Raw genomic sequence first — 72,089 nt, 5'->3', positions numbered from 1 at the left:
ATGATACACACGTGCGATATGGTTGTCGCCGTAATTAAGCTGTATATCCTCGGATGGTTCCTGTTGTCCGTTTATTCTCAGCGAAACATCCCTGACTCCTAATTGATCAAATATCATATGGCTGCGTTCTTGACTACCCAATCGTTCCCTATTCTGTAGCGCTATGAATATATGACGCGGGGCTGAAACACCCTGTTTTGACGCCAGGTGCCATGTAAACGTATCGGCGACGTTATCCTCTTTAGCATCAGTTGTTACCGCTAGCCAACTCAACAACGATTTCCCTCCCTGTTCCATAAATGCTAACAATCGTGCTTCCGTGGTAACTGATGGAGTCAGCACCGGCATCCACAATGCCATTTTAGTTAAAACGACTTTACCGGCAGTGACGCCAGCAGCACGCCATATTGCATTGTTATCATCGCCCCTTCGCGTCAGCGCGATTGTATGCTTAGCCCCATAGACAACTTTTCTGACATTTCTGCAGAATCCAAATATGTGATGGAGTGGAATCGCGCATGAAAACTGTCGGCGTGGTCCTTGCAACATTCCTACTCGTGCTGCGAATCCTAGATTGTAATCATTGTTGGTGCTTTTTATAATATTGAAATTAGCGCCTGGTCTTGCTCTGCGGTCTGGATTGGCTGCTTCAGCCTGTGGGTCAACTGCGGTATCTCTTTCCGCCAGCACGTTAACGTACTGAAGATGGTCAGCGTTATTGGTGGTGTCCTTCGAAAACATCATAGATGGGCCCGCCGATCTTGTATAATCATCCGAGTATCTCGCCAACCCAATTATCGTTGTTGCAACATCAACCTCGCGTTCTATTGATTCAATTTCTCGTCCGTCAATAAGATATCTGGCGCTCTCAAATAACGCCATGATACCGTTGTTGACGAAGCCAACTCGAACACGATGGTCATCTGCGTATGGTGCATTATCGGCGACATTTGTCACGAGTTCTCCCTCGATTTCGATAAACGCTTCACACGGCAAAAAATATTTACTGGTATCTTGGACTTGAAGTTCAATTCGCGATCGTAGGTCGGGTTGCGCTGCATAATAAGAATAAAATTGATAATCACGGACAGAATCATCCCTGCGCACTGGGGCGTCCATATCAAACGCGGGATCAGCGGTTCGCGCAAACATTCTATTATTTATCATGTTGATGTTTTCAATTGAAATCCATCAACGTCGTTTTCGTCGTAAATTCTTTGAATTTAAACCACTCCCCGCTATCGCGTTCATGAGCGCGTTGGTTGCCGCATCGGCGGATGGCGAAGTCGCCAACGACTGAGTCGTCGCCAACGACTCTAGTTTTTCTTCCACGGCGTTATTTATTACTTTACTGACATTTGCAGGCATCACTGTCGTTGATGGCATTACCGGTGGTTTCTGTTTTTTTCTCCTGAATTTCACCAATGACATTAGTTTGTCCCGCGCGGCTGAAAACGCCCTTCCGGCAACATCTCCAATGGCACTAATACCCTTATCACGAATAACATCAATAGCCTTCATTCCTAATTGTTTGGCTAACGGCGCTACTTTTGGAGCCATTCTTGTAAATAACCCCGCAATGGTGCTACCGAGACCATCTCCATAGTACGCGCGGTAAATAGGCAATCGCGAGTTTACCACGTAGACGAGTACTGGTTTATCATGGTTGTAGTGTATGATCATCCTTATTAAAAACACCAGTTTTCCAATTAATCATCCACGAGCTCGTCTATGAGCGTTCGATATGCATTAATGTCCATGATACCGCCTGCAAATAAACGCTTGCAAATATCAGCGGCCTCATTGATTATTTCCGTAGAGTTATTTCCGGCTCGTTTTCCTCCAATTAGTACCTCTAGCCGTGATATATCACTGAGAACACTACCAGGACAGGTAACGCCGTAGGATTCTTTACCAACAGAGTATCCTTTTCCTTTTTTTGGTGTTATACTCTTAACTTCCTTGTGGAATGCGTCGTAATCGGATTTACTACGATGTGGTAATGCATCTTTATGTTTACTCGCTAAATACACTATTCTTGCCCAGTCCTTTAACGACTTTATATTTTTCTCGTAACCGCTATTGATATGCTTCTTATCTCGTATGCTCTTAGCAAAATTGTTGGCAGCAAAATTAATTAATTCTTCCCTGTTGCTGAAGCCTCTAATTTCATCTATTGTGCTCTTCTTGAGTACAATACGGGGTATATTCCCCTCTTTTTCTTCCGGTATTTCTTCTTCTGGTGTTTCTTCGGGTATTTCTTCTTCTGGTTCTTTCGCAGTAGCGCCTAGTTCTTCCTCGTCGGCCATTGTAACATAAGGTTGTTGTGGTTCGGTTATAGCGAGTGGTGGTGGCCTCCGTGTTGTAGCAGCCGCTATTTTCGCAGGGAGTGTTTCTAAAGACCTTTTTGTTTGTTCGGTCTCTGCCGCTATCTTTTCAAGCGCACCAAGAACGGGTACAGTTGCCGCCGTAACATCTTTGGTCGCTTTAGTTACCGGGGCAAACAGTTGTTCGCTTCCAACAGTAAAATCAGTTTGCATTTGTTGCCGCGTTTGAAGTTGTTCTCGGACCCTGTCTCGTAACGGTATGAACTTTTTAAGCGCTGCTAGTCGCTCTCTGGCTAGCCGAGTAGTAAGTGATTCGCCTACCATTATTGCAATTGCGAAGCAATTTCTAATTTCTCGCCGGAGTTTTCGTCTATAATCCTTCTAATGTTTTTGATCTTACTAGAAATCTCCCGGCGTCGTTCATAAACACGTCCGAGTTTTTTTCGTATTATTTCAACGGCAGTGAATAGTCCAATGAATGCATTTGCGTCATTGTGGTACAGGTTCTCATTGATCGTATGTTGTAATCGTTTTATAAAAAAATACTCGCGGGCCAGGGTAAAACGTCCCCGTTTTGATTGCTCGTTAATAATTTCATAATCGGATAATATTTTTTCACTGTCGAGACCATCAGATAATTCAATTCCTTGATTTTTTAATTTTGAAATCTCGGCTAATATATTATTGATGTCTTCGATATTCATTATTCTTATAGAACATCTTGTTTTTAAATAAAAAGAAAAATGAAACCCCGTGTATCAATTCCGAAGGTGTTTAATAATTCGTTAGACGTGACCTCGTCAGCGCCATAGGCGCCGGTGACTTCATCACTCGCTGATTTCTGTTATATATGAAAATCGAATTCTATGCCCGGTCTTTTTTGAGATCGCTGAACTCTGTATTCCTTCTGCAACAAATCGTATTGAGGCGATATAAATGTCAAAATATTTTCCTGCCTCATTCATCGACTGAAATATTTTTTCCTCGTGAGTTGTTGTATCAAATGACTTTACGGGTTTTGCTTTCTTTGGGTATTTACCGGTTTGGTCTTTTTTGGTATTCTGACTTTGCGAGATAGCTTGCAAGTTTGTAAGAGAATTATCAGTCTTATTATTATTAATATGATCAATCACAAGCCCATTTTCGATTAATCCGTTGAATGCTTCAAATACAATCCTGTGAACATAATACTTCTTTTTTCCGGCACCAAACATCAAATACCCCTGATTATTTTTCCATCCAACCGGCTTCTTCAGTCTACGATTTCTAACAATGCCGTCGCGAGATGCCTCGTAATTGACGACCAGGGGATGCGGCTGAAATTCTCGGTCCATTTGTATAATAATACTACTTGTCTAATTTATTATTTGGTTTAATTATGAATCTTTCAACGTAGTCTTGGGGGGTTTTAATGACGAAATCGGCGGTGGGGTCAATGACGGCGTTTTTAATTCGCTTGTCATAATAGCGTTTTAGTTCCCTGTATCGCTTTCCGCCACAATCAATACACAACTGCGATTTTCCTCTTACACCGACGTGACAAACCAAGCACGGGAGGGGGCCAAGAGAACCATTACGAACGCTTTGTAAATGATACCCGCAGAATTCACCTCTACATGATTTATTGCACGGGGTTGTCGACCCAATCATCAACCATTTGCAGTGATTCATTATACTATATTCTTTCATTTAAATACTTGTTTTAATTATATGGATGAGTTTGAGAGATTAGCAGTAATTAAGCCCTGGAAAAATATTAAGTTCAATCTCGATAGAGTCCTCAAGGACACACCAAAAGCGTTAATAAACGATAAAACCCTGTTGAATAAAATACGCGATTGTATCAATGAATTCAAACGTGATGGTGCATCTCATAGTTGGTCAACATTTCGAATTGATGGTGTTGTTGATGCTACCATGAACGACAACCGCGCAGCAATGATAATATCACAACTTGACAGTAAAAGGTTTTTCTTCAGAGTAAAATTCATTGTCCGGGTGGAATCAGGCGATTGGATCATACGTGATAAATTTGAACCAGTTTTCAGCGACAAGAAAACAGTCACTGTCAGCCGCGACTCCAAGCCGGGGTTGTTAACCGGAATTGACAGACCATACTATGAACGAGCGTATCCTGAAACAGCAGTTGTTTATGGAATATACCCGTTAAATAAGAAACCTGATATCGGAAAACTGAAACCGATGAAACAGTCAACGGGGATAAATTGTGTAGCAGAACGAATAATAGAGCATTTTACAAATGCATGTCGAGGAAACAAATTGACTGATTTACGACGTAGCAAAATCAACCAGTGGGAACTAACCGTAAAAGAGCGTGGAGCGACCATCAGCGACATAGCGAGATTAGAAACATCGCTGAGATTTCCAATAACCGTTACAACGATAACCGGTGAAGTATTACACGAATCAAAGTACAAATCAAAGGGAGCCCCAATCAAAATTATCGATCATAACGAACACGCATGGACGCCCGTGATCACAATATTTCCACGGAATAGAACAGTAAAGTATATACCCGAAGAATTCCTGGGAGAACAATTCTCCAAGGACGGTTTTCTCGCGGAGAGGAAACTATTTGATGCTATTGCCTACTTGTGTAAAAACGACCCTGTATCAGTGTGGTTACTTCGCAGCGCTGAAAACGATGCGGATACCTTTGATCAGTTTGTAAGGCCAAACGGTGAATTATATCGCACTGAAGCATTTCACAACAGGATGAAAAAAACCGCCATAGAATTTGAGGAGCATGATGAACAACTGCTAACAAATTGTTTTACGATTCCATCGGTTGCGGCTCATGTTGCAGCAAGGAAAAATGCGTGGAGACCAACGCGCAAGGAATTTCTGCCGGATGTACAATCCAGTTGTTTGGAGTATTATCACGGTGGATTATGGAACACTGAATACAACCGCGACGCTATGATCTCGGTTGATATGGTTGCCTGTTATCCAGCGAGTTTTCTCGGGTATGGATCCGCCGCCGAGTACTTTAGACGATTTGGACACCCCAGTCATGAAATGACTCGTGTTGCTATTAATGGACCACTGCCTGATTTTGATTTAACCGGATTCGCTCGCATAGTATCATTTGAATTCGCGGCAGGACTCCATCGCTGTTGCTATATTTGGATCGGTAGACACATGGCTGAAAAGAAGTGGCTGCCAATAGCGCTGCTACGGTATATGATTGATTGTAGCATGCTAGTTTCGTTGATTGTCAGTGACGCGATTATATCATACCGGGCACAGACTGAAGTCTGGTTACCAGAACCGGAGCGTCTAGATAGCATAATTGACGAGTCCAGAAAAAACATTGATGCCGACGAGGAATATATCATCGAATGGTCCAGGAGGATATTTAACCAACGAAACCGCGAGGCAAAAGATCTCGGTAGAAGAATAATCGGTAAGTTCACACAAGGTGGAAAAAACTGCGACTACAAACGATATTGCTCACGGCTGATTATAGATGACGCAGAATATGATTTCGTAATCAAGGACGCAGTGGCAAAAAATAGATACGTGAACTGCAAAACAGCTTTCTTGTCCAATGGAACGAGGTTGGGTACAGTTGTTACCTACAGCGATGGAGACAGCCCAGCATACCCGCATTTGAGGGCGTCTATGCTGGGTTATGCCGCTATCAATTTATTCTCGATGATAAATAGATTCCCCGATACCGCGGTTAGAGTAGCAGTTGATTCGTTTTATATTGACGTAGCGTATAAGGAAAACGTAGCCGGGTTTACTAGTCCGGACGAGAGTTGGGGTACATGGAGAATTAAAAATGAAATACGACGCGATTATTCCCCGTCAGCGGATGTCACCGTTGAGAACGACTACTTACGCGGTGATAAATTGTCAGAATGGTCTAATGCACCATCGTGTTCTGATCCAATTTGTAGACATAAAACAGTTTATTTAAGCGGCTGTGGCGGGTCAGGAAAGACGACTCGGGCAATTGAATTATTTCGAACGCGGGCAAGTATAATCGTGCTTACACCGACCCATAGACTAGCGCGAGAGATAAAACAACGAAATGTTGACGCCGTTACTTATCACAGCTTTTTTCGATACAGCGGCGGTGAGTGGACTCCTGATCGAATGGGTGAAAAATTTATTCCCGATATTATCATCTGGGATGAGATATGTACTGTTTCGTTAGATACTTTACAAATGTTTCTTGAGTGGTTGCTGCGCGCGAATACAGCGGTAATCATGTGTGGGGACCATGGCCAACCACCACCATTTGTCGGCGAGGGTCCACATGATTGGTTAAGGGGTTTTGTGGACTATTATGAAGAAACCGATACTGATTACCGGGCACTTGATGAACAACTGCGCGGGGTTAAAAAATTAATCAGATTACAGCCGGATAGAATTCAATGTGAAATAATCCGCGAGGTGATTCCGGAAACGCCGTTAAATGAATTCTGGGAAACATGGAGACCAAACGATTTGATTGTAGCGAGTAGAAAGATAGTCAGAGACACACTTCAGCGGAAGTTGTTTACGTTGCATAAGGAAAAGTTTCCAACGCGTCCAGTGCCGTTATGTTATAGACCCGTGGACACACGGCGGCAGAACATTGAAGTTGAAATTCCAGCCCCGACAGCGTCGGGAACAAAAAAACAAATTCTCGTGCTGAATGATATCGTGCTCGTTGATATCAGCGTCGTCGAGGACGCGCTACGTGCTGATAAATCCCCGTGGACGCTAGGATACGCAACAACAATACATTCCTCGCAGGGACTAACCATCACGGACACAATTGTTTGGATAGTTGATAATCGCATCGAATGGTCGAATCTAGTCTATCTTGCAGTGTCCCGAGTACGGAGGATAAATCAGCTTCGAAGAATTGTTATTGACGAAGCCACCGACGAAGCCAGTGACGGAGTCATCGATGCAAGCGTCATTGATAGAAAACTCTCGGGTTACCGCCAACAGGATAAAAAAAAACAGCGGCGTTTTGATATTGATGCCGAATTAATAATTGCGTTACGACAACAACAGAATAATCACTGCGCGAGTTGTAATTGTGTAATGCGCTGGCGTTATTCGGATAAAGACGCTCGCCAATTTACCGTGGACAGAATCGATAACAGTCTCGGTCATGTTAAAAACAATGTGAGGTTGACATGTCTTGAGTGCAATAGACGCAACGGCGCTAGTTAAGACCACGCGGGGGTAATTGAGTATCGTCAGGTATCACTTGTAGTTGCTCGCGTGTAAATCCGCGCTGAGGAGCAGTTGAATCCAGTCTGTAGATCGGTGGTCTACCAGTTGATCGTGTTATCGTTGATATGTTATGTGTGGTAACACTCCAAATAGGATCAGTAGCTCTTTTTTTACCGCCTTCAAGCTCTCCTGGTTCATATAGATATCTAACAGTGACATCGCCAAGAATCGGCTTGGAAACGCTATTTATTTTTGATTTTCCGGGTATATACTCGTATTTAATCGCGTCGCTGGGCTTCATGTTGATTGCTCGGGTAATCTCGTTATTTAACGCTGCAATTACACCTGGCAACCTTTTAACCCATTCACGAGATCGTTTTTCTTGGATGAATTCCTTCGCGTATTGATATCCAAATAACCGTTCAGCGAGAGTCCGATTGAATCGTTCAACAATTGCCTGATCACGATGTAGCGCAGTATGACCTCGTCGTATCGCGACGCTATGATGTTTCAGCGTTGATAAAACAGCGCCGCGAAATTCACTACCGGGATCAACTTGTAATAGATTTGGCCAGCGCAGAGGGCCTCTTCGATAAATTCTTTCAAACGCAGCGGCTACTTCAGTTGCCGACTTTGTTTTTAACGGCTCCGCTTGTTTGTATCGACTCGCAACATCAACTACGGTTAGCGCGTATTTGTAACCGTTGTCATGCGGCAAAAATAGTATATCAGCCTGATGAACTTCATTAGGTACGCTGACATCAAAGCGCGAGAAGTTGATTTGTTTAGGCGGTGGTAGATAGATTTGCCATATAGCCTGTTTGGATAACCAATTAGCCGCAGTGGCCTTTGTTACCTTTGCAGCGCTTGCAAGCTTACCAATTGCGGCCTTCCCCTTCCAGTATCCTCTCGGAGAATAATAGATGGATTCCATGTTGTTATTATAAACGCTATCGTTTTCAATTACCAGCGCGAGAAGCTCCGCTTCCAATCATTAATTTACCTTTCATAGCCGATTTTACCAACCATGAAGCCAATTTTTCTTTGAATGATTTATCAGGAATAGCATTTAATGCGTGAATTAATTTTACATCCGCGATATGACGCTGTTGCAGATCGCTACTTTTGTAAGCAACATCATGAGCATGACACGCTTTATCGATAGCGTTTATTGGATACTCACCGGGTTTGGGCTGATTTTGATCATCGAGTCTGATATCTAATCGTGTTCCGGGGCCACAGTAGCTATATCCTGGGAGGTGCTTTTCTCCTGGATACTTTGCCCACGGTGTTCCGGGGAGTTTTGCCAATTTGGCTGCGATGTCACCTCCTCGCTTTTTTTTAAAACATCTCCGGGTCTAATAGAAATAAATCTAAATTTCTTTGTACCGCATTGTACACACTTACCAGTAAGCGCCGATCTGTTATTTCTTGTCGTAACGGTTGTCATATCATTTGTGCCAGTACGCACTCTACACTTCACACAATATAGATCCATAATTTATGTATAGAGATATGAATATAATTGATTTTTCGGCGACTAAAACAAGAGAACCAGTTAAGCATGTTGCAGCGTTACCAAACTCGATCCGGATGATTATCATCGGACCATCTGGATCCGGCAAGACGCAATTGTTACTCAATTTAATAATGAGATGGATGAAGTGGGATAAGTTGTATTTGGTTGCTCCTAGCGTAGATGATCAACGATGCTACGAGGTGTTGAAAGATTTCAACGAGAATGCATCAGCGATCGCTAAAAAAAATGTCATCGAGTTTATTACGGATATCAATGATGCACCGGGTATTGATGATATTGATGGCGACGTTAACAATCTAGTCGTGTACGATGATGTTATGTTAGACAATCAAAAAAACCCAGCTAGGATATTTTCCAGAGGCAGGCATAAAAACACTGACGTGATATATGTCACTCAACGATACACTCAGATTCCAAAAGTAATTAGAGACAACTGTAATATTCTTGCTGTATTCAACGGCGTTGATACACACACGCTACGAAATATTTGGCAGACATGGTGCGGCGGTGACATGGACTTTAATGTTTTTCGAAACTTTTTTAGTCATGCTCAGTCGACCCCACATGGATTCGTAACGATAAATTTACATGATCCTCGGACACGATATCGTATCGGACTTGACCAAATATTCGGTTAGTTGTAAATAATTTTCATTGTAAATAGCCCCTTAGCAGCAGGGGGGGCGATGACATCGACGCGGTCGTCGATGTGCTTACCGGACGCTGACGACGCTGGGGATCGGCGCGCAGAAGGTGTTAATTAAACCAAATGACGTTTGGACGATCCCCCAACGACGTCGTCGTTTTTTTTTACCAGGCGCTGACGACACTAGATCGTTGAGTTGCAGAAAGTAATAATTAAGCAAAATAACGATTGGACAAAATGTCCGATTCGCCCCCCCTGCTGCTTGAGTTGACCTGTTAATTTATTCGCCAATATTCTGATGCAAGGTCTGTGAGAGCATGATGAATTTTCCTAAGATTAGAGTAAGGGGAAAGAATATGCGTCCTTTCTAATTCTACAGGAAGCTTTTCGGGTGAGTGTTAGAGTTTGACACCCAAGGATCGGAGACATAGAAAGAAACGCGGAGAGCATGTGGCTGGATTAATAAGAAATTCTGAAGTTTGCGTGGAGGCGCAGTGCCGGAAGAAGCACGTGATAGAAAGCACCAGAAGTGTCGGTGGAACGAATCCGGAAGTGTCAAGGGTACCGGAAGTGCCAAGAAGAGAAACAAGAGGCAGACAGTGATTGACAAAGAAGTAACAGAGACACCACTGAAAGGAAACGCTTCCACTTAAGACCTATAAGTTCACGTGATGAAATAATAATTGGCAAATGTTAATAGGTCACTGACTGTATTTGTTCGAAAGAAATTGCGCTTGAGACATTTGTCGATGAAATTATTGAACACATTTACACATTTGCTTTATTTTATAAAATTGGTAGACTTTTCACCTTGAGTTTTTTTTATATACCTAGACCGTTGGCATTTCTGACTTGGGGCTCGAATCTATTTAAATTTTAATTGTCCATATATATATATATATATATATATATATATATATATATATATATATATATATATATATATATATATATATATATATATATATATTCAAATTTCCTAAGTGATATACTTGTTTTTTTATTTACTCACCGTCAACACTGCCAAAACTAGCATAATATAAACAGACTATATTAACACACATTGTACTAAAATCTGTCCTTACGTGCCTGATCCAGGTTTCCAATCGGTGCGACCTACCTGTTGATTCCTGTATTCTGCTAATCGGGTGTTTATGGGATACGTGGCAAAAAAATAAATCACTAAAATTCGTACGCACAAAAAAAAAGAAAAAAAAAAAAAGGGCGCTGGGAGAAGTGGTACTTCGATGAGACTGATGTCACAAAAGGGGTACGAAGGGGTAAACACTGAAACACTGCACTAATCCTGCAGTGTAAGGCGTAATGCTTGATCTATCTCCCCCCCACGATGTATATCAAGGTCTGTGTCTTACATTGAATGACTAGTATTCTAAATGAAGATATTCAACAAATAAACGTCACTAAAAGTCCTTTACCTAGCCAAGGTGCCGACTAGATTTTCGGGGGGGGGGGGAATGTTAGATATGCTAGCGCGATTATACCCTGACTGATTTGTTTTCAATTTTTGATTAGGTAACAGATCTTGATTTGACCTCTTATCCTAATAACCAGTCTTGTTTCCTTCACAGTGTTGACAACCCGTGATATAATCTTGAAGAAGACAGATTTTTTCTAGAAAACATTTTTTCTTTTCTTCTTGAGATCACTTTTCAAAGCTTCTTGAAAAATTACTTTTTGTACTAAAAAAGAAGTTAACATCATCAGGAATAGATGTTGTTTTTGCTTAAAAAACTATATTACAAATAGTTACGTTTTCATAACGTCACCTTTTTCACTAAAAAAAGTGTCCTTGCAAGTCTTCACGAAAAAAGTCTTGATAAAAGTGTAATCGACATAAAGTAACTTTTTTCTTCTGAAACATTAACATTTTCACGAATAATAGCCTTATTACGAGAAAGAGAAATAAGCTTTTCCTTCTCCATGAAAATGTTTTTAGTAAAACTTTTACGTTTGTTGTGAGAAAAAAAACATTTCATTTAAAATAGGAAAATTTCACATGAAAAAGGTTACAACCCTTATGAAGACTGTAATTTTGTCTTTTGTACAAGCTTAACACTGCATACTTTTTGTTACATGTTTGGCTAGGGTCCGGCAGAACACATTTTCCATGAAAAAACACCATCACTCTTTTCAGGAAGATGTTGACAATATTGGTTAAACAAATCTTCATGAAAAGCGCAATTTATTAACGAGAAGACACCCTTTCTCCTGAAAATAACACTTTCGCGAAATAGGTCACCTTTTTCGAAAGTTTTCTTATGTGAAAAAATCATTACGTTAATGACGTGAACTAGCAAAGATAATCTAAATATGCAAACTGTTAAAATCTGATGCAATTGTTGTGAAAGATATATTTTATCCATGTCTTTAAACAGACAAGCGCAATGATAATTTATCGACTATTTTTTTTTATATAATTATAAAATAGTCGGGCATGACGGGTAAAACTTTATTGAATAATACTTTCACGCAGTATTTATGATAAATGCGGGTGGTCTCCGCTCTAATAAACAAGACTATCTCATAAACTCTGTACTTTCCATATAATTATTTATCATGATTCACCAAGTTATTTGAATCAACTGCTTCCTCAATTCTTGGAAGAAACGACAAGATCCAATTTTTGTAATCAACAAAACTTATCTAAATTAAATTCCAGACTTGAAATTTAAAAAAATAAATAATTCCTGAACCCTTCCATTCTCACATGGAATACCCTCACTGAAAATATCAAATCATTTAAGCGATTTCTTATTATTCAAAAATAATATTACACAGCTGAACGATAGCGTTCCTTCTTCTTATCTTTTCTGGTGATCGCAACTGCTCTATTATTTATTCTAAGATCAGAAACCACTGTAGCGACATACAAAAAAATAAAATAAAGGGTAATTACGACAATCATCCGATAAACAATCCATTATTTAACTGTGGGGTGGAAGCAGAAAGTGCATATCATGATATTTTCAAATGCACTCAATACCTATTAGAAAAGCACAATTTACCACTGTACTTATTCTTCACGAAATGCCCGTCCTGATTTCTATAAACACTTTGGGGGGTGGGGTGGTGGATGGGTGGTGGTGGCAAGCCAGAAGTTGCATCTGAGCAAAATTATGAATATCTTTAAGTTATTGCAAAAGACATCAAGGATACGGGGCGTTTTCACATTTGTTTCTTCGTTTGATTTTAAATATAGTTTAGGCTATTATTAATATTAATCTTGTTCAGACTGTATAATGATTAATTTAGAGTTATGTAGGTGTATTATATGCTAAATGCAATTTCCTTCCCAAGTTTGGTAACGTCATTGTTTACTTTTCTTGGATATCTCTCCTCTATTTTCCTTTTATAAAAGATAAACCATTTAACTGTCAGAACACCAGATTTGCTTTTTTTTGTTGTTTTGTTTTCTTCTGCCGCTTGTCATGTTTGAAGGAAGGGCTTATCTATGTTGTGAGAATTTGTAGCCCGACCCCTTGAGCATAATTTATCAAATAAAATATGTTGAAATTAAAATAATACTTTCAGTAAGCTAACTTGGGGAAAAAAGTTCAAATCTGAAGTAAGTGTTGTGAAAGATATTTTTTTACTCACGCCTATAAATAAAAGCTTTTGGTTCAGCTCTACAGTTTCGTACCTGATGCAAGTGTTGTGAAATATATTTTTAGTCACGTCTATAGACAGTCCTTTTAGACGGGCGCAGTGGTAATCTATTGATTAAAATATTCACGCACGGAGAGTAAAGCTTTAGTTAGCAGTACACTTATATAAGTTTGTATATATAATTTAATTTTTCCCTGACACTTTTTAAGATGACGATTTGCTGTAAAATATGAAAACTTTACTATTCATGGTATCTTCGCTGTGAGAGCTTATGGGTAATAACTTCCTTCTGACTTTTAAGCCAACCGGAAGTATACACCGGTTGAAAATGTGTTGCACAACGATGTTAACGACCGGTAAACAAGAATTACTATATAAGAACGGTAGGACGTAGATGTTGGACAGATGATTGTATAGGGAAAGAAATATTGAAACGCAAGTTTAGACACCTAGCACAATTTTGCTAGGCCACAACATTGCGGTTAAGGAAGTATGCCTAATGTTTAATTTCGTCTGCTTATTTAAAATAGAGACGAATAAGTACTAAAGTAGTTTACAGTATCGTACAGTCTAATTTTAACGTTTAGGTGCGTATTCACAAAGACTATTATTTGCATAGTTTAAACACTTTGAAGCTACTGGTATCGTCATTGATCCTATATAGAACTAAATGTTATTGCTGGTACAGCATGATTGTAAATATATATTGAATCCACAGTTGAACTTATTGATTTACGTTGCAAACAGGTCACGGAAATGAGAGGAAGAGGAAGAGGGAGAAGAGGCGGTCGGGGCAGAGGAAGGAGTGCATCAAGTGCACGTGGACGTGGGAGGTCTGCAGGAAGAGCTGGGAGAGGAGGAAGGGGAGGCAGGAGAGGTGGAGCACATTCGGCACCTCCAACAGGAACAGATTCAGATGCCAAAGACATCAAAGAGACACAGCCGAAGGAGTTGGATGTGGACAAAAATGTAAAGGATTTCTTTGTTGGCAATGTTTCCATAGAGCAGCATTACAAGGGCCAGGAGCAAAACAGAGACAGATATGCAGCTTGCATGGCAGTTCTTGAGGCCAGTGGGGTGGAAATTGCCCAGAGTAAGTAATGCCACAAGATCATCAGAATTATCAGACCTCTTAAAAGGTCTTCAGATGTTATTCATCAATTTCACTTACATGAAACACCTAAATATACTCAAATCCATCCAGATCTATCAGAAGTCGACCCAAATATATATGTTCTTTAAGTATCATATATTACACGAAAATACCTGAAGAGTAGAAATATTGCAGTAGATGGCAGAGAAAGACAGATATGAGTGATCATCTTTAAAGTGTTCTTAAAAAGAAATGTTTTTTAATGTTTACACTAGCAGAAATTTAATTAATATTTTTGGAAAACATTTTGAACTTTTCATAAATCAGGCCAGTATGGCCAACTATAAAACATTAATGTATATAAACTGACCCAAGACTTGTATTGATTTTCCATGCAAATCCTGTTTTCTTTAATAGGTAATAGCTAATGTGACAGAGCAATCTTGTGTATTGGTTAATCTAGGTATAAATAAACTTTTATGATATTTTCATCAAATTATACCCCAAGAACATACACATGTATATAATGCAATTTGAGTGTAATTAGAGTATAATTGTGCAAACACAGCTGTACCTTTAATACCTATGATATGCAAGGTACTTGTTTTTTTGGTATCACACTTTGGTGAAAAAAAGAAGAAATTCTGAATATTGAAAACTGTAATGTCAATAAACACAGTTGAAAAAAAATAGAAAATGAATTTTTTTTATACATTTCATTTAAATTATACACAAGAATGTGTTAAAAAAACAAAAAAAAAGAATGATGTGCTATGATGTGCAAAGAAATTTTTACCCATATACTGTAACTCATCTACTTTTCTGCTATTTCATGTAATACGTGATACATAAAGAGTATATATTTTGTATATTACTCATCAAAGGTAGATTTAGGTGAATTTGGTGGTGGATTTGGGTGTAACCCATCATTTTAGATTTATTTTTATTTAAATTATTAGATAAACTTAATAGTTGCTGATCTAATTTCACAAGGTCTACAGCATACTTTGATGAATAAGTAAGTCATACTCATTCTGGCATTTTACATCTGGATTATGAGAAGTCAGCACTTACAATGTTGACTATAACATGAAAACAAAAATGTTTTAGTTCATGTATCATTACTTCAGACATGGCTTATATTATGGCCCTGCATTTAAAACAAATATGCATGTAATTATTAACAGTCTACAGTGTTAAGATCTACTACATCAAAGAGTAGACAGTAGACTATAACCGAAAGTTATATCACAGCTACATCAGCTATATATAGCTATAGCACAGCTACAGCAGCTGAAAATTCAGTAAGCCTGAGATCGGGTACCAAACATTTGGAACATGAGATTAAGTTATTTTCTCAATAATTAAAGTTGGCCAGACCCAGCATGTGACTATCCATTATTACCTAATGTAGGCAAATAGAATATTTCATTGGGTTTTGCCTTTTAGTTCTCGAATGTATTTACAAAAGACCAGTCAAATGTTTACCTTTAACTAAAGCCTAATGACTCTTTCAGAGCTATTCATTGCTTTTCTTATAAGCTTTAATATTCCATATATGAACTAAGGATGTAAAAAGTGAATACTTACAGTTCATGAAATACTCATGTTGACACAACATTGAAAAAGCTCAATTTGGGGGATTTCATGTATGAAACATTGGAAAATAGTGATGTCAACACGTGATTTTGGAAGTTCTGCAGTGACTCATTGCTAACATCTAGTTTTTTTTTAAAAGGAATGCAAATAAAGATCATAAGAGCTCAAGTGCACTTGCTAAAAGGCTGTATTATAGTAAGTCCAGTTAGCAGTTGAGCAAAGATTGAATAGAGAAACTCACAAGAAAATGTCTCCTATGTACAGGAAAGAAAAAGGGCCTTGAGTATTATTTGAACAGATATCAGATGTTTTGTTGATATTGTAGACAGTTTCCTCAGTTATCAAGTTAAACTGATGCTTAAACAAGGGACACTTACAACTTAGATTGACCCAAACAGGTTGCATCCCTTAGTCTGGTTTGCTTTAACATTTCCGTCCTAGTGTTGTGTTAGTTATCTCCCTTAGAGCTGGTTAGTGCACAAAACATTTGAAAGCCCATAAACTGTCCAGTTATAGAACAAATGAATTTTTACACCATTTGAAAATTTAAGATGTTAAAAAAGTTAAACTGAGATTCAGACTCAAAAATGGTTTGTCAAAAGTTTCATGTATTTGATAGAATGATATTTCGTAAATTTGACTTCAGAATGAAAATGTGAGAATTGAAATGTGTCTGCACTTTAATGGATTAAAGAATATGATTAAAAGTTAAACTGATTTAATTTTCTGGTCAGTTACATTATCTATTGCCCATACATTTGCATTAAGTACACAAATGTAAGAAAATACATTAATTTCTGTCACAAGATGTTTGGAAGAATTAGTGCTTTTTCATCACCACATGTCTGGGAATGTTTGAGCCAAAAGATTTTTTTGTAATGGTAAAAGCTTGAAGAATTAACTTAGAAAAGTGCTTGTGTCCAGTTATTTCAAAGCCTTTGTTATATCAGCATATTTGTAAAGTCAGATTTCCACATCAGAATTGAAATATTTGCCTATTACAACTTTAAAATGTGTTAGATGGCTATAGTTCTTTGCATGCAAAACATGAAAATCCGTCGAACATTTGAGTATAACCCAGTATTTGCTTCTTATACTTCATTTGTCTTTGGGGTCATATTTAAACTTGATATTAAAAATGTTTGATTATAACAGTTCTGTTTTAACCTTAAAGTGAATTGAAATTTTCTGCTAATTTTTAAATAAGATTCTTGTCAAATTATAACTGAACACAACAGGAAATACTTATAAAGACTGAAATTAAAGGAAGAATGAATTATCTTGTTGATCTCAAACTTGTATAAATCCCTACTTGACATATGTTGCAATAAAATTTTCTGAAAAAATCATCTTAATGGAAAATTATCCCAAACTGTACCATAAACAAGTTCATTTCTAGAATCTTCTATGGTCATAATCAAAGCTGGGTCTTGAACTCAAACCCAAGTAAACATCTTATTTTTAACTTATAAAGAAGACAAAAGCAGGTACACACCAAGCTCTATCCTTAATCATGGACAGCTAATTTTTGGAATAAGGTACGATACATAAATTCAAGTTCCTGCAGTGCAAATCCGACAAAAATGGCTACAACACTTAGTTTTTTCCTCAGTATACAGGAGATAATAGCTACAGAAAGGATGATTATCAATGTTATTATATATAATCACATTAACTTTAGTTTACTCTTCAAAATCACCAAGAATGAATTGGAACATATTAGGTCTTCTCTTTCTTATACACTGTATCTTAAAATTTAGCTCGCTATACTTGTCTCCTGACTTTGAACACTTTAAAACTCCTGAAAATTGTTGACATACAGAAATGATCCTGGATATGTTGTAAAGCTGGAAGAAACAAGAAACAACAAAATATGGAAGTCACATTTCAGCATGCTGTCAATTTTAGACAGCACACTAACAGTAACTTTGTTCAGGTAAATTCTGATCTGGAAGAGGTTGGTAATGGAAAGAAAAAGTTGGTGTATAAATTTTAAACTAAACATTACCCATTGGGAAGACAATTCTACAGTATCTGTCAGCCTTCACAAATTCTTGAAACGTTACGTTCAGATATTGAATTTCCTTCTTTATGACAGATGCTCGAGTAAGAGGCCTTGCAGCAGCTTGGGCCAGGCATGACCATGACCTTGCTGGGGCATTATTAAAGAACCGAAAAAGTTTTGGAATGGTGGAGGTCTTGAAAGCTTTGAACCTCCTTGATGCAGGAAGACAGATTCGTGTTCTGGAAAAAAAGCTGAAGCGACTTCAGTTGTCCAGTGGGAAAGTTCTTCCACAGACACTTGGGAAACTGAAATCAGATATAGACAACTTGAATGCCATCAAGCCACCTGTAAGTCCTTCAGATATGAAAATAATTGAAAATTTTCTGTCATTAAATTTATAGATCAGTATTTATTCACACACTCAAAGATCTTTACAGTTGTATTTTCCTAGTGGTCTAAAGTGCTCACCATAATGGGTCATTGTTATCTCACCTCTGTCTTAATGGGTTTGAGTTTTGGGTTCAGCCAGTGCAGGTATGTGAGAAAGCTTGCCAGTAGCTTCTCGTTGGTTGGTGATTTTTTCCAGGGGTTTTCCTCCACCATTTATGCTGACTGCCATGTTTATCCTATCTTGTGCTGAAAAATAGCATTAAACCCTACAACAACAATTGTATTTGAGTAGCATATAATACAGGCATAAATTCTAATGGCACAAGATAATGCTAAAATTCTGCTGCACAGTTAGCAGATTTATATCCTGTGCATTACCTTGAAAATTATGACACTCTACTGACATTTTTTCCTGCATCAAGGAAGAAACAAACTTGAAAATTTGAGATATGATTGCTGGTGCAGGGGTCATCTTAGGTTTCACCCTTATGTGAGTGGCCTAATGTTTTTTCATCTTTGGGTCAAGAAAATTTTAATCATGGTGCCCATAAGGCAAAAAAATGTCCCAAGAAAATGATGCTAATAAGCTGTGGTTGACTTTAGACTGAATTGAGTGCATTGGAAGATTACTGTGTAGAGACTATGCTCATTGCTCATTGCCAAAGAAGCATATGACATTCAATTTCAGTGGCCGGCAGAAATGTTTTGCAGATAGTGATTAACTTGATCACCAACCAAGAGGACATTGTTCACAGTCATTGAAAGGAAATAAATGTATTGAAGACAAAATTTAACCTTTAGCAAAAGCACTGCTGTGTAAACTTCCAGAATACATGTATAGTGAGGAAAAATGGTAAACTCCAACGACCATAAAGAAATTGTGGAAGGGAATGGTTAACTGGGCATTAAAACCACAATATGAACAGCTCAGAACAGAAGACATAACTGACATAATATAAAATGAAATGCTAAAAACAGAATTGTTTACACCCAAATCCCCTGTTACAGTCTTGTTTCGAAAAACATGATTTTCATTAATCTTCAGGGAAAACAACCCCACTACAGTATATGTCCCTAACTTGTAGCCAGTGTATCAGTGGTAAACAATCCTGTGCTGAGTGCATCTAAAACCATCTAGGGGGCAGTTTATATGACTAAGTGTCATAGATGTAATTAAGAGTCAAGGTAGTTATGAATAGCCACCATTTCTCGTATTAATTGGCTGACATTAGTTTGGTTTATGTCTTATGTCCTTTGTGGATTGCTGTGTGGGAGCTCATTAAGCCAATTTGCATAGTTACATAAAATTCCCAAGATGGAACAATCCAATTTGTTTTTAGTTATCCATCAATAGTAAAGATTATTGGCAAGTTTGTGAACTGCAGCAGAGTTTCTCTGAAGTCAGATTTTATTCCATGATATAAAATGCAAACTTAGCATGATTATTTCATTCATGGGAATACTGTTCAAGTATAATTAATTTTTGAGAGCAAAATGTCAAAACCCATTTCCTGTAATTAAGGAAACAATGAGTTAGCTCAGTAAAACTAAATTTCAGAACCCCTGGTAGATGTAATTTGACTTTGCATTTTTGCAAAGAACATATCAATATGTCATTCTGGGGTCTATTATAGGCATCAAAATAGCTGTACCGCACTGTGTAACATTGGGAGAAGCTAGAACATAATCTACACATTGAACTGAACATTCAGATTAGTTCTCTTTATTATTATTCATTATGTTAATCTTGTTAAAAAATACCAATTAATATTAATTATTAAACTTTTCAGGATGATTTTAGCCATGAAATAGATTGATTAAAAGACAGTAATAAGCACACATTCGTGTTTACACAGTTGATTTGTGTTGATAAAACATTAACATTCATATTGGACAGAGGTGTTTATTCCTTGCTTTATTACCCATAAACCACTGTTAAGCTTGAAAAATGTCATGTGCTCACCTTCTCCCAATGAAATGGTCAGTCCCAGATGTGACATATATTCTTTATTCTGTCTTGTGGTCAGACTGCACTGGATACTGTTTTGGTAATGCTAACATTAGAACTGACTAGAGACAATTCAGTTCTGACCAGGATTTGCTCACAGAATCCAGCAAGGATGTTTAAACAGGAATACCATCCAGTCTCTAATTAGTTTAAAGATGAGCACAAATGACACTTATATTACCTTCAACCCAACCACCCCCATTGAACTACTGAAAGCAGCAAAGACTATCTTATTAAGCCATTATTTTGCCATCCAGTGGGTTTTAACAACAGAAACTTGGTTTATGTTTTTGGTTAATATCAGTATAGCTGTGATTTTATGATAGTTTGCATGTGTATGTGTGTGATGATATTTGACAATGCTTAGTTTACCAACTATTTTTGTCTTTGTAAATATATTAAATTCTTTAAAGAAAACAAACAAGTTATTTTCTTATATTCAGATTTGAATCTCATATCATTTTATATGGGTCATATGAAAATATAGTTTATTCTCAATCGGATGACATTGGTTTCTTTGGGTCACATGCACTGACCCCACATGGGACATCAAAGCACAATTTTTGGTCTCAGGAAAGTTCCCAGCATTGTCTGGGAACATGTCTGGTATGTTGAAGAGGCTGATAACATAACAGTAATCACAGGTACTTGATTGACTAAAACTACTGTATCCTAAACAGTGCATGGACATGGTTGATTTTGCTATAATTTTCTAGTCAAATAACTATGACCTTAACAGTGGACAAGGTTATTTTAGAAGACAAAGAAATTGTAGAAATTATTGCTGTAGTCTGTTTGCAAAATTGTCCCTTGGGTCAGGCCATACACCTAATGGTATTGCTTGGAAGTGTAGGGATATGCATTGTCCTGTGAAGTACATAAATTAACAGAGTTTCACCGTCTTTCCTTTCATTTTCAGTATTTTACCTACCAGTAGTAAATTTTCTTTATTATGTTCTAGTTTGGTTCTGCTAGCGGGGCTGTCTGTAAGCATGTCCGAAGCTGGGTACGAACACTCAGTAAAGAAGAACTGGAATTCTACGCCCTGCATTTCCCAACAGGAGGATGGAAGAAGCTAGCTGACATATGCCACATTAATCCGAAGAAAGTTAGAGCCTTTCCTCATTGATAATAGCATTATGAACTGATAGTTATAAGTAATTATCTTTAGTTTACCAGGCCGTAACGCCTAGTGTTCTTAATGATAATGACCATGTGTCTGTCTTCTTTCCAGTTCCGCATTTACACATTACCATTTTGGAGGTCATGAATTTGATCTGAGTTGATAGGTTTATATTTTAGGTATCTCAGATGAGTTTGAATGTGAGCATGATCCAGATATATTAATGAGGCTATCTTGTATCCGATTAACTGAGCTGGTTACCACTATGGAGTTCATCTTTCTGCTCCAATTTTGACCAGTCATGGAATATTTACTTACATCATCAACATCTCAGATTTGTGATAATGACTGACACATATTAATGAGATGATCTTACGTCTCATTGACTGAGTATGTTAGCCTCCTGAAAGCCATCATTCTGATGAGGCTGTTATTAAATTTGTCCTTGTATGAGATTTTGAATAAGTTTGATTATGAGTGAGTGAGACACATTTTAATGAGGTGATTTTACTTCTGATTGGCTGCTCTGACAACTATATGGTTTTCATCAGACTTCAAACATAGGCTTCTAAGATCAAGCACATGCATGAGTTCAGTAATGTGCAGGATCCACTTATATTAATAAAGTAATCCTGCATATGGTTGAGTTTTGATCATGCTTGGTAAATAGGCCTATATCCTCAAGCAGTTGTTTGATTTAAATTAGGGGTTAGTCCTGTGATATTAATGAGGTAATGGTACATCTGACTGCCTTAGTTTATTTTGGTCAATCAGTAGATAATATTTTTGATCGGATTTTGATAAAACTTGGTAAATAGGCCTTTGTCTTCAGTGTGTTGGTTAAGTATAATTTTGTGTAATTTCATGCATATTAATGCTGTGACTTGCATCAGATCGTCTATAATTATCAAAACTTGGCATCTGTTTTTGTGATCAGATTTGTATCAGACTTGTTAAATAGTCTTCTGTTATCAGACTGTCAGGATATTTTATGAGTTTTATTATAAGCAAGATGTACACATTATTGAGATAATCAGGTATCTGATTGGCTTAGATTGTTATCACTTTGTAGACAGAATTCCAGTTGGATTTTTCTCCACATAGGTAGCTATGGTTATATTATTATTGTTTTAGGCAGGTTGTATAAGATCTTTACAATTTAATGAGGTGTCTTGCATCTGATTGGCTGAGCTTTTCATCTCTCTAGATCTAAAGTTCCAATTTGTAATAAATTTGGTAAATGGGTTTATGTTATCATGAAGTTGAATCACTCTGAGTAAAACATTATGCATACTAATTTTGCCTTTATATTTTAAGAATTATCATGATATTGTAAAATAGTAACATGATATAAATTTTGGGAGATAGTTTACATAGGTTGTGTTGCAGTACTGTTTCAGCCAGCATAGTGAAATAATCAGCAAACGTAGTTATGTAAGCAAGGTAAGTGGTATCAGGCCCACTTGAGAGTCTTGTTCTTTTGCTGAAAGGGAGGAGTAGGCTTTGCTATATTGTTGTTTACTTATAACTTTCAAAGATTTTCTTGCAGGTAGGCAACTTAAATTAAGTGTTTTCATGTGACATCCAATATGGCCACCATGGCAGCCATCTTGAAAATCTTTTCGACTCCTCCAGAACAAAAAGTCACATTGATGATTTGTTTTCACGTAAATGAACATGGTGCTCATCTGACTTACAGTATGGTCACCACACAGTCGTCGTCTTGAAAATCTTGTTTTCACTACTCTGCCGGAATGGATTGTCATATAAACACAATGTTTGCATTAAGAAACTTTTTATGATGTCTACTAGGTTGTAACATCGCCCTCTTGTAAAGAGGGGTGGTTAATTGGGTTTGGCTGCGTTATCCGGAGGATGACCTCCCTTGATATTATAGCCCGGCGGGAGAGTAAGAAGAATGGAATTTGAACAGAGAACTGAGCGAGAATGCTGGTAAGAAATAAACAGTGCGAGCCCCCTTTGACAAGAAAATAACAAATTTAATCAGAACAAATTAATGGTAATTCAAATTCAAGTTAGATTATATAAGTAGAATTTAACAGGTGTGTCCAATTTGGATTTATTACATCATTATAACAAGAGGTGAAAGAGCAAAATATCCATGATTGATTGCATCACCTTCATTCACATTGACCATATCAACATGTCCTAGTTCATCCTTCCAGACTCTAGGTTCTGTCCCATCATGGACTTCCTGGTCCTTTTTGCTCTGACCTTGTCCTTCTTTCTTTCTTTTCCCTGTACTCCGGTCTTTGGACTGTCTCATCCTTCTCTCCGAAAGCTCGTCACTGTATTTTCAGGACTTCTGCATCCTAGCACTAAACATGCCTTTCCTTTCATACAACAACCACTGGTCCCTTCTTGTTTCATGAGGAAAACACTAATCTTTAGGCTTCCATGGAGTTGAGACAAAGTTTCCCCTCCTAGGAAATTTCCAGACTAAAGAATTTACACTAGGGTCGTCACTTTAAAGTCAGATTGCTCTAAAGTGTACACCCTAATTTATTCTACCCAATCGTAGGCAAGAGTCCCTAATCTTTTCCAAAGAAATATTTTCTTTCATCAGATTTAGACAGCTCAGAATCTGTGTACGACAGTGCATGACAATTTTCCCTTTGAAAATATAATAAGTGGACATAGGTTCCTACCACATGGTTAGATTCGGTATCTCAAATGTTTACTTCTAAAGACTGTTTAAGATACCTGGGTCAATTTCACTGGTTCGGAACTATTGTTCCTTTGAAGTTTACACTGACATGGGGGGAGATGAATGACGAAAGTTCTGAGTGACCCTTCACAAAGACTTCTCTGTCTTAACTGTGATAACTTTAATTGCTAAATGCATTCAACTTTAAATTTTCTGTACTTCAAAATTCGACACTTCACATAGGTCCTAGATGAAAATGGTGCTGATTAGATTCACAATATGGCAGCCACATCGGTCATGTTGAAAATCTTATTATTCCTTCTCATAGGATGGTTTACATGTATCAATGTGAGGTTTATCACTAAAAGACTTCTTATGAGGTCTAATATGGCCACAACAGTAGCTATCTTGAAAATCTTGTTATCACCAGTCCTCCTGAATGGAAAGATATATTGATGTGAGGGTTTACGAAAAAAGACTTATGATGTATAGATGATTATAAATGATAATGGTGATGATCCGAAGTATAATAGGGCTGCCACAGTGGCCAGTTTGCAAATCTTTTCATTATTTCTCCTGAGTGATTGGTCAAAACAGCATGAGGTTTTCACCAAAAGTCTTTTTATAATGTTTTGTTGATCTGAAATTAGAGTGGTACTGATATGATATCCAGTAATTTGCCATCTTGAAAATCTTGTTTTCACTACTAAATGGAAAGTCATTTTGGCTGTTATGAAAATATTGTTACCTCAACTCCTTCCAAATGGTTGGCAATACCAACATTTTAGTTTCACCAATAAATGTCTTATGATAACCTTGTTGGTTCTAAATGAAAATGGTGCCAGTTATACATCCAATATGGCTGCTGTTTCGAAAATCTTGTTGTCACTATTCCCCCATTAATGGATGATCATTGACACGAGGGGTTTTCACCAAAACACTTCTTATCATTTCTACTCTGTCCTAAATGAAAATGCTGCCCATCTGACATCAAGTATGTGCACTACAGCAGCTAATTTGAACATCTTGTCACCTCAGAATATAAGAGATGGTTTGAACACTTGACATTTAAAAAGGAAGAAAACATCTAATCTTGAATTCCGAGAAATTGTTTTTGCCAGTAGAGCATCCATCCCAGCAAGGGATGTTTGCTGAGTAATTGTGAGATTTGGCGACAGAAGGTAGGTAATATATGTAATTTTGATTGACAAAACAAAACTCCTAAAAGATTGTGAGATTCATGGAATGAACCATGGAAATGGACATTTCCCATGGGCTGCAAAATGAGAAAACAGTGATTTTATCAGCTGTGAGAAAGAAACATAAATTGGTAATCAATAGAACACCAAACTTGCAAAGCTCAACATTAACTAGGTATGAGTTAATATTTTTTAAGAAACAATGTGAATGTAGTAGTTTATATTACACAAAGATGAAACAGAAACAAGTTATTGTCATTTGTTTTTTCTTCCAGTGTCTTTGCAAATTTATTTATTGAAATTAATTATTTAAAATAATGAAATAACTGTCAAAACAATCATTGATCTCTTCCTAAATTCCCTCTAGATGCACATACAGTAATGAATGGCAATGTAAAGCTATTGAGAATTGTTATTTGGTTATATTTGAAACATCATATAAAATCACATTTATTACTGTTCTCAGTTAGATTTTCATTCTTTTGTAATAATGTCAAGTATTTTACAATGAAAAAGCATTGTCAGTCTGGTATTTATATTGGTGACAGAACAGTATTCACATATTGGCATGAATTATTGTAATGAACAATGGGTCTTGTCATTGGGACTCCAAATTTTAGGATGGGAACTCCAACTTTTTGAGATGAAGGAACTCTGAACTGTAACTTTCAAAATACTATGGAGGACCCAGCATTGTAATATTTGGAATATTAACTTTTTACTGTGAGGGTTAATTAATAAATGTCATCAAATAAATTGTTAGTTTGCAGAGTGGAAGTCTAAAGTTTAAATGATGCAAATTAGAATGTTGACGTATGTAATATTAAAAATATGCATGTAGAATCATACGCATAGAATCTGAAGATACGGCATACCTAACAAATAAAGAAAGAAATATTGGCAGAAGTAAAGAACCAATTCAGACTGTATATCTTAAGTACAAAGAAAATACAAACACATAATAATGAATTTATATTATACATTATATAATGATATAAAAACAATATACATAGAATTATGGCAGTCTTTCTCCACTATGTATGTAATGAAAACATTTTTTTTCTCCCCTCTATACTTTCAAAATCTTTGTAAATTTGAATTCAGAAGCTAATATATGTAAACAGTGCTGGTAAGTGATATCAGGCCCAGTTGTGTCTATTGTTTTTCTTTATTTAGACAAATGAAACTGTGCATCAGACCACCATTTTTAAAAGTAGGAAATATCTCATGCACATATTTTTTCCCCAGGATTTCCCAAATCTAGAGTGGTTTCTTCCATTCTGCTATGGAGAATCGGCCCCTGAAGATCATTTGGTCAGCCGATGTCGCACGTTAACACAAGAAAACATTAATGGTCTTATCAAGGAGTTTCCAATTCCGTATGCCCATGCAAAAGACCATAAAGCACATCTGACTGATGAGTCCAAAGCCTGTATTGCATCCTATGAGAAAAAACTGGACACTGTTCTATGGTAATTCTTGATATAATTATGGTTAAGTCATAGTTAGAAAGTTCATATTTTAATTTTCTTATATGAATGATACAAAAGCTTTAAACTGTTTTGTTAGTTCTTTATGATGTCTCATTTACCATCACAGGAGTGCATATGTATTTGAATGTTTCCTTCATTTAATTCTGAAATTTGTCTTAATAACAAACCATCCAATCATATACTAAGGTTTGAAGTTTCAAGCTATGTGACATTACAAATACACTGAAACACTAACATGCACCAGTGGGTTGTATGGTATGGTCCATAATATATTTCCCAGGTTATCATGGGTGGAAGCTGATAATTGACCGTAACTAGAAGATAAATCACAAATATATGCATGTATTTTAAAATTGTTTAGTTCAGGTATTTAAGTTTTTTATATTTACCTGTAGAAATGTTATTGCTCTAATTGCTATGATATTTTGTGCAAAACAGTAGGCTCATGTCCCAACACTAACCACACTTAGTCTAGTAGAAACCCAGTTTAAATTTCAATACACTTAATGATTCACATAGCATGAATATTTACTGTGATCAGTTGTGTTAGTTTTGTTTCATGTATCTGAGTCAGGTAAACATAAAAGTAATCTTTGTTCATTGGCATAAATCAGATTTTAGTGAGAAACTGGTCTTCCAGTTCACCTGGCAATAAGGACTGAGTGTTTGGTTATGGCCCTACATCTGTAGATTGACATCCATCATGCATTGTCTGTCCATCAACAATTGCTTGTTACCACTTTGGATTCTCTATTTTTGATCTGATTTCAATCAGACTTGAAATATGGGTTTATATTATCAAAATTTAAGATGTCTGTAATAATGTGCAAGATCCATGCATATTATTGAGATAATTGAGCAACCAGTTGGTTGAGATAATCGAGCAACCAATTGGTTGAGATAATTGTGCAACTGGTTGGTTAGCCTTGTTATTACTCTGGAGGCCATATTTCTGATCCAACTTCGATCCAAGATGGAACATCCATTTATGTCCTTAATAGTTTGGACCTGTTTGATAATGAGTGAGATCCGTATTATCTAAATGATGTTGCATTTGATTGGCTGAGCCTTTTACCCCTTGGGAAACTATGTTTGATTTAATTTTGAACAAATTTTACATATGAGTTTATATCATCAAAATCTTGGATGGGTTTGATAATGAGCAAGGTCCATGCATATCACTGAGGTAATCTTGGTCAACATTCTTATGACTGTGGAGGGAAAAATAACATTTTGCACATTAAAGCAAGGAAATCTGTCAATAATTTATAATTAGGTATATTGAGAATGGCAAGTTTTGGATTGTGAACAGGGATCTTCCCCTTGGGAACATTTAAAACTTTTAAAATAATTGTACAATTGAGGATTCATGAATTTCAGTACAAGTCAATTAAAGTAGCAAAATAATACACCTTAGGGATTAAATTGATTATACCGTAATTTAAAGCTGGAATGACTATATGAAAAAATGCTGAAAGACAGAATGCTTTATGTACACTAACTCCAGTGTTCAACCATCATCAGTTACCAAAATCTTTAGGGATGGCGTGTAATTGGGTGAAAAAACTGTTGAATTTGGAGTCATAAGGTCAGAGGCCCAGGTAACTGAAAGAAGAAAAATTGTTTGCTCACAATAACTTCAGTTCTCCATGATTTAAAGTTACAAAACTGTGGATTGCTTGCGCTAGAGAACTGGATAGAGGGTGCACTTGTAAGTTTAGGGGTAAAATGAACAAAGGTCAGGGTAACTGACTGAAAGAAAGAAAAAAAACCCATGGTTATTGCACAACAATTTCAGTTATCTACATAGAAAACCACTATTCAATGCAGGGCAGGTATGTAATGTACCATTCATGATGCTCAGGTCAGTTAATTGTTTTGATATTTGGCCGGCTGTTTTATCATCTTATTTAAAATAACTTTATTATATTATGGAGGGACTTTGGTGATTTTTTTCTACAAGGGTTATGCACCTTTTTTGAACATAGAGCAAGAATGGACTGTTTTGTATATTATTCATGTACAAATAGACATTATTAATGGATTGTTTTGATATTGAGAAGATTTTATATAATGTAACATAAAGGTGTACATATTATGGTGTCTGGCGATTTTTGCAGGCATTACATACATGACTCAAAGCATGTTTTGAAAGCCTTGTCTATGCACCTACTCTGAGTCACCATTTTTTTGGATTGTTTTGATATTTGGTAGGTTTGTTTTTTAATATCACACAAAAATCAGCACATCTTTCCACTGTGAGACTGATGGTTTTTGTGAGCATCATATCAAATGGCTGAATTGTCAAACCGTGATATTTCATCTCACCTTTTTTTGGTAATTTTTCAGGCAGCAAAATTTGCTTGTCAGGAGTAGATTAAAAGATGTTAGCTCTGTATCATCAAGTTCAAATATTTAGCAACATGCCTTTGAAGACAATTTCTGTTTGTAATTTAGTACATGTATCTAAAATAAAGAAATGCAAATTTTCATGAATAACGCTTTAAAATGCCAGTTCAGAACAGCAATCACATTTTTTAAAATGTCAAACTTAAGATGATTCAGTTAAGAAACAGCATCATCTCTTGGGAAGAGTAAGTTGTTTTGAAGAAAATCTGCAACTAATACAGTGAGGATATCCCACCCACACAAATTCGTTCCTCTGCTTCAGGTACTATGAGGATTTGACATGTGAGGCTGCTGATAAGGTAATAATGGAAAGAATCTGTAAAGGTGAGGAAATCATGCTTCCATGTGGCAAGTTTCTGGATAGACTTTTGCTGATGAAAATACGCAGAGAAAACAAAGCAGAAGAACGTAGTTTTTATTGTGGACAGGAAAAAGATATTTTGACAAAACGACCAGTGGATGAGAGTAAAGCTCCATTCTACAAAGATTTGCTGCCCATGGCCCAGAAAAGAATCAATGAAATCAGGTATGAGGGTAGTTAAATTAATGATTACATGGAAATGAACATATTCATTAGATGTTAGTCTATTAAAGGCTATGGATTGTATGACCATCTTGAACCCCATTCTCCCTGAGACAAAGGCAAAGTATAATGGGGTTCAGCATTGTCATAAACCTAGTTATTAGTTCATGAACCTAACACTTTTGACCTAAATTTCATATATAGTCAGGGATGGTCCTGGCTTTAAAAAAGTTTTTGCCAAATAAATTGCCAACCTCAATATTATTTTGCCAGTTTTAAAAAAATGTCGCCACAACAAGTAGTGAATAATTTTCCAAGTCTATTAATGTAATAGGCAGTGAAAACTGAAAAAGATGGGATAGTTATTACTTTATTGACAACAAGCAATACAGCCATACTATTACAGAATAAATCATTACATGTCTGTTTTGCACTACTTTCATGATCTTTGTGTCCCTCATCACAGCTAGTGCATAGGTATGACTATTGTCACCTGAAATAAATGCATTATCAAATCTAAAATATCTACTTTCCTACAGTCTCTTCTCTTGTTTTTTTAACAAAAACATCAGCTATTAGCCAAATCTATATTATGTGTATTATTTTCCAACCAATAGTTTTTTTGTAAGGAACTTCAGTTATTGACATTTTAATACTAAAACCCTATGATCTTAATTTGCAATGTAAGATAAGTGATGTATAATGCTACCGTCAGTTTCATGCATTCAGGAATTTAATGCCCCCCCATTTTATGGCTAGCTTCACAAAGTACAACTACGTCAACGACGAGTTCAGATTTTTTTAAAACCGCGCTTTACATGCTTTGTAGTGAATTGTTTTCTAAATCCCAAAAGTGATAACTAAATGCTGTAGATTTTTATTCAACAAGCAAACTTGGTTCTCATTCCCACCAATGAAACTTACATGCGTCAACACCTGGCATTGATGTACCGTATAATTAAGCATGAATTACCATCATTAAATTAAAAGAATGAATGAAGAAACATCACAGAGCATATGTGCCTCCCAAAACTCATTCGGAATAGATATGTTATTTAGTAAGCAGTGCTATAAGTACAGCTGTACCGATTAATTGGCCATACTCATAATTGGTGCCGATGTAAACAAATTTCCAAAATATAAATTCAATCATAACATTATAGTGGAAATTAAGTAATAAACATTTGATTTGGGAGTTAATTTTAAAAAGACAATATATTCTTAAAAGTAAATACTTTTTAACACACCTGCTGTAAACTTCCACTGATTGTCTGCAGACAACAAATTATCAATATTATTAATGCACTCATCCCAGTCACAGCAGCCAACCAGCCAATGAGGCTTTGTGTGGCTGTTGAACTTCCAGCATACACATTAGCAGCATTCATGCCAACCATTACGCTTTTGACGTAATCATTGCGTTTTTTTCCCTAAATTATGCCTTACACGTAAACATATTCGGATTACGCATTTTCTGTACATCCCCCTCCAAACAAAATTAATAATTTGTTTTCTCATTTTTATTGACATCCCATTAATCTCACATACTGTATTCTAGACAAGACAGCATCTACATAACTATGACATAAGAGTACGCTTGTCTGGAGCATGCACTTTCCTATCAGTATTATGTTCTATTTATAGCAGCTGCCTCTACTACCAAGAAACATGCTGGTTTCACTTTCAAACTTTTGACCCTTGGTTTCTATTTAGAGCAGCTTTATGGCTTAGTTAGGAGAGAAGAGACTGGTTTTCTAAATTTTAATCATTGTGCGCAGATTCTTTGTTTTAATTCATATCTGGTTCATATCTGCTAAAAGTCGTCAGATTTATTCTAGTCAATGCGCATGTTAGAGCAAAAAAAAAATTCAAATAATTTCACAGATGGATTAGAAAAAGACGAAGAACCAATTCAAAGATGAGTACATGAATTGGGTTTGAACCCCGGCTGAGTCATACCAAAGATTTACAAAAATAGTACTAACAGCTGCCTTGCTAGATGCTCAGCATTAAGAGGTTGTTTGGACTGGTTGGCCTGGTGTCAGGATAATGTGACTGGGTGGGACATCATGCTACATGTCTGCGGCATGATGCCCCAGTACTAGACATCACTATAAACTGCCACACTACAGACATTGTAGCGATATGACTGAAAAATTGTTAAAGTTACTTTAAAAATCCTAATCATACACACAGTACATGAATTACGTACTACAGCGTGCCATTCTAGGACAGCGACATGCCCATTGCAGGTGTAGTATTAAGTTTTGACTGTATGACACTGACTTGAGAATGAGAGCGATGTAGCTTCAAAGGTGTTTTTGAAGGACTGAATTTAGCAGTTACTTTCTTCCTCAGTAATGATTTTGATGTGATCACAGCCTTTGAAAAATGACCCGACCGGGTCAGAATTCAATGAGGGTCAAAATTTGGGTGTGTGGAAAGGATTTTAATATTGTTCATGGTGGTAGAACAAAGAAACCTTGAATTAGCTCGTTTTACTAACTCCAGTACTAAGGTAACTTCTTTTTACAGCAGAACTCAATTGTAGACATGAATTTGATAAATGCAGAGGCTTTATTTACCAAGTTCTTAATAGAACATGGACTACCCCTAGCGGTAGAAGACTACGTTGGTCCTTTGTTCAAAAGGCTGTTTTCTGATTCCAGGATTGCATGTGCAAGAACAAAACCATCAAATATTGCTTAGCAGAAAATACTTCACTTAAAATTGCAGAAGGCATGAAAATTGGGCCATTTAATATTGCCACAGACAGGGGTAGTTATTATGATGACTAGAAGTTGTACTTTGTCTGTGTAAGAGATTTTGACAGCAAAAAGATCAAAGTCAGCATGCTCTTCTTTCATTACCAGAATTAACAGTAGATTCCACTGGAGAAAACATTTTTGATTTGCTTGATAATGCTTTGAATAAACGTAAGTTGGCAGAACTGTATGGGGTTTTCAGCAGATAATGCTTAAGTGATGACTAGAATTCATAAAGGAGTTGCATTCTATAGTTTGAAAAATGTCTCCATCAGTGTATAAATCAGGTTGTTTCTGTTCTTTGATGCACCTTGCTGCAGGAAAGGCTGCCAATAACTTAGAAGGAGAGCTCCTGAAGTATCAGGCTGGTGTTCTACCTGACAATGTACTTCAATGAACAGAGTTGATGTGCAATGGCACCTTATTTCCAAGTTAAAAGACCCAATAACTGAAAGATATAAATTTCCTCATTGTCAGGTTCTGAAAGGAATATTGGTTCATTACCATTCTAATGCTGTGAGAGATTGTTCAGTATTGTTAACAAAAATAAAACTGAATTCAGATCCAGGCTCAGTAACCCAGAATTAAGTGCTCTGCGGGTATGCAAAAACATTCATAGTCTCAGCTGGTACAAAGTGTTTTGAAATGCAGTATGAGAGTCTGTTGCTTTTTAAAGCTAAAAGTGCTAGATATGGAAACTTGAAGCAGTAATTGATGTTAAAAGACCAGAGGGGTAAATAAATAATTTTGTACATTATGCTTATTGAATTTTATCATGTTATATGTGGATTACTCTTTTTCTGCTCAGATTACTCTTTTTGTCCACTTGGATTACACTTTTTCCTCACCAGGGGTTTGCATGTAGCAGATAGCTACTAGGCAGATTAGATAGTGATATTTCCAGCTACTACGAAACTATGACTCACTATAGTTAATCTGTTCTTTACCAGTCCTGCAATGCTACTGAGTAGAAATAATAAGGAAACAGGAAAATTAAATATATATAATAACTTTGCAAACAGATTATTAAAGCTGTACCGATTAATCAGCCATACTCATAATCGGGCAGATTATTAGAACAATCATTATTGGCAGAAATAATTGGTGCTGATGTAACCAAATTTCCAAAATATAAATTCAATCATAACATTTATCTTGACATATCTTGAATTTTAAATCAGAATTAAATAGTGGAAATTAAAGAATAAACATTTGATTTGGGGGTTAATTGATAGACAATATATTCTTAAAAGTAAATACTTTTTACCACACTTACTGTAAACTACTGCTGATTGTCTGCACACAACAAATTATCAATACCATGCATGCACTCATCCCAATCACAGCAGCAAATGAGGCCTCGTGTGGCTGTTGAACTTCCAGCACACACATTAGCAGAGATCTAGGCAGATTAGATAGCTAGTGAAATTTCAAACTACTACGAAACTATGACTCGCTATAGTTAATCTGTTCTTTACCAGTCTTGCAATGCTATTAGTCAACGAATAGTGGTTGCACGCTGAAGCAGCTGAATGCTGACATACAAATATTATGCAGCATTGATATTGGCATGACAGCACCAGCAGTGTTATTCTGGATACCTCAGCAGTTGAGCTGCTTCAGCGCATGCCTTGAACTTGAAGTGTAGTGTGTGCATCCATCCAGCCACGTGTACAACTTAGTTGTAACTTACTTGATTTAAAACATTGTTTCAAGAGTGCGAATCAATTGGATTATTAATTTTGACTAGCAATTGTACACTGTTAAATATAATACCAAGCCTATGTATAATGTCAAACTCAAAACACTTAAGTTTAGTCTGGAATTACTTAAAAGTAAATGCAGTCAAGGAGTCCAAAGCAAACTGCACACTTTGCAAAGCATGCATTTCCAGAGGTGGAAAGGATTCTAAAAACTATATGACATCAAATCTTGTCCAGCACTTGCACTGCAAGCACATTGTCGAACATGGCCTATTTCTGGCAGATAATAAAGAAAAGGATGCTGTGCAGTTAACCTCAGCAGTTACTCTGATTATTGATGCCATGCTGGACCGGAAGCAGCCATTTGCATTTGATGACCTGAGAGCTGTTAGTTGGCACAAAGCTATTGCAGAGTTCATGGCAGTAGATATGCAACCATTTGTTGTTATTGAAGACATTGGATTTCAACGTCTGATGGCCAAGGCAGAACCACACTAGAAAATTCCAAGTCAGAAATACCTTTCCACATCTTTGATACTTGACATGCATAAGGCGAAACAAAGCAAGGTGCATGATTTAGTTTCTGCCCATTCTGACCTTAGTTTGACTTCTGATGTGTGGTCAGACCCGTCCATTGGTGTAGCTTTGTTGAGTCTTATGGCACACCAACCGAGTCATATCAAAGACTTACAAAAATGGTACTAACAGCTGCCTCGCTTGGTGCTCAGCATTAAGAGGTTAGTGTTAGGACTGGTCGGTCTGGTGTCAGTATAATGTGACTGGGTGGGACATCATGCTACATCTTTGCGGCATGATGCCCCAGTGCTAGACATCACTATAAACTGCTACACTGCAGACATCATAGCGATATGACTGAAAAATTGTTAAAGCTACATTAAAAATCCAGATCACACACACACACACATAGAGACTGAATGTTTCATTTAATATACTTGAAATATTGTCTTTCAAAAATAACCCATGCAAGAAAGCTTGTCAGTAGCTTCTTGTGGGTTGGTGGTTCTTATGGTGTTTTACCCAGGTTCTTTCTCTACCAGTTATACTGGTTACCATATATGGCCTATTATGTGCTGAAAAATATTGTTAAACCCACAACAACAACGACATGAACTTTTTTCTTCCAATTCTTGTTGCTTTTTTCCCCTAAATACTCAAAAGTTCTTAATCGTTATTTTTTCAAGAAGAAGGTTCAAGATTTTAAATAACCATGCTAATTCATTGTGTTATTTTTCAAGAAGAAGAATCAAGATTTTAAAAACAATGCTAATTAAGTGGGCATTCACCCTTTTCATGAGGAATTTATTTGAATTTGAATCCTCATTTATGTTTCAACTCATTCTTTTGCAGTCTTACTCTGGAGTCTCCGATTGTTATTATGGGGGATGCCTCTGGGTCCATGGAGATTGCCATCAAAACCAGTACCATAATAGCTGGAATCCTGACGGCAATTACATCAGCTGAACTTGTTTTCTTCAACACCATGACCCGCAATGCGCTATTCCTGCCCAAAACTGTAGAAGAGGTAAGGGTCACTTGATTCCCACAGTTGTAGAGATTTCTTGCATTACCTTGAAACTAAAAGTTAGAATGGGACATGATAACACAATTTGATGTAATAAAATTTATATTACGTCTTAGAAAAGTTCAAAAAAATTGTAAGTTGCAGATGTTACTTAATTTTGAACCTGAAGATAAGGGCTTTCTTAAATCTCTTTTTTGCACTTAGTTTTTTAGCTCTGTTGGTCTTCGACTAGAGGAAAATTTACAATAGTCTCTCAGCTGTACTCTTGTCAGGCATGCGGTGTCTGTAATCAGTAAACATGAGTTTATTTTAGCTACTGCTCCTAAATTTTTGGGAGTATTGTGACCAGACTTTATATATACCTTCATCCCAAAGTCTCATTGGTCCAAAATGAAAATGGTACCTCTTGGATTCCAGATATGGCCACCATGAGAGCCATTTTTTTAATACTTTTATTACTATTGCTTGTGAAAAGATTGAATCAACAAGTGCTTTTTAGTGAAAGATTTCTTACAATGCTGTGACGGTCCAAAATGAAATACCAGTCCAAAATGAAATAGTACGAATCAGATATCCAGTATGGTGATGGTAAGCATTTTGAAAATCGTATTGCTACTCATCCTCAATGGATGCTCATATCAACATGGTTTCTTTCTGTAAAATATTTATAATAATGATTAGGCTCGAAAAAGGAAAATAGTGCTGATCTTACATCCAGTTTTGCTACCATGGTGACCATGTTGAAGATCTTTTCTCTGCTATTTATGAACGGATGGTCTTCTTATAATGTCTAGTTGATCCTAATAGAAAATGGCACCAGTCTGTTATTCGAAATGGCTGCCATTATGAAAAATCTTGATAATGCTATTTCACATAAACAGAAAGTCATATCGACATGAGGTTTTCAGCCGAAAACTTTGGATAGTGTCTAGTTGGTGGCCACCTGACAGCCATCATGAAAATCTTATTATCGCTACCTTGGCATGTCCATGAGAATGTCACTTAATTCTCATTTCTGTGGCATGATAGAGACAATTATGTGTTAAAATTGCCATTAAAAACAATCAAAAAACTATACTTCTTGAATGGAAGGTAATGTTTTCTCCAAGACTCCTTAGGATATTTAGTTGTCCTGAATGGAAATGGTGCCAATCTTACATCCAGTTTGACTACCATGGCAACCCTTTTGAAAATCTTGTTATTGCTGCTTCTTCTGAATAGATCATGTCAAGAAGACGTTTTCACCAAAAAAAAGGTTATGATTTATAGTTGGTTTTAAATGAAAATAGTGTCTGTTCAATGTCCAATATGACCTCTAGATAGTTTCAACACTCAGTAGTCTAAAGGATTGGTCTTATCATTTCAGGAAATTCCCTTTAGCCAATAGAACATCAGTTCCTTTGGATGACTATTGTATTGGTTTAATAATCAAAATATAGGAAATTGAAATATTTCTGTCCATACTTATATCCACAATAAGGAATTTTCTTTCACAATAGCTTATTAAAAGTACTCTTTGTCTTGTTACATCATCACTCTGATACAGCTGGGTCATTTTCAACCATTTTGTATCATTCTTGAAGACAACTCCACACCATTCACATATTTTTTTTAATAGAAGAAAAATGGCATGCTAAATCTATTTACTTTTATTGCTCTGTGGACTGGGGACAGTGGTACATGTTATATCTAACGTCACTTTAACTTGCATCAGTAGAAAGTTGGATCCCATCTGTACATCTTACTTAGCACAGAGGAGCTTATGCAATGCTGTCATGCATCCAGTTACACAGTTTTATAATTGCTTACTCCTAAACTGCTTGTAAGGACTTTAATGTAACTTTGCACACACTTTTGATACCAAGGCCTTGTTTGATACTAAATAAAAATAGCACCCCTCGGATTTCTAATATAGATGCCATCTTGAAAATATTATCACTATTTTTCCTGTATCAAATTTTCTTCTCACCAATGGCACAATAACTGATATTGAAAAATCACATTCTGTATCTTAATAGGCAGCTTTATGCACATGCTGATAGAAAAATTGAATGTGATTTTTGAATATCTATAACTCTCTACATTCATTGTAACTGAAATTTCCAGGTCCTTCAGCTGGCAATAGATACAAAGGCAGGAGGAGGGACAGCTCCAGCAGCCAGTCTGTATCCATACTTTAAAGACAGGAAAATCATTAAGACATTCATTGTTGTGACAGATGAGGAAGAAAATGGAACTATAGAACATCAGGAGAGTGGGGAGAATGGAGAAATGGTTAAATATAATTACAAGTACGTCATAAATATAAGAATAATCTCAGGCATGGCATTTACAAATTACAATTTCTGCACTCTCAGAACTCAATTCTGGGCACTCATCTTGCACAGAAGACCATGAAGTGACTGTTTTACATGTACCAAGGTTCAAAATCTTCCTGACTAGGGTAATGGTATAAGTCAGTTATTTTGGCAGATCATGAATGTATTATTTGAAGGCTACTGGGGTCATTGTACAAAACTCAGTCCTACTGTTATTGAAGGAACTGCCCCACTGAGCAAAAGACTTGGTTCACTTGCTCTCTCAATGGTCCTATACTTTCAGGAATAGTTTTATCCCTGCCATAAAGTGTTACAGTAAAAACAAGAGTTTAAACTAACACCCCATATGATATATGCATGTGCTGATGACACGAGGTCTTGCGACAAAAATGCTAGTGGAATGCTGAAAAACTCACTTTTAATTAGATATTTAGCCTTTGTTCTTGATGATATTTAACACATAGTGGCATGCATTGCCCACCATGACATTTTGTCATATGATAGTTTAAACTAATAATAACACAATATGCAAAAAGTAAATTGGTTTATAGATGTGCTTATTTTTAAAAATAAAATATATGTTAAAAATGAGATATCATAAATGTGCTCTATATTAAAAATTAAATGTCATAAATGTGCACTGTACTAAAAATGAGATATCTTAAGTGTGTTCTATATATTAAAAATGAAATGTCATAAATGTGCACTGTATTAAAAATGAGATATCTTAAATGTGTTCTATATATTAAAAATGACGTAAATGTGCACTAGTCTGTATGAAAAATGAGATCTTAAATGTGTTCTATTACAAATGAAATTTCACAAAGTGCACTGTATTAAAAATGAGATATCTTAAATGTGTTCTGTATGTTAAAAATGAAATATCATAAATGTGCACTGTATGAAAAATGAGATATCTTAAATGTTTTCTGTATATTAAAAATGAAATGTTATAAATGCGCACCATATTAAAAATGAGATATTGTAAATGTGTTCTATATATAAAAAATGAAATATCATAAATGTGCACTGTCTTAAAAATGAGACATCTTAAATGTGTTCTTCTATTAAAAATGAAATATCATAAATGTGCCTTCTATTATAAATGAGATAGCCATTCTTCTCTTCTCTTCTGAAGATGATCATAGGATCACAATGAATTCACAATTATTTAAAAATAAATTGATAAGAATAATGAATCATCATTGTTAGGCAACTACCTCTAAACCCTCTGAGATAAAGGCAAGTTAGGATTTGGTTTGGGGTGGTCTATATATGTGTACAGTGGTTTTAGAATTATTACCCTTATTCTGGATGTGAACCTAAGGGAGTTGGAACAAGTACTGTATATACTCACTTATAATAACTCTGGTCCAGCTGCAAATATAGACTCTGATCTGCCACTGCATAATGTGCTGACAGATCATGGTAAATGTTGTTTGTTCTACTGATTACTCCTAACAAATTGCATAGACCCGTATTTGGGTCTGTGTAGTTTGCAGTTGGATTCCAAATTGTAAGAGAGTATATATTTTATGTATTTATGTATAATAGTAGGGATAGTGATAACTGAGAACATTGTGGGGATCATGTTGCTTTCCTGCACACTTCTAAACTTTTCTCCATCTTTATCACTTTAGTTTTTGTAGTACTTTATTGAATCTCATGCCTTTGATAATATTCTAAAATGTTTGACATGCAAGTTTTGTCTCATTTTTAGTATCTTGTAATATTAATACTTATTTATTCCTCATTAGCTTCTGCCAGTTGTACAAGAGGTATCATGAAGAGGTGTACCCAGCAAAACTAGTATTTGTGTCCTTCCTTGGAAGTCAACATCATGAGGGTACCATGGTGAGGCTATTGAAGGATGAGGGATTTAAGCCACTCCAGTTCAAGTTTGAAAGAAATCGTCCAGATTTGACCAAGCTGGACAAGCTGTTTGGGCTTCTCTCTGCAGAGCACACATCTTTTGAGGAAGAGCTAAAACAAATGGAGGCAGAGATAAAACTCAAAGGACTGGCCCAAAAATTTGAAGAAGTTGCTAATCTGAGGAAGGATTAAGTTCATAACATAATAGACTTTAATTTACCTATTCCATGTAAAGTATATAACATACATGGATATGGCAAAGTTAAATTCAAGTGTTTTGTCTTTGTGGGAATGATGGTTGTTTTTAGCTATCCTTCTTAGTGAATTGATAGATTAGATGTGTCTACATTTTGCATAGCAACTTAGATTCTGGTTTACAAAGTTTGACAAAATTTGACGCATGCTACTCAAAAGCAAAGCTAAGTAGCTTATACGTTTTGGCTTCACTAATCTGAAGGTTATTGTAAATAATAAAAATATATTTTTCCATTGCATTTCGTTTATGCATATAAGTTAAATTTTACTAGGCAGATTTAATTGAACTTGGGTATGTGTGTTTTGTTTAACATAAAACCCATTGATAATGGGGTCAGAGGCAAGATGATCAAGGTAACTTCACCAAAAAGTTTGCTATTGTTTTTCATTCACAAACAGTACAGAAAGATTTAAGTTAAATTTGTTATGTGAATTACTCTTAACAACAGAAAAATCTTAGCCCCATAATTTTGAGGTCACTATTGCAAAGTGCTTAAAAATTAAGTTTGCCATTACATTTCATTCTTGCACACTTTCAGGTCCTTGTAGACAGATTTAAATTAAATTTAGTCTGTTTGTAATCCTTTCCATTAGTGAAATTACAGCCATACTCATTGTAACCTCCAAAACGCATTTATCTGTAACATTTAAAACTTTGCAAAGGTGTAAATTTAAGAACTATTTAATATCCCAAGTCTTGCAGAAACATGATTACTCATAAGATCTGGAAAAACTATTCTGTTCTGTTTGTTGGCTGCCTGGTCTCATTGGTATAAAGGATAATGAAAGAGTAGATAAAGCAGCCAAATCTACCCTGCAGTTACCTGTTTCCAGATGACCTGATATTATTCAGCATGTTCTTCATAATTGGCAAAATATTTACAATGAAAGCTTCACAAACAATGTTGAATGGATCAGACCCATCTTTGGAGAGGGACATTCCTTACATAGAACAAAATCACAGGGATGAATAGGTATTGTGTAAAGCATTATCAGACATGTTTATCTCGTCTATACCAAAATCACAGGGATGAAGTGGTATTGTGTAAAGCATTATCAGACGTGTATCTTGTATATAACAAAATCACAGGGATGAAGTGATATTGTGTAAGGCATTATCAGACGTGTATCTCGTATATAACAAAATCACAGGGATGAAGTGATATTGTGTAAGGCATTATCAGACGTGTATCTCGTATATAACAAAATCACAGAGATGAAGTGGTATTGTGCAAGGCATTATCAGACATGTATCTCATATATAACAAAATCACAGGAATGAAGTGATATTGTGTAAGGCATTATCAGACATGTATCTCATATATAACAAAATCACAGAGATGAAGTGATATTGTGTAAGGCATTATCAGACATGTATCTCATATATAACAAAATCACAGGGATGAAGTGGTATTGTGTAAGGCATTATCAGACATGTATCTCATATATAACAAAATCACAGGGATGAAGTGGTATTGTGTAAGGCATTATCAGACATGTATCTCATATATAACAAAATCACAGGGATGAAGTGATATTGTGTAAGGCATTATCAGACATGTATCTCATATATAACAAAATCACAGAGATGAAGTGATATTGTGTAAGGCATTATCAGACATGTATCTCATATATAACAAAATCACAGGGATGAAGTGGTATTGTGTAAGGCATTATCAGACATGTATCTCATATATAACAAAATCACAGGGACGAAGTGGTATTGTGTAAAGCATTATCAGACATGTATCTCATATATAACAAAATCACAGGGATGAAGTGATATTGTGTAAGGCATTATCAGACGTGTATCTCATATATAACAAAATCACAGAGATGAAGTGGTATTGTGTAAAGCATTATCAGACATGTATCTCATATATAACAAAATCACAGGGATGAAGTGATATTGTGTAAGGCATTATCAGACGTGTATCTCATATATAACAAAATCACAGAGATGAAGTGGTATTGTATAAAGCATTATCAGACATATATCTCATATATAACAAAATCACAGGAATGAAGTGATATTGTGTAAAGCATTATCAGACGTGTATCTTGTATATAACAAAATCACAGAGATGAAGTGGTATTGTGTAAGGCATTATCAGACGTGTATCTCATATATAACAAAATCACAGGGATGAAGTGATATTGTGTAAAGCATTATCAGACGTGTATCTCATATATAACAAAATCACAGGGATGAAGTGATATTGTGTAAAGCATTATCAGACGTGTATCTCATATATAACAAAATCACAGAGATGAAGTGGTATTGTGTAAAGCATTATCAGATGTGTATCTCATATATAACAAAATCACAGGGATGAAGTGATATTGTGTAAAGCATTATCAGATGTGTATCTTGTATATAACAAAATCACAGAGATGAAGTGATATTGTGTAAAGCATTATCAGACATGTATCTCATATATAACAAAATCACAGGGATGAAGTGATATTGTGTAAGGCATTATCAGACGTGTATCTCATATATAACAAAATCACAGAGATGAAGTGGTATTGTGTAAAGCATTATCAGATGTGTATCTCATATATAACAAAATCACAGGGATGAAGTGGTATTGTGTAAAGCATTATCAGACATGTTGATCTCCAACAGGGTGAGCAGAGTGAATACTCTATATGTCCACTGGCACTGAAACACATTCTTGTTGTGTCGACTTTCACACCATGAGATAAAAAAATTCATGTAAACTGAATGAAAAACCTTTCAAATAATGTACCACCTGAAAAAATCTAGGACTTTTTGAGGGAATAAAGTTTATATAAAAATTGTTAATGATATATTTTAAGGATATTGCATATTTATTTTATATTTTTTTATATACACTTCAATTTTTTTTTACATTTGTAGCTTTTAAAATTTCGAATGAAGTAACTTACATTTGTGCTTAATTGGAAGGCTTTATCTTCCTGGTTTATTTGCAATTCTTTATATTTAAATTTTTAGAACATTACTTTTAATTTGCATCATATAGCCAGTATTGTGTTGATTTGTTGTTAAACCCTATACTACTACTATTACATAGTTGCCAACCCTCACAAATTTGGTGCGAGTTTCACAACTTTCAGCGATTCACAGATTCATGCCACAAGCCAAAAATTCACGTATTTTTCAATCCTCAATTATTTTAAATCTTTAATAAATAACCGATTTCCCGTTAAGCGCTAGTCGTGATATTCGCAGTTGCCGAAACGGTCCGGTACTGCTGGTCACAATATTAGTAGATCTACAGCCCATTAGTACAGTTGACCCGGTAGCAAGCATTTTAGCCTATTTTAATCTATATGTATAAGAGTAGTTTTACAAATGCTTTTGAGAGAAACTGTGGCCTAACAGGAATTTTGCTCCTTGTATGCATCACCAACACTGATTTGAGTTACCGTTCGGCATCGCATGTAAGATTTTGAAAATGTCTTCACCACCAAGGAAAAAGAAATGTATTTCTCAAAAAGTGAAGTTTAATTTGGAATATATCAAAAATTGGCCGTGCATTCTGCCATTAAACATTGATATTCATCATGCTTTTTGCATTCAGTGTGCCATCGCAGAGATGATGTGTAGAAGCATTTCGGTTGCAAAAAACACGTAGAAGTTGGGAAAATTAAGAATTAGCAGATTTCAGCTCTGGAATATTTTAAGCCATCAGCGGAAGACCTGCAGGCTACCAACGCTGAAGCATTATTTGTGAGTTTTCTTTTCGAACACATTCTACCTTTATCAGCTGGAGACCATGCTAAACATTTGTTCTGACAAATGTTCCCAGACTTTAAAATCACTTCCAAATTTTCCTGTGGAAGAACCAAAAGTGCTGCAGCTCCTGTGCATTCCTCACAGCAACAGTGACAGCGAAAGAGTATTTTTCTAGTGAGGAAAAATAAGACAGACTTTAGGGCCTCCTTAGCTGCAGAAAATTTGTCAGCAATTTTAGTCACCAAGATCAACCAGCAGGCAAGAAGTCTGAACTGTTTAGAAAACAAATTTACGATCAATTAAAGCAGTTGAGGAAGTTCAAATCTGCCACAGTATCATGTCTTGATAAATAAATATTTCTGCATATATGTAGTGATTTAGTTTTATATTGCGAACTTGATATAGTGTAGTATTGACAGTCAGAGTGGATGGAGTTATTGTCATGGTATTTTTCACTAATTCACGTCCAAATTCACGATTTTTTATCCCTATTTTCACTAATTGTGAGCCTGGAAGGTTGGCAGCTATGCTATTACGACTGCTACTACTCTTTCCATTAGCTTCAGTTAAGAGGGGTGGTCAATTTAATTAGAAATATAGATTTATACATTTGTCTATGAATTCATTGTTTTAACATTTAGTTTTTTTATTTTGTGGAATTTATGACTTATAAATAGTTCTGCTGTAATAAGATGCAAAATATAAAATTTGGAACCAAAATCATCTCACACAGATTAGACACTGAGGTTTTGATCACTTTACACTGCTGGTGCCCTTCAATGGGGATGTCTTCGAGTGCATTTAATGGGAGTGGACCTAACCAACAACAAAAAGACCTCGTTAATAAAACAGCATCAATTCCTTAGGAAATGAAGCAAGCAGGTTAATTTATCCATGATCAGTATTTTAAAAAAAAGTAGTACAAACAAAAGTAGTCTCTGAATCAATAAAACATTTGATTACTTGCAACATATACTGTGATTTATTATTACTCTCATGCCTATTACTGTGGCATTTGAGTATTTCCATGAACTGCTCTCATTATGCATTTGATTTGAATGACCCATATATAAACATATACTTGAGAAGTTCACATAGTCATCATCTACTTTAACAGTGGAAGTAATACTCTATTATTTAAAGAACTTAGTTTTTTTCTTACACATTTTAGTGAGTGATCAAATCCCATTCATACCATATCCCGATTGAATCCCTGTTTTACACTTTTTATTCATAATATGGTGCCTGAACATATTGTCAATAAAATGTTTGCTTCACAATTTAAGCATTATGTAAGTAGAATTGGCAATATGACTTTAGCTGTTCAAGAATTTTTTAAACTATTTATTGGGTGCCCATTAAGGATGTGTTGTCAGATTAGTGAGTTTTGATTCATTGTGGATTCTCAGATAAGTTGTATGAAGGCAAGTAAACTAACTCTGTCATTACTTTAAATTCATAAATGTTGTTTTCGTGACTTAGGTTTTACAATTCAAGTTTATGGGGGTTGGGGTTAACTACAAATATGCTATGTAGTGTAACAAAAGAATTTAAATCACAACTGTTTAATGTAGATGTGATGACATGGACATTTACAAAGAACTAAATTAAATTATGAGTTTAAGTTTTGAAGTTTTTTATTAAATGTGTTGCCTTTACATAACATATCCAAATTAATTTTATTTTGCCTTGACACCATATTGTATTTCACAATTGCCACAGTAATAAAGCTCCTCCAGTTAGAGGCAACCTTTGGACCCATGGATCAGAAATGAAATTCATTTACCATGATCATTGCCTCTCATGTTTGTTGCTGATGCATTAGGATAAAAATGAAAACGCTAGTTTACAGAAACATTATAGATACATTTTCTTAGTAGTAAAGCTGTGATAGGACATACTGGCCTCCCACATAGAAAGAAATTAATTTTAAAAAATGCAGACAGTCACAGCAAATATCATATTGGCATGCAATGACATGTGCATACCTGTTATAATTGCAGAGTTATTGTACAAGATTTTATCAGCATGTTCTAATGGCATTTCAACAAAAATACATCAAAGGAGAGATAAAACCCAGCACAAACACATGTACCACTGCATGGAAATAAATGTATAATATAAACGAAATACTATTGTATGTTTAAAATCATGAAACTATACAAAATCATGGAACAAGAACTAAATTTAAAGTAATTTTGACTTGCATTTTAATTAGCATAATTTCATCCTGACTTGGGTTTTGTATTTGCTTATTAATGTTATCTTTTACATTCTTACATACTGAGATTGCACGTGTCAGTTTCAAATTATGAACAAAGGCAGGGCTGTATATCTGAGAAATTGTGTCATGGTTATCAGAATTGTAGTGTCAGCTTCCTTCATTTACTTTTCATTAGAGTTCAGTGTTTTTTCTTGTCGATACAAATATATGGATCACACACACAAACACACACACACACAGATATGTACATGCACAGGTAGAGAAAAACTTAATATACATGCAGAGCTATTAAATGTTTCAAATCATGAAACTTTATCTCTCATCCCTAATTAATTTACCTATTTGTCATGAAGGTCTTTAATATGATAGTAATGGTGTCAACACAAATTTTAACTAATGATCATATTGTAACACTTGTTAGAATAATTGAAATTATACCTACTTATAAGAAAGTCGAGGTGGCAGATAAGTAGAGAAATGGCTAAAATATATAAATAAAAGAGTACCAAATAAATGCATAAATTCAGAGTCAGCTAGTTTGTTGCATATAAATTCATTTTGAAACCAAGGATAAAATTAGTTGATGGAAAATGACATTGAAAAACAAAAAAAGAAATGTGTTGACATATATGTGATTTAATTTAAAATAGTGTTCTTGGTATACAAATATTTTGAATGATCATCAATCACATACTCAGCTGGGAAAAAGGGATTGATGATAACGAGGTAATATAGTAGATTCAAAGGTTTTTTTTACTGTAAAGGAGAGAGTCCAAACAATTCAATTACAGGATAGTGGAAAAAGTAGTTGTGTAGTCAGAAGAGTCAGGTGAACTCAGATCCAAAGGATTATTAGGTATAAGTGAAGCATCTTTGATGAGAATATCATTAATCCAGAGTGTAAGATATGATATGTAATTGTTAGTTGTTATTTTAAGACTTTGAATCAAAGCTGTCTAAGGAGCTTGAAAAACATTATCCCCAGGTAGAGATACAATGTGCATATTGTATTATAAGGTCATGGTCATTCAGGGTAAAATACATTGCATTTCACATTTATCACAAAATATCATAGCATCACAAAGCAGTATTTAAGGTTTATTGTAGAAGAGTGGATATTTCAGGCATTTTTTTGATGTATACAAATCTTGATGTGTAAAAGGCAGATGACATTTTGGTTCGCATGTTGCTAACAATAGCCCCAAAAAGTGTCTTGTCATTTTCCATTAATCAAAGGCTTCTTAAAAAAGCCAATTGTCTTTTGATATCTGAGTTTGGGCAACTGCTTAACATGTGTAAAGACCAGTTTACATGCCTCATTACACTGGATGGCATAGCAAAACTGCAGGCCTGTGTGTTTTAGTCATAGGTGAGCTAATAATTAGTAATGAAATTAGTTTTAGGTGCCTGATCTCTCCATATTCATTTATTATGGCATAAGTTTTCTGTATTGAAATTTTGATGTAATCAATTTTATTTACCATAAGCTCTGTTTCTACTGATTTTGATATTAGACTGTTTGCATGTGTAAGAGAGGAAGAGTTGTATCAGTGAGTGCAATATACACACTTGTATTAAGTTTTATTGATTTGATGGAGGTATATTTAAATTTGCAGACTGGTTTTAACAGACATTATTATCATAGTCACTGATTTAATGTACATGTTAGATTAAATTGAAGATACAGTAATCTTGTGTGGAACTTTTATTATTTTTTGCTGAATAGTGCTGAACTAAATATCTTGATAACAACCTACTACTGCTACTAATAATGCTAACAGTGTTTGATGCATAGTGTTTATCATTAACCAAGTATGAGAAATTAACCTATCAACAGAGGTCACCCATTTTTCCCATAGTGGCTGCTTTGGACAGGTTTGACTGTATTATGATTTTTTTTTTTGGTGGATGAATATAATTTCTTAGGTTAACCCATGTCACATTCTCATTTGTCTGTTTCTCCCCGTTACAAAGCAATTCTTATCCCCCCATCCACTACATGTGGTAACCTGGTACCTGTTTTGCCTAATTGTGATTCACTTTTATAGCCAACTCTTGATAAATGTGCAACAAAATAAAATATACAATACTTTGAAAAAGACCATATGCTTATTTTTAGAAAGTGTGAATGATCTCTGGGATAATCACTGTTTAAAAATTGCATTAGACTTGTTCAGGTAATGAATTTTCAAAGCTTGTGTATTGAAAAATATAATTTTTCCAACTCGAGACAATATAACTTTATACAGTTCAATTTTTACTGCAATATAGATGTAAACGTTTGAATTTAGAAATTTCAATAAAACTTGCATAGAATTTCACTCATCCTTCTTAACTTAAGGAAGAAACATATTCAGTGATGGAGGGCAGGGAGGACACTGAAGGATCAGAGCTTGAAGTTCAGTATCACTGATAATGAAAAGTTCCAGCTTTGCATTTCCATTTCGTGCAGTAATGTATTTCAATGAAACTTTGATGAAAGATTGGTTTATGTAAGTAGCAATATTAAGTAAAAAGTTCCTACATGTAAATTATGGTTTCAGATATTTAGTTAGCACATCACCATAACTGTTTAGAAAAAAATGAAATGGTTATGGTGAATTGCTTGTAATGAAACAATTTTTTTTTATATGTAAAGTTAAAAGTAAGATAATATTTTGATCACTCTCCTTTGCGTTGGCATGATTTTTTTAAAATTAAAATTTAAACTTCTTGTCATGTATTTAGACTTAAAGTACATCTATTATGATCGTTCTTGGGTTGATCCCAAAAGAATAGGTTACTTAAGTCATTACCCGCTTTGATCAGTTACTGTCAATAAAAAAGTGGTATGATTGCTTGGATATCATTTGTGACATAGGTCTACCAAAAATATCTTTGAATTGGATCTGCTATAAAACAAAAAAATGTTGATTGAGAAGTGATAATGTACACTTCATTGTATAATTATTTTTCTTTAAAGGGCCTGTCTAATTTTGGCTCAACTTTTAAGTGTAACAAAAAATGAAAATATCTGAAAATGCATGTTGGCAAACCCATTTCTGACCCTTGTTTTAAATGTATACTTCTGATAGTTTTTAATTTAGTACTAAATACAGTGTAACCTACCTTAGCAGACACCTCTGTTTAGCAGGCACCTGTTCATTATGGACACTTTTGCATGTTAGTGCATTAACATTTATAATTCCAAATAATTTTTCATTTATTGTGCATTTGATTTTTTTTCTCCATGCTTCAGGATTTCTGAATTTTAAGTGCTGGATTTTCATTCTTATTCAGTGTAATGGTGCAGTATTTGTTTTACAACAAATTATAGCATGCATAAGAACTTATACTTTTTTTGCATTTTATTCAACAATTGGTTTCAGAACTTTACAAACTGCACAGCACATCAGTGTACTGGCTTAGTATAGACGGGACACTTTGTCATATCCTTGACTGTACTTTATATATATGTACATTGCATTGTAAAAAGAAAATGGCCCAACGTCACTGTTAAGGCTACGTAGATGGGCCCTGGGTGGCCAAGTGGTCCAAGGCATTGACATCCCGGCTCTCATGAGTTTGAGTTTTCGGCTTGGCCAAAATGGGTATGAGAGAAAGCTTGCCAGTAGCTTTCCATGGGTTAGTGGTTTTTCCTCCATCAAATATACTTGCCACCATGTGTAGCCAATCATGTCCTGAAAAATGGCATTAAATCCATAACAACAGTTGCATAGTGCGTATGTGTAGGGATTTATAATTTGTTGTTTTGTGATTTTATGTCTGTAATATGATATTGATGACATGTCCTTCTAGAACTTTCATCTCATAATTGGTACAGTCACCATTTTTTTAATGTTCAGATGTTAAAAATCAATGCCAGAAGATTGTATGTAACAGTATGTTACAGTCTTTTTAGCAGTGTACAGTCTGCATATCTCTCTTGCCACAGTACTGAAACTATTCTTCTAAAAGTAGTTAATGACATTCTCTCGGCTTTGGATAGCGGAAAGATTACAGTCCTCACCCTCCATGATTTGTCTTCAGCATTTGAAACAATAGACCATGACATATTAGTTCACCGTCTCCAACATGTATTTGGCATTCATGATACAGCCTTACTGTGGTTCAAGTCCTACTTGGTCAACAGGACACAAATTGTATCTGCAAATGGAATACACTCCAGCTCAGTTAATTTATGTTGTGGTGTTTGACAGGGGTCTGTTATTCGACTTGTTCTCTTTATTCTCTACACTCAGCTGCTCTCAAGTGTCATAGATCATCATGCAGTGTCTCACCAACTGTATGCTGATGACATCCAAATATACAAATCTAGCTACCCATCTGAAGTTGATGCTACCATCCAAGGTGTAGAGAGGTGCATTTCTGATGTGTAATCATGGATGACATGTGACAAGCTGCAGATGAATGATGATAAAACTGAAGGCATTCTGATCACAGCACAAAGACTTTCTCATTCACATCCTTTACCTCAAACAATACATATCAGCAACACCAACATTAAATTCATAGAGTCAGTACGAAACCTAGGTGTTACTCTGGAGAGTACTCTCACATTGCACCAACATGTCATGAACATATGCAAAGCTGCATAACTTGAGTTGAGATGCATCAGCTCCATTTGCAAATATCTTTCAGTTGATGCCACTAAAACACTTGTGTGTTCATTAGTACTTTCAAGACTGGACTATTGTAACTCAATTCTGTCTGGTTTATCTCAATATCTACTCTAGAAACTTCAAAAAGTTTAAAACACAGCTGTTTGTATCATACTTAAAGTACCATGATTAGAGCCCACCTCGCCGCTGCTATGTACCCTACACTGGCTATCCATTTGATCCAGAATCAAACACAAAATGTGTGCTCTGTGCTACGTTTCACTGTCGGACTCTAGTCCAACATACCTCTCTGACCTCACCCGTGTGTACACACCAGCAAGATACTTACGCTTCTCTTCTGACAATCGTATACTCATTATTCCCACCATGAAAACGAAGTCATATGGACAACATTCTTTTGCATACCAGGTCCCAGCAACGTGGAATGAATTGCCCACTTAACTTGGACACAAAGACAGTGATCTCATTCAAGAGTGCTCTTAAAACTCTTATTTCAACTGCATGAACAAACTTAAAGACCTATTAATGTTTCCTACCTGAAATATTTTCAGCATGTTTTTTTAATTTTTTTTAATGTTTTTCTAATTTCATGGTGTTTGTTTTTTGTAATCATATCATTATGTTTTTTTTTGTTACAGGTGTTTAACGTTGTAAAGCGCTTAGAGCTTCTAAAGATTAGGCACTATACAAAGTCCTCATTATTATTATTATTATTATATAGTATATAAGAATGATAGAATTATATGAAATCAATTGTTTTTCTTCACAAATTATATTTCACTCATAATACTTAACTGCTAACATTACATTAGAAGAACTCTCTTTCCCAACACGTAATCCAGCTCTCCCAGAAAGATGGAAAAATGTCTTTATATATATATATTATGTAGAACAAGGCAAGCAACTCTTACAGGTTTAATTCTTTTTCTACCTGCTAGGTGACTAACATTGATTTGAACCACGTTTATTTTTCATCAGCATTACACCTTAAAGGACGCTGGCATTTTTGGGGAAGGGTGGGAAGGATTGTTTGTTATATGATAAGGAAACTACTATAGGAGATTTATACTTTATTAAAAAAAATGCTTTCTTCATCAAATATATGATTACATTACATTAGGAGAAGAGGTATGAGTAGGAGAAAATGCTGAGCATCTTACCTCTACCTCTGTTACACAGAAGGAGAATGATAAGAGACAATTTGTACACGTGCGTGGGAGATCCCTGTGGGCTTCTGCACTTAATTACTGTCTCAGTGTCAAAAGTTTCCCAGGCGAAAAAGTGGCAAATTCTTGTCTAGGTCAAAGGTTGTGAGTTATATAAATGGGAAATGGTCACTGTCATGATTCAATTCTCTCCTTAGCAAGGGCATGTCATGTAAATGAAAACTAGATAAGGCAGACTGTTTGTACCAATCAGTTGACCAAAGTATGTCCTGTGTTGAAACATTACATTCAGTGCTAGGCTAATGTATGTTGCTCATATTTTGTGAGCTGAAATCTTCAGTGTACCTGATCCCGTGAGACTTAACAGTACGCCGATTTAATGACTCCCATTAGCCAAGAGGCCAGCACTTGGGGGCGGGGTTATGTCTTGCACTCATGCCTTCAGCGGGAGGAATAGTTTTATACAGTTGATGCTGATACTGTAGTCTCGGGTAACATCTGAGGGTACCTACAGGGTCCTGCATCTTTGCTTCTCTCAACAGATTGTTCAAGGAGAGGAAAGGAATAGTTATTTTTGGCCGACTAGTGATAGCATGCTGTTCTTAGGAAGGATCAAAGTTGTGTCTATAGAAAGACCGATCCTTCACAATGGAACTGCATGTAGTTCGCATCTATGGATATTGTATGTAGCTCACTTACTCTTCATTCAGTTAGCATTATCATAAACTGCAAGTCATCTATGATATCTGCTTCAATGTGTGTGCATGTATAATGTCAGAATTTAACCGCAAGTGAGATTTCCTTGTTTCAGCCAAAACTCTTCCATGCAGTTTGAACGTATCAGAGATCATAAAACAGATTCTTTTGATTGTGACTGGTGCTAACTTTTGGTCTTCAGAGAGGAAGAAAAAAAATTGACATTTGGAAATTGAAACTGAAGATGGGTTGGCTTCATTATTGTGTCACTGGTCATTCAGCTGTTGCAATCATGAAGCTCAAAATAATGTTTCAGTCAGAGGAAGAGGTTCCAGGAGTGAATGAGGAGCTTGTTTAAACATGGATTTATTAGTGGCAATTTCATTTACTTGAGCAGAATGGAGATTGTTATAACTTGTCTGGTTATGTCTGTGTTTCATCTTAGTTTGTAATTGGTACTTAGAGTACAGCACCGTGTCCCTCGTTTATTTACTGTTTTCACAATAAAAACTGATGGTGTGAAGACGTATGATGCCTCCATTACCGGGTTCTTCCTCCACCATTAATACTGGGCTATCGTGTGCTGAAAAATGGCGTTAAACCCTACAGCAACAACACCTTTAGGGTAGAAAGGGGAGTTAACCAGTACGAGTTGATACCCTTATGATCTAGACAGAAATAAGTTTTTTTGTTTATTTTCGGAAGGACTGGATTCGGAGGTAGTAAAGAAAGTTATCCAAAATTAATGTGATCAGGTAATTTATTTGACGGAAAGTCTGAGGTGTTCATCAACTGATTCTTTGACAGAAACAGCCTGATGTGGGAAAAACCCGTACTTAAGTTTAGAACATTAGTCAGATGGGGCTGGTATCCTCATTTAAATTGATAAAGAGATGTTTATTTTGTAGTGTTGATGAAAGTAGTTCACCCTATTTGCCAGAGTTAGGTGAGATACCGGTTCTATGAAATTTGTGAAAACAGAAATAATTCATATTCTTCTCTATATTTATCTTGCTACAGAACAGTTTGCATTTGATTCTTGTATGGTCTATGCTAAAGCTGATATATTGCTCATATGAGCAGTCTATTCATCCATAAAACACGTTGATATATATGTTAGTGTTATACCAGTGTAAGCTACTTGTTTTAAGCTTGGGATAGCTACACAACAATTGATACAGAGCTATATCCAGACCTAATAACCAAGGGTAAGATGTATAAAAAAAAAAAGAGGATAAAGCCACACACCAGTCGATTTTGAATTCAGTACATGTACATGTACTTATTTTCAGTTCTCATGTTCAATGTTAGATTTTCAGTTTTCCCATTTTTGGTGTGGTTTTTAAATTTTGACTTTTTAATTTTCAGTTGTTATTTTCGAATGTGGTGTTTTAAGTTTTCAATTATTCGTTCTTATTTTCAATTTATCCTTCAATTACCGTTCTTATTCAATTTTGATATTTTCGATTTCACCTGTTTTCGTTTTTATTGCAATTTTTCGACTAGGAAGTTACTTTTTTTATATCCATTCCTTTAAATTTGATATTTCCCATATTCAAGATCATACCTTTATAACTCTTAATTGCAGTTTTCTTGTTCAGATTTGGTTTTAAAAATGTAAAATTGTTAATTTTAAAAACTTTATTAGAACTTTTATACTAGACAATATGGTTTAAATTTAATTTTTTTATGTTTTGATGTCCTGCAGTAAGCTATGCATTACATTATCGTCACAATAATTACAAAACAGTACACAGGTTCAGAATTGAACCTACCCGTGCCCGATAAGAATCCGCGGTACTAAACGTTTCTTAAAAATGCAACTTTATATTGCTAATATAAATCTTTTGTTAAGTCGCAAAGAAGAATAGAAAATATTTGCATTATACTACGCAAGCCGATGCTTCACAGAAAATATACAAAAATAAACGTGGTAGTACAATATTTATAACTTTTACACAAGAAATTAATAAATAACTCACAGCTGAAGATGTGCAAGTCCTTAATGTAGACCGTAATGGGTATATTTAGTCGTACGGTGAGACATTTATCCACAGAAGATGCCGCCGTACATCGTCTGTGCGCTGAAAGTATTCGGTTCTAACCACCGAAAGCGCTTCGCACGTGCGGCATAGGCTGAACCGAACTCAAAATTTCGAAATATTGTACACTGTATATAAATCACCCTTGGGTATCGTTGTACACAACAAGAACAACAAAAAGAAAAAGAAGAAAGAAGAAAAAAAAGAAACCCGAGTACATGTATTTAATAAATAAAGGGATTTATACAATTCTGCGACAACAGCAAAAGAAATTTGAGCGTACAGACTCTTTCAGGCTAACAGAAAAATCTTAATATAATAAACTGCAGCTGCTCTCCATCTACAAAAGGAATACGTCAGTTTGTAAATATACAGAAAATGTCTATAATCTCCTGTTTTATTTGCAGTTGAGGAGTCATATACTGGTGCATAATTGAAATTAAAAAGGCAAAATCATTGCAGAACTGATTACCACCTACCGTCTTAAGCTGAGTTTTGGTGCTCCTCAAGGTTGATGGTACAAATCAACTGGAACAAAACGCCATTAATAATTACACCCAAGACTCCACACAAAAATCCAGGCCACATTTCTCTTCTCTGCTATAAAACTTTCATACCCGGTGACAAGGGTTGTTGTGGAAATCGTAGTGGTATCTGGAATAATAATAGTTGCCGTTGCCATTGTTACCGTTCCTACATCATCCGTCGCTATAATGTGAGCATAAACGTTGTTGCAACACTTATTGGACGGACAACCATATGCGTGTATATGTTTCCATTTTTTGTGATGCCAACGTATTCTGATCCTAAGGACGTTTGTTTGATTGTTGAAGGCGTCCCTGCATAGCAACCCCTAAATAATGACAATCAATGCTAACCACTGACATGATATAAGCTTTCATCAGTATCAAACATAAAATATTTTGAGATCTAAATATTTTCAGGGATTTATTTTGCAGAGAAAGTAGTGCGTGGGTGTGAACATCAAGATATCAACGAAGACATAGAAAATTCCAATCAAGTTCTTTTAAGGCCACCAAGCTGCACACCATATTTTGCTAAAATGCAGTAATAATTAAGGGATTTTTTGGGGCTGGGAAAAGAGTGAGTCGTTCCGAAAATGATGGGCGATAGCCCTGCTAAACTATTACTCAAAATGATAATCGAACTAAGCAAAGTGTTATTTTGTTCATAACTATTTATAAATAAGGGAGATATTTTGCAGAAACAAATGTGACAGATGGATAGAAAGAAGGACGAATGGGCAGTACTACTTGAATGCCCATCTCATGCCATTTATATATAAAGCGGGGGTACAAGATTTTGTGGTAAATATACTTAAGTATTACCATTCATGGAACACGTAAATAACACATTATCTCACTCGCTAAACTGGTGCAAAGAAAGTTGTCTTACATTACTAGTTTGGTTGATTTATTTTTTGGTTTAAACATGGAGGAAAATGCATGCCAAGATGGATACTATGTGCACTCTGCTGAGATTATATTTAAAAATAATAGACGTTACCCATTTTCAACGAGTACAAAAAACCACCACTAATTTTCTCTTTGGAATAAAGTCAGAAATACTTGTTTGCAACAGTTGGACCCTCTTCCTTGACGGAACATTAAAGGAAAAGCACCACAGTCGAATATCCGTGTGCGTGCCTCACTCTTATCCCAAGTACGTTGGACTCTTATTTCATCATGCTTTTTATACACTGTATCGTATTCGAGATATGTAGTACCTGAGTCTATGAAAAAATAATCTATGCGCTCGGCGCTCATGACATAGTGAAGGTATGGTTATCTCTGACGTCAAGATGTTGACATCTAAACATGCTTTCTTAACACTCTGCCTTCATGGATAATTATGGTTGCGTACAATTGATTCCTGTAATAGTTGTTGTTGTTGTTGTAGGGTTTAACGCCATTTTTCAGCACACGATAGGCTATACATGGCGGTCAGTATTAATGGTGGAGGAAGAACCCAGGAAAACCCCGGAAAGAACCACCGACCCAAGAGAAGCTACTGGCAAGCTTTCTCACATACCCACGTTGGCTGAATCCGAGACTGGAACCCATGCAGACAGGTGTGAGATGGCAGTGATCCGTAACGGACAGCGCTTTAGACCACTCGGCTACTCGGGGCCCCGATTCCTGTAATAGAGTGATAATGTTTAAATAACATCTGTTTTCACGTAATAACTTGCTAAGACCGCCATGGCACGAGGGTATACAAATTATCCTTAAGTTGCAAACGTGTCCCGTTTCAAAGCATTTTGTTGTGATTACTCCACTGAATTCAATTCAGTGTTTCAGTAGAATTCATAAAGCCGTGTTTTTCTGTGTCTTACCATCTCTAACAAGGGAACTTAAAGGGTTGCTTACGTTCGTCCCATTGCATAAGGTCACGTCAAGTCCGTTGTTGTTGTTGTTGTCGGGTTTAACGCCATTTTTCAGCACAGGATAGGCTATACCTGGCGGCCAGTATAATTTGTGGAGGAAGAACCCTGGAAAACCCAGGGAAGAACCACCGACCCACTGGCAGGCTTTCTCACGTACCCACGTTAGCCGAGCCTGAGACTCGAACTCACGCAGACAGAGGTGAGATGGCAGTAATCCGTAACGGTGAGCGCTTTAGACCACTCGGCCACTCGGGGTCCCCAAGTCCGTTGTGGATTTTGTTTCGGCTTAATGGCAACGATCTTTTCATGTATGTATCGGATGAACTAGCCTGGTCATAATAAAATAACAGATGTCGTTGTAGCTCATCAGTTTCTAGGTCAATATAAATATTTTCCAGTATCAGCAGCAAGATGAAATAAACTAGTTAAAACATAATAGAGTTCAAAGGTTGAATTCCTGTAGAATCAGCCATGTAAAGTTTCGCAAACATAATGGTTTTTCTGTTTTATTTGTTTGTCTTGTCTGTGTTTTGTGTTTGCCTTTGAAAAAGACTCACTGAAGAGTGGAAAGCACTCAGGTGAGCTAGATATATATAGTTTACGTTTTAAGATTTTCCAAAGACACAACATTCCTTTGCGTGGCGTCAAGCAATGGCAGATATAAACACCGACCCCTAGAAGGTCTCAACCATGCGCAAATCGTCAACACATGACGTTACACAGGATCCTTCAGGGATTGCATTTTCCGTTATTGTTGTATATATGTAATCCTCTATACCTATTTCTGTATACGTTGATTTGTGTTATTGGAGTCCGGAATGCCTGAATAGGTCATAATTAATTACCAGGTCGACATGTGGGTGTTTCTACTATGTATGGATGCCTGTTTGTGATGTGTGCAAGATCAATAGGGTAAAAGGGGCATACTTACAAGCAGGGCGATGGGTGCCGTTTACCGTTGGATCCAGGTTCGAATCTCCGTAGAGTATGAACAAAGCATTTGACCAAATAAACTAAAACGTTTAGTTCTGTTCAGTTCATGTTTGTTTTACCGGTTCTTTCTGATCAAGATATAGCTGAAAATTTATTGACTTATTAATTTTGTGAATTCAAATAATACTTGCAAATGAACGATAAAAAATGTACTTCAGTCAAATATCTAAAATGGACATATTAGTGGGTTACCCTTCATAGTGTAGTTTAAATTGGTCGCCTTCGGCATCTGTGGAATTCACTATGTACACAACATAACCAGCTGTTTTTATTTCATCAGTCACTGAATCGGATGGAAAGGAACTTTAAGTACTATTCTCACATACTACGTGTTGAATAAACAGAAGGAGAAAAAAAAAGATGCGAGGTAGGACAAATAATAAAAAGTTGTACAATTGGTAACATTTAAACAAATTTAAAACAATAACAATAAAGGGCTACAAACCAAATGAATTCTAGCGTTCTTTACCTGGCAATTGTATATTCAATAAAAGCAATTCTGATTGCGAAAGCAAAACCACATACAAATTAAAAAAAAAACAATATAGTCTTTATTCGTTGAGTATATGTAGAGAAAGGTAGTGCATGTGGGTGTGACATACATTAATTGGGTTCATGTAGGTATAGACCCAGAAAATTCACATGGGCCTGGCTAATCAGATTGCTGTAAATCATAATAACGAAAGAAAAATTTCATTATTTATATGCAACACATAAATTGCATGTATTGTAATTAAACAGCTTTGAAGATAAAATGGTACCGTTCTTACTTGCCAATAAGTCGAGTCCAGCTGTAAATAACATAGAGCATGTTTGCTGTCACATAATGCGCCGGCAGGCTATTTCTGTGTTATTTTTTCAACTGAGTACTCTAGACCCAGACCTGTGTGTGGGGGATTATGCAGTTGCATATCTAGTTTGGGTCTGCGCAGTTTGATGTTGTATTGGAAATAAAAGTGAAAATATACGATATTTGAAATGTTTAAAAAAAAACTACAAAAAAACAACAACAATAACACACTCTATTTTTTATTTTCATAATCTAAGGCTTATCGTTAGTGTTATGATTATATCTGGAATTCAAAATTGGAAAGTGTAAAATATAACTTTTTGCAGATATTAAAATATTGTTTCTTTTTATACCTGTATGGTATTGAATTTGCCATTCCCCTAGTGTTTTGACTTTGTTCATTTTAAATAAACATGATTGCAGTTTTACCGCAAACAACTCAAGCGTAACCTTCTTCCCCAATTTATTACGTAAAAATGTTAACAAGATTGCAATAAAACTAGTATGTTATTCTTGTCATACAGTACTGCAGAGTAAACATTATCCGTCGTTATAAGGCAATTTAACAATACAATAGCTTAGAAGAGACGTGAGGTATTCAACAATGTCGTCTAAAATTTAAACAAAGAAACACAGTTATGTATATTAAACAGATGATAAAACGGTTTAAATAAGTTATCATCTTTCTTTGATTTCTTGGGTAATTTGTATCCAGCTGACATTTGAATACACGTTGAACATTGCATTTGACAATCCAAATATTTGCATGAATAAAGACAATTCTTTTTCAAAGAAAAAAGAGTGATAACAATAATTCAGAAACTATTCGTAATTTGAAATGAAAAAATAGTTTGTCTCATTTTAAAAATTACAATAGACAGCATAAAATGTAAGTTTATATATGTATATATTTTCTGTTGATACATTTTGATAAGCAGGAGCAAACACGTTTCAATGTCAATAGCAACACAATATAATGATTTATTTGAAATCTTATGAAGTCGCACGTCTTGAAACGTTTTTATATTTGAATAAGATTTTCATATTCTGCCTTTGTAATTGTTTTTATAACATGAAAGCAATCAAGTAGTATAACTTTTTCAATGTGTTTTAGTTCTCCTCATGCTTATTGTGAAGAGGATTCTAGAATGACTCATTTTAACATTGACCAAAACAAAATTGCTTGAAGAATCTTTGCTCGACAAATGCGCAGGCGTTCGAGAAATCCTGAAAATCATAGTGTAATTAACGCATGGCTTTACTATTTTGAGATCGTAATGAAGTGGCCAGAGAAGTTTACGTCAATTTTCGTTTTTACCAAAAAAAGCTGAAATAAAGTTTGTTTGTTGGCTTTTCATTTATTATCCTGTGAAACAGATGCAACGATAAACTGATGTACAAAAATATTCTGTCTCGTAACTGACCAACAAACGTGTTAAGAATACGTTCTAAACCATTGGCTTGATGGTCCGCATACAGTTTTATATGCTTTTTTGGAACGCACTCGAATATGCACTTTATTAACTCTGTCATCGATGAAAAAATAGATAATACTGATGATACTTATTGGTGAAATACTGGAAACTTTGTCCGGACAAATCAAGCGGTTGGTAAAAAAAGATAGCTGCAACATCTTTCATAAAATTCTAGGGTCTATAGGGATAAATACATTTATTATAATTACATATAACGTATGTCATATATATATATATATATATATATATATATATATATATATATATATATATATATATATATATATATATATATATATATATATATATATATATATATATATAGTTATTTCTTTCGATATGATAGTAAAACCCATTATAAAGAAGGAAACATTTTGCTTGATAAACACGACTAATAAGCAATACAGTTGAAACTCAAACTAGAAGTCTTAGCAATTTATTTCATTGATGCTCCATCTCGGTATATTTAACTATTTTTTGAAAAGTAGCAAGGAAAATTAATGATGCACTCTAGATATCTTGCATGTAAAAAAATATTTAATATACATTATTGAACTTCTTCATTCATTATGAATAGTGAAAGCTGGTTCACCTTTCATAGTTATCAGAGGTCTTCTATGTGTACCCTCATTCAACCAGCCTTCTTAATTGTATACTTCATAATCATCAAATCAGCTCAGTTCGCAAATAGCTTTCAGTTGATGCCACTAAAACACTCGTGTATTCATTAGTACTTTCAAGACTGGAATATTGTAACTCAATTCTACCTGGTTTATCTCAATATCTGCTCCAGAAACTTCAAAAAGTTCAAACACAGCTGTTTGAATCATACTTAGAGTACCACGATCAGAGCACACCTCCCCACTGCTCTGTATCCTACACTGGCTATCAATTCGATCCAGAATCAAACACAAAATTTGTTCTCTGTGCTACGTTTCACTGGCGGACTCTAGTCCAACATACCTATCCGACCTCACCCATGTGTACACACCAGCAAGATACTTACGCTCCTCTTCTGACAATCGTATAGTCATTATTCCAAGTATGAAAACAAAGTCATTTGAATAGCGTTCTTTTGCATACCAGGTCCCAGCAACGTGGAATGAATTGCCCACTGAACTTAGACAAAAGACACAGTGATTACATTCAAATAGGGCTCTCAAAACTCACTTCTTTGGAGTGCAAGAACAAACTTAAAAACCTAATAATGTTTCCTACCTTAAATATTCTCAGCATGCTTTTCAAAATTGTTTTCTAATTTCATAGTGTTTGTTTGTGTAATCATATCATTATATGTTTTTTATGTTATATGTTTTGTCTAATGTTGTAAAGCGCTTAGAGCCTCTAAAGATTAGGCGCTATACGTGAGACCTACACACACAACGAAATTGACAAGAATGCAAATCTGCCCCATTACGTGTTTAATGCCACATTATTACATGGAACCAGGTTTCTTCATAGGCTTGAATATCTGTGCACATGTTTGTTTCAACATTTGGATCTTTTCAATTATTCTGCCGGTACTCAGCAACATTTCTCCTCCACATCTCCGTCGCCAGAAGCAACTACAAAATTGCTGGCTAATGTCTATACCGGTTAGAAACTTCCACTGTACGTGGACATTACTTCACTTCCAGCAGTCCGCTGGCTTTTAGACATCCAATCTAGTTAGGTCTGTTGCAGGAGTATATAACAGCTATTTCAGCATGGAGTGATGAATGGTCTTCAACAGATGTAAACCACTCCCTCTTAGCTGACCCATCTCTCTACCCTTCTGGCTTCAACTTTCCACTAACATCGGTGGACCACGTTGAGCCGTTTCCGGATAGGACATGGGCATCGTGCAGTCAATCTTGTGCAATGGGGCCAGGCCATCGACTCTTTTAGCAGCTGTGAAGTACTGCAGTCCATGTCGCTCATTGTGAACAACTGCCCACTGGCAAAATTCCCTGGTGGACTGCATGCACTGCACCTTGCTGATGATGGTGCTGTTAAATGGCTAGGCATGCAATGCAAACGATAAATAAATAAAAAAATAAAAGAATAAATAAATAAATAAATAAATAAATAAATAAATAATTCTGCCCATGTTTTCAAATAGAAACACAAATTTAAAGAAAGAAAGACCCACTTGAAACTCTAATATCTCTTTACATAGTTTCTGCATCTGAAATTATATGGAGAAACGCAAAGAAATTTTATTGTTGTGCTCGTTAACGGGAAGCTTGTGGTGTTGACTTGTTTTTTCTCCAGGATTTCATTGTCTACTTAGTCGAGGCTGCGTACAAATACTTTGAGTGTAATTAATTCAGAACATTATAAGTGTGTATCTCAGCTTTGGTTACGAGGGGGAAAAATTTCTATAGGAATAAATGGTTGTCTGTATTAATGAACTTCCGTTTTCCAATTTTTTAAAATCAGCATGCCTGAAGTTCAAACTAGCGAATTTGTATACATCCTTCTGTACCACTGGATGTAAGTAGTATGTAGGTTCTTTCTTGACAACCATCTAATACTGAACACCACCAAAATTACAGACCTAGTAAAATTATTATCCGAACAGCTGATAAATGGTCTGGAATTTTGTCAAAAGATAGAGACTTATAAAAAAATAAACGAAGCTGGGTAAACTCTATGAACACAGATGGGTTCGTCTTCTGATCACAACAAAACATTAATTTTAGAGGTACTGATGCTGAAACAAACAAGAGTCTTTAATAAGTATGATGATGATTGTAGTACATAGTCTAATTTAACTTTTCTTTCTGAAAAGCTTCGAAATTTTGTTGCAGTATTTACATCGCTGATCAAAATTGCAAAGAGCAGAGCAGCTAAAACTACTAATAAATGAACATGATCAACAAAGAAAGGAATAAACTTTCCAACAGTTCCATGCAATCCTCTTACTATATTGCCAGTAGTACTAACGTGCCTATTTGGATTGCTAGAAGAAACATTTTCATGTCTTTTTATTTTGTTCACACATGACTCTGTACTAGCACTTGTTGCTCCTATTCTTTCCGATAAACCTCTTAACATCTTTGATACAGACAGAGAAAGATTTGTTGCAATCATATAGCTTTAATAATGGTTGCACTTGTTGCACATTTCACTTTTGAACTGTTGCTTTAGCCTTGACCCTAAATGTAAGTTGGAAGTTCTCAACTATAAATTCTTTTATATTTATATCATTTATTATAGCGATGAAGCTTGTGTATCCAGGAAGCTACAAGTTCTGGAACTCCGAAGCCTTCAACAACGACGTGAGTCCAGTAGGCTCTCATACCTATTCAAAGTAGTGAAGGATATGGTATCAGCAATAAACATCGCTGATTACTTAGTCTTAAAGCAAAACAACATGCATACAATCTAAATCTTACGCTGACTATAAATATTTTGTAGAAAATCTGGTCACTAACAATTCTATATGTTTTGTTGCTAAATGTTCGGTACTGAATAGTTTAGAATTGTTAAAAACTCTTGTGCGGTGAAACCACTTGAACGAGAGTACGGTGAGCGCCAAATCAGTGGAAGCTTTGAAGTCAGCACTTCACAATACCTTAGTAAAATACTAGTATTAGTCTCTGCCAAGTACAACACATCGCAGTAGAATTTATAAAATGAAAAATAAGATATTGGTGTTGGTCTTTTCATATCTGAGCAAGTGCAGTGAAATTAGTCGTATATTTCGTTCTCAATTAGCGCGAATCATTGTTTTGTTATGATATATTTGGAATTGTTAAATATATTTGCTGAGCATACTTCAAAATATAAAATTATTAGAAAAAGTATTATTGGATTAGCTTTGCATTATATTGAGTACAATAGGCAACGTAAGGAAGAGGAAAAAAGAAAGAACAAAATAGACAAAACAACTAACAAATAATACAAACAATTGCAAAATCCGACTTAAACACATATGTAGTCACAGAGACGGACATTTCCGAAATGTATGCATGCTTGAATATAATAGTCCTTCAGAAAATTAGTACTCTTCAAAAACTATTTGGTTATATCGGGACAAGTCATGTGTCCTAATATGATTCAGAAAGAAAAAAAAATCTTTGAAAAGACATCTGTCAATTATGTAGCCAAACAATTTCGTTCAGTTGCTGTATGTGGTCTTTTAGATAGAAAACATGTTTGAACCTGAGCTTTTTTAATAAAAGAAAGAATCAGTTTTCAGAACTTCGGAAACTATATTGAGCCAAATACAATGTTAAGCATCTATTGTGCATATATACCAGCCACTAATATAACTTCAACAAAATTATATGAAATTCTTCTGAATTTTTAACCCAAGTAGTGACAAACGTATTTCTAAAATTAAATTTTTCACCATGCGTTACCTTGAAGAAAGGTTGAATAAATTTTAATTAGGTGCGCAAGAGGAAAATATTCAAATCTTGTTGGACATTTAAGTCAGACATGTCGTTTCATTTCAAGAAATGTATGGCCTTAACATACAAATACATGCTAACATATTCGCACCAAATCCCACCTTATCAGGGGTCATCTCCTTGGCAACAATTATTATAACCATCAGAACAAGGTATACAGTCATAAACATAGCCATTATCATGTTGGCAATGGGCACCATTTAAAAAAATTGGTAGGAAAATAGTTATGTAGACTTAAACTAAGTACTATATAATAAAAGTGCTTTATAGTGTAGTATTTACTCATTGTTGATTTTGTTTTCTTTACCACCTGCTGGTAATTTACATTGAGATAATAAATGTCCCAAGGTCTAAAGTGTATTACATTTGACCGAGATTATGTTTCCATTTTTCTGTTGACTGAACACGTCTGACATTGGGGCAAATATAGGACACTCAGAATAATATGCTTCTGTATTCAACTAAAAATGTTTAAACATGAGCCAGAACAAGGAAAGTCAATTAGGAGAGGAGATAGTTCATGGTCAGAAAAAGAAAACCGCTCCGGTGGCCTAGTGTTTAGAGAGTCCGCCTTGGCACCTCTGATGTGGTGGTCGTGGGTTCGATCCCCGCCCGTCATACCAAAGACAGGGGGCCCCTAGTGGCCGAGTGGTCTAAAGCGCTCTCCGTTACGGATCACTGCCATCTCACCTCTGTCTGCGTGGGTTCGAGTCTCCAATTCGGCCAATGTGGGTATGTGAGAAAGCTTGGCAGTAGCTACGCGTGGATCGATGGTTCTTTCCGGGGTTTTCCTGGGTTCTTCCTCCACCATTAATACTGGCCGCCATGTATAGCCTATCGTGTGCTGAAAAATGGCGTTAAACCCTACAACAAGAACAACATACCAAAGACTTACAAAAATGGGGTCCTTATGAGAAAATGAAGTTCACTTGAGGTACCCGTTGGTGACGAGTGGTCTGTGAGGAATCAAGTTGTTGTTCTGAGGTCATATCGACAGGAATTTCTTAGTCCAGCCCATACAATTGCATTGGTTGGTTATTTAGGAGTCAATGAGACTTACGATAGGATCTTGAATCATTTATATTGGGGAAAATTTATGAGTCATGTTCGAAATACTGTAGATCTTGTCAGACATGCCAAATGGTAAAACCTAATAAGAAGATACATAAAGCTCATTGGGAACGTATTGCTGCTTTTATCGAACAATTTAGCGAATAATGGTAGACTCTGTTTGTCCCTTACTTAAGACGAAATAAGGCAACCAATACTTGTTGACCTCGTGTGCGTCCTCAAGGTTTCCAGATGCATTTCTTTTGATGAATATTAAAACTAAAATCATCGTCAAAGTTTTGGTAAAGTTTTTTTTTAACACTTGCTGGCATTCTTAACTTTATTGATTTTGATCAGGGTTCAAATGTTATGTTTGGATTTTTCCAGTCAATTATGCCTGAATTAGTAGTTAGTAGTATCAATCTTCTGCCATCACCATGAAAATCAAGGAACTTTGGAACGTTTTTATCACACCTTGACGAAATTGATTTGGCCATATTGCTTTAATGCAGGAAAAAATTGGGATAAGGATGTTCATTTGCTGTTGCTTACTGTTAGGGAATCAATTCAAGAATCACTGGGTGTTAGTCCTTTTAATCTTCTTTTAGAAAAACTGTCAGTGGATTATTGAAGGTATTAATGAAAACGTCTTTCAAATCAAGATTCGAAGCATAATCTTCTTGATTATGTCTCTTATTTTGTCAAAAACATAGTCCATGAGGCGAAATCAGCTCACTACAGTACTAAGATCACGGAAAGTTTCTGCTGCAGAGCAAAGAGTTATTCGAGATTACTAACAAGTTAATATCAAAGAACGAATGTAACCACTTGCAACTACCTTCTCTCCAGTCTACCTTCTGGACCTGCTTGCAAATTTCCTCCGTGACAAAGTACAAACCATTAGAGATAAGCTTGACAAAACAATTTCAATAGACTCGTCGTCAACATACAGTTGCGATACCGAACTTCAACGCAACCGATAGTAGTATTTCAACCTGTTTCTATGGATTTAATACGAACAATCGTCATGACGAGTTCACCAAAGTCATGTGAACTTGATCCAATTCCAGCATCACTGCTGCTTGAGTGCTTAGATTTAATATTGCCTTCACTAACTGATATCATTAATACCCCTCGCTCATCCGCTGAAACAAACACTCGACCATAACGATTTAAAGAACTACTGCCCAGTTTCTCATCTCCCATTCATATAAAAAATCTTAGTAAAGGTTGTTCTATCCCAACTTGTATCTCATCTGAATCCAAAAAGTCTTTATAGCAGTGTACAGTATGCATATCGTGTACAGTGTGCATATCGCCCTTGCCACAGTACTGAAACTAGTCTTCTGAAAGTAGTTAATGACATTCTTTCTGCGTCAGATAGCGGAAAGATTACAGTCCTCACCCTCTTTGATTTGTCTGCAGCATTTGACACAATAGACAATGATATATCACTTCACCGTCTCCAGCATGTATTTGGCATTTCATGATACAGCCTTACTGTGGTTCAAGTCCTACTTGGTCAACAGGGCACAAATTGTATCTGCAAATGGAATACACTCCAGCCCAGTTGATCTATGTTGTGGTGTTCCACAAGGGTCTGTTCTTGGACCTGTTCTCTTCATTCTGTACACTCAGTCGCTCTCACGTGTCATAGACCATCATCCAGTGTCTCACCAATTGTACGCTGATGAGACCCAAATATACAAATCTAGCCACCCAAATGAAGTTGGTGCTACCATCCAAGGTGTAAAGACGTGCATTTCCGATGTGAAATCATGGATGACATGTAACAAACTGTAGATGAATGATGATAAAACTGAGGCCATTCTGATCACAACACAAAGACTTTCTCATTCACATCTTTTACCTCAAAGAAGAAATATCAGTAACCGTACGCAACATTAAATTCACGCTTAAGAGTTTCTAAAGGTTAGTCGCTATGCAAATTATTATTATTATTATTATTATTATTATTATTATTATTTAACGTATAGGCCGTGAAATGTTTGAAGTAGTAACAACTGGTCATCACTCTAATCGGTCTAAATGTAAATCGAGGTGTGAATGAAATACAAATGAGTATTCACCGCCTGGTGATAGAGTTTTGGTTTTCATGCCCATACTACAAAATCCTCTTTGGGCTAAATTGTATGTTCCTTGACTTGAATTTTACAATTAACACCCAGGGAGGTGGAAACTGAGACAACTTTGCCATATAAGTATGTTCATAGAGATAGCACAGTTAATTATTCAATCAATTTAGTTGTATCTATCCAACACTGAGAATGTAGTATGTAGTGACTTTGGTTTAGCCAGTCTTTGAAACTCAGACACACTAAAAATCCGGACCATAAGCATTCACATCTACAACAACAGAGAATGATTTACCTAAATCAATTTTTATTTGAATATGAGCACTTTTTTCCTGATACTCCAACACGAACAAATAAAAAACAACAACACTTGTTTACAATTTGATTGGAATTTTTTAATTGAAATGATTCACATCTAGGACAAGTGAAAAAATATATATATTCAGATTTGTGAAATAAATAATTAGTTCCTGTTTTTGATCAATCTGACCGATATAAGTCGAGAGGAACTATTTATTTAAAATATTCGCTGGAATTAAAAAATGTGTCGATTTACTCTTTGGATTTATACACCCTACTTTCGGTTATTGTTAAATCATTCAAAGGCATTCTGGATCGCATCATAATGTTATACCAGGACAATCGAACTTGTTTCGAATTCATTCAGATCGTTCTACATGTCTGGACTTGTGATAAGATATTTCGGGTTATTTGGGATTTAATTCACAATACTATAAGTGTCTCTTGAATTTTCCATTTGTACTGTAGATAAATAAATAAATAAAATAAAATAAATAAATAAATAAATAAATAAATAAATAACTTGTTGAGTTTACTTAAATTATTGGTTTTACTTCTTTCTGTTATGCATTTTAAGACAAAGTCGTTTATAGATTATACATATATATATATATATATATATATATATATATATATATATATATATATATATATATATATATATATATATATATATATATACATACATACATACATACATATATACATACATAGATATATATAATAGATAGATAAATATATAGATAGATAGATATGTAGCTAGATAGATAGAAACGTGAACTTTTAGATTAAAAGAAATATAATAGGACGTAGAAATAGTTGGCTGCAGATACACTGAAGCATATATTGAAAGTTCATCATATAGACAGATAGTCTAATCGATGCATACACAGAAGAATGACATGGTAATTAAAAGCGAAATTTAAACATTTCTTTTATCGTCAGTAAATTGTATATGTTGTGACTTTTCATTGGTTTCCAAATACACAAGCAATAGTGCTAAACGAGTTTAAGGTGAAGTTTGGCATTTAATAAACAAGCTCAGTTTCAAAGAAATGCTGACACAGAAAAAGAGAAATTTAGAGAGAATTAGTAGGACAAGATATTAATTACTCATGTTGTTCAATATATTAATCCCTCATGCTGTTCAATCTATTAATCTCTCATCTTGTTATATATAGTAATCTCTCACGTTGTTCGATATATTAATCACTCATGTTGTTCGATATATTAATCCCTCATGCTGTTCAATGTATTAATCTCTCATGTTGTTCGATATATTAATCTCTCGTGCTATTCGATATATTAATCTCTCATAATGTTCAATATATTAATCTCTCAAGCTTTTCAAAAATGAAGCTTGTCGTCTTATAGATCCGAGGAATCATAGTGGTCAAAATGTAACAAAGATTTTTCTGAATTTTCTCCAGTTATATTTCAGAAAACTAAACTAAGCATAATGTTTGTCAGTGAACGAAAACGGTTCAGTTAGACCCAACAGATTTACATCCTCTTTCAGCTGAGTCGGACGAGTACGCTGCTTTCTTGCTTATTTCCAAAATTCAAACTGGGCTGGACTTACCGCCTGCAATAATAATAATAATAATAATGAATATTATAAAATAGCGATGAATGCGTTATTCAGCCAATCACTATCTATTTCTAAATGACATCTGAGCCCAGTTTAAAAAAACCAAAGTCATGGGTTATGTTGATTGGTCAATTTTAAGTAAGATTTAAATATCAGCGAATCAGATCGCTTGATTCTTAACTTGATTTGAAATCTTTTGTACGTTCTGTTGGTGAAACGTAAGACCGAACTCTCACTCCCTAGGTCCTGAAGTTCAAAGAAATATTGTTGAAGCATTAACCTGTTATTTGTTGTTGTTGTGGGGTTTAACGCCATTTTTCAGCACACGATAGGCTATACATGGCGGCCAGTATTATTGGTGGAGGAAGAACCCGGGAAGACCCGAAAAGAACCACCGACCCACGAGAAGCTACTCGCCAGCTTTCTCACATACCCACATTGGCTGAATCCGAGACTCGAACCGGCGCAGACACATTAACCTGTTAAGTCACTTGTATTGTGTATGTCCTGTGACTAAATGGAACCTGTAACAGTGTCATACGTACAAGGAGGAACTGTTACGAAATGTATCGGAACTTCATCATAACACTTTCAAAGTAACGAACTAAGTGATTTTGCTAACCAAAGTGACGACAAGTTCTTACAAACTAAACTTGACTTTGCAATAATGAATTTATTAAATGTACATAAAATGTATTCGAAATTTATGAAAAGTTTGAGAAGCATTCTATAAATGTATCTCTTTCTGGGTCCACAATTAGAGGTTATGATACAGATGACTCTTGCAAATGAGTAACATCAAAAGTCATCATTTTTTTAGAGAGCACGGTATCCATGCGGTTATGTGGTACGACATTATTTTAAAGTGGACAAAAGCAAAGTACCAAAGAAAGGTAATGGATATAAAACGTCAACAGAAAATATCTTGCAATGTCGTCATTAAAGATCAAATCACAATTCTATCCAGGCCAAAAATTCAGAAAGACCTTTCATGTGCTTCCTTGTGAACGATACATCATAATTTCAAATGAGCAATGCTATATCGAATTTAAATATATAGTGCAGATACCTTTGTGGCCCTGTTGTATAGACTACGCAAACTTTTTTCTCCTTGCGGCTTTTGTTGCATTTCAGTTTTCTGGATTTCAGGTTTCTTGATTTCAGTTTTCTGGATTTCAGTTTTTTGGATTTCAGTTTTCTGGATTTCAGATTTCTGCTTTTGTACTTTAGGAGATTTCCGTTTTCCATGACCTCTGAAACTACGAAAGAGAAACGCAATAACAAAACACTTATTGCCAGAGTGAAATGTTTAAGGGCCTGAAGAGCGCCATCATCCATCATCAACACGCAGACCCTTTCTTATAAGGGGTCAAAACTGCAATGTTACATGTAACTTAAAATGAGTAGCGTACTTGTGCTAAGCAATATATATATATATATATATATATATATATATATATATATATATATATATATATATATATATATATATATATATATATATATATATATATAGAGAGAGAGAGAGAGAGAGAGAGAGAGAGAGAATCTGTCTCTGTATAGCTGTATATTATTTTTGTAACTACCAATATTCATACAACCGCCAGACGTTAAACCATTCTGAGGGGTCAATGCTACTACTACTATTAATGATATTAATAAATACTGCAAATATAAGTACTATATTAGATAGGAAAAGTAATGATGAAATGCAGATAATATATGAAGCTGAGAATCAAAGGAGTTTGATTAGACAAAATGAACTATTATTAAGAGCAGGTGTACAAAACTGTGTGAGATGTGAGCTGGTAATATCTACCAGAAGTTGTCATAAAACGTTAGATTTTTAAAATGAATTTCAAGTGATGACTATACTGTATACATTTAATGTCCTTTAGTCTGAACTTAAATAGAAACCTTAAGACGTGTATGCCTGCCGCGGCCCAGCAAATCTTAAATCACAACACGCTCATACGTTATAAATCGATGATATATGGCGGAAATTATTGTTGGTTTGTTTACTTTTAACGGAACGTTCAGCACAATATTGCCAGAAAAGGGGGAGTTATGTGCCTTTCATAATGGCACACAGAGGTAGCATACCCAGATTGGTCTGGATGGGTATCCAATACGCGACACTTGCATCCTGAGTCTGACACTATGACACTCTACCAACTGAGCTAGCGCAATAGCAAACCGAAGATG

At 35.6% G+C, this 72,089-nt stretch overlaps 2 protein-coding genes across 4 annotated transcripts in view; one reads left to right on the top strand and one right to left on the bottom strand.

Moving 5' to 3' along the window:
- Nucleotides 1–13,697: 13,697 nt before the first annotated feature.
- On the top strand, nt 13,698–47,951 carry LOC149769877 (uncharacterized). 3 transcript variants are annotated; one of them, XM_089949705.1, is made up of 9 exons: nt 13,698–13,725; nt 14,090–14,435; nt 18,133–18,386; nt 21,399–21,545; nt 26,676–26,899; nt 29,592–29,855; nt 35,689–35,863; nt 37,970–38,154; nt 39,939–47,951. In XM_089949705.1, exons 2-9 carry the CDS (start codon nt 14,099–14,101, stop codon nt 40,243–40,245), a joined length of 1,893 nt encoding a protein of 630 aa, XP_089805831.1. In that variant the 5' UTR covers nt 13,698–13,725; nt 14,090–14,098; the 3' UTR covers nt 40,246–47,951. The 3 variants fall into 3 exon arrangements, with proteins under 3 accessions (XP_089805831.1, XP_089805828.1, XP_089805830.1); XM_089949702.1 differs by having other exon boundaries at nt 13,698–13,832; XM_089949704.1 differs by lacking the exon at nt 13,698–13,725 and adding an exon at nt 13,732–13,929.
- A 21,142-nt stretch (nt 47,952–69,093) lies between these two features.
- LOC149769876 (protocadherin Fat 3-like) overlaps nt 69,094–72,089 on the bottom strand; it is a 20,999-nt gene continuing 18,003 nt past the window's right edge. The window contains exons 11-12 of the mRNA XM_089949701.1: nt 70,954–71,143; nt 69,094–69,878 (exon numbers count right to left, since the gene is read on the bottom strand). Coding sequence (XP_089805827.1) covers nt 69,843–69,878; nt 70,954–71,143 — 226 coding nt within the window. The 3' untranslated portion in view covers nt 69,094–69,842. The remainder of the gene's footprint in view (nt 69,879–70,953; nt 71,144–72,089) is intronic.

The sequence above is a fragment of the Sinohyriopsis cumingii genome, unplaced genomic scaffold (assembly GCF_028554795.1).
Source record: "Sinohyriopsis cumingii isolate HCF-2022 unplaced genomic scaffold, ASM2855479v2 utg003096l, whole genome shotgun sequence".
In the NCBI taxonomy this organism is placed as follows: domain Eukaryota; kingdom Metazoa; phylum Mollusca; class Bivalvia; order Unionida; family Unionidae; genus Sinohyriopsis; species Sinohyriopsis cumingii.
Note: the sequence above shows the minus strand (reverse complement) of the source record. Positions and strands in the feature narration are given on the sequence as shown.

Excerpts from the sequence above, each read along its gene's own strand:
- LOC149769877 (XM_089949705.1), top strand. The coding sequence starts at position 14,099 with ATGAGAGGAAGAGGAAGAGGGAGAAGAGGCGGTCGGGGCAGAGGAAGG. Across the intron at positions 21,546-26,675 it reads GCCACATTAATCCGAAGAAA|GATTTCCCAAATCTAGAGTG; the intron begins GTTAGAGCCTTT and ends TTTTTTCCCCAG. Across the intron at positions 35,864-37,969 it reads TGCCCAAAACTGTAGAAGAG|GTCCTTCAGCTGGCAATAGA; the intron begins GTAAGGGTCACT and ends TGAAATTTCCAG.